Source organism: Sinohyriopsis cumingii, chromosome 5 (assembly GCF_028554795.1).
Source record: "Sinohyriopsis cumingii isolate HCF-2022 chromosome 5, ASM2855479v2, whole genome shotgun sequence".
In the NCBI taxonomy this organism is placed as follows: domain Eukaryota; kingdom Metazoa; phylum Mollusca; class Bivalvia; order Unionida; family Unionidae; genus Sinohyriopsis; species Sinohyriopsis cumingii.
Window position 1 is genome coordinate 61,670,918 of NC_142965.1, and position 72,089 is coordinate 61,743,006.

General features: G+C 34.8%; 2 protein-coding genes across 6 annotated transcripts in view; one reads left to right on the top strand and one right to left on the bottom strand.

Moving 5' to 3' along the window:
* Positions 1-1,657: 1,657 nt before the first annotated feature.
* On the bottom strand, positions 1,658-28,360 carry LOC149799290 (kyphoscoliosis peptidase-like). Its single transcript, XM_089958590.1, has 6 exons — positions 28,144-28,360; positions 23,247-23,909; positions 21,955-22,155; positions 19,441-19,556; positions 10,844-10,954; positions 1,658-7,617 (listed from the first exon to the last, which is right to left on the bottom strand). Exons 2-6 carry the CDS (start codon positions 23,886-23,888, stop codon positions 6,273-6,275), a joined length of 2,415 nt encoding a protein of 804 aa, XP_089814716.1. The 5' UTR covers positions 23,889-23,909; positions 28,144-28,360; the 3' UTR covers positions 1,658-6,272.
* Positions 28,361-36,408: 8,048 nt separating this feature from the next.
* The window catches only part of LOC149799291 (basic immunoglobulin-like variable motif-containing protein), a 55,839-nt gene continuing 20,158 nt past the window's right edge, over positions 36,409-72,089 (top strand). The window contains exons 1-7 of one of the 5 annotated variants that reach the window (XM_089958591.1): positions 36,821-37,002; positions 39,820-39,981; positions 42,740-43,037; positions 49,854-50,460; positions 51,338-51,433; positions 56,624-56,728; positions 71,318-71,545. In XM_089958591.1, the coding sequence (XP_089814717.1) occupies positions 42,746-43,037; positions 49,854-50,460; positions 51,338-51,433; positions 56,624-56,728; positions 71,318-71,545 (1,328 nt within the window). In that variant the 5' untranslated portion in view covers positions 36,821-37,002; positions 39,820-39,981; positions 42,740-42,745. Of the gene's footprint in view, positions 36,471-36,539; positions 36,645-36,820; positions 37,003-39,819; positions 39,982-42,739; positions 43,038-44,503; positions 44,661-49,853; positions 50,461-51,337; positions 51,434-56,623; positions 56,729-71,317; positions 71,546-72,089 lie in introns of those variants that run through there. The other 4 variants (XM_089958594.1, XM_089958595.1, XM_089958592.1 and 1 more) reach the window with 4 other exon arrangements.

Sequence of the window (72,089 nt, forward strand, 5' to 3'; positions counted from 1 at the left end):
AAATAAGTTGTTTAAAAAATAAAAAAACGAGCTGATAGAAGTGATAGGTGTTGGAAAATAAAACAAACACCTAAATTTATGACGCTGCCTCTTGGCCTCTTGATCACTTTTAATTGAATGTTTTTATCTTTGAATAAGGAGCTGCATGACAGGACTTTGAAGACGCTTACTCATAATATTGCCATTTTAGAAGCACTTCTACGATTTAGCCCTTTTTGAAGATCGGCCTACACGAATCCAGAAGTGAAATATAGACAAATGTAACAGCAAGAAGCTGAGTTCATACAAGTTCACAAGTATGTCTACTCACAAGAGCTTTTTACTTTTAAAACCTGAATGGCAGCCTGAATTATGAACTACTGGATAGTCAAAACTTTAAAAAGCTTGTATTGGGGGCGCTGTATAGATATTATTTCTGAGAATGACATGTGCAAGGTGAAGATGTTTCCATTTACAACGGAGAGAATGTGTGTGTGTGTGTGTGTGTGTGTGTGCGCGCGCGCGCGCGCGCGTGCGTGTTTGTGTTTGTAACGTAGCTTAAAAAATTTCTTGTTATAGCGCTACGCAGATGTTTGCCTTTGCAGTGGAGAGAGAGAGAGCGAGCGAGCGAGCGAGCGAGAGAGAGAGAGAGAGAGAAACTGTGTGTGTGTGTGTTTAACGTAGATTTAACAATTTCCAGTCATAACGATACGATGTCTGCATTGTGGCAGTCTATAGTGGTCTAGCACTGGGGCATAATGTCAGAATCATTGTCCAACCTAGTCATATTATCCTGACACCAGGTCGACCAGTCCTAACACTAACCTCTGAATGCTGAGCGCCTAGCGAGTCAGATGTAAGTACCATTTTTATAAGTCTTTGATATGACTCGGCTGGGGTTCGAACCCGCTACTTTCCGCATCCGTCTCGGACGCTCGAAGTACTTAGGCTACTGAAGCGGTAGGAGAAAATGTCATACCTGTAAGCTACTTTCATGAACTGTGGCTGAAATTTTTTTACGTACTGTACTTAGGAAAATTATACAAGATATATGCAAACATCTGGCCAACTATAGTATTTATTAAAATATGGAACACTAATTTCGCCAGAGTAGGCAATTCCAGCTTCTGGCAGTGGAATGAATGAATTTCAAAATTTGTAAAAGGTACAGAAGTTCTTTTAGCAATACCTAGAATATACAAGTTCTTTTTAAACTGGTATGGATAACCAGTGAGGAAACTATGAAATTTATTTTTGTTTAAAATCTAAACTTACACAAAATACGAAACTGGAGCACTACCATTTATTTACAGTTCATTTTCTAAAAATTATGGGAGTGAGGATGGGGTGGACTTGATGTTTGTGCATTTCATCATGCATCGATATGAGCAATATATTTGACACTATGACACTAATGTCGACCTTCACCTTCGACGTTAACCTTATTGACCACGGTCCTCTTTTTTGCTAACCATTGCGAATCATTATAGTTCCCCAACTAAGTTCACTACAAGAGATAAACTGAGGCAGCTCTCGCGTAAGTATATAGAAGATATCTGCCTTTTCGTTTGATAAAAGGAATTATTTTACGAGTGAAGTGTTTATGCGGTTTTCTTTACGGCGACAAAGTCAACCATACATTTTTTGAATGGCTGTCAAATAAACAGACTCTGTTAAATTATTATATATAATTGTTTTATTCAAATATAGTGCATATGTTCTGCTATGAATGCTTCTACGAAATTTTAACCGTTTGAAGCATTTAATCCTTTTCCATTTGCATAGCCTATTTACAATTTGTAATATTAGTAATTCAGGAAAATCACTGACGGTTAGTAAAACCCCGGCCATGCATTATCAGTTAAAATGCAGATTAGTCCATTAAAAACTGATAAAATATTGAGAATATGAAAGTTGTTTAAGACTTAGAATTATAATTTTGTTTTGTTTAATGAGTGTGTGTGTGTGCGCGCGCGTGTGTGTGTGATTTAGATTTTTAACGTAGCTTTAACAATTTTTCAGTCATATCGCTACGATGTCTGCAGTGTGGCAGCTTAAAGTGATGTCTTGCACTGGGGCATCGTGACGCAGACATGTTACATGGTGTCCCACCCAGTCACATTATTCTAGCACCAAGTCGACTAGTCCTAGCACTAACCTCTTAATACTGAGTGCCGAACGAGGCAGCTGTTTGTACCATTTTTGTAAGTCTTTGATATGACTCCGCCGGCATTCTGCATCCGAGGCAGACGCTCTAATCACTAGGCCACCGGATTTTTTGTTTAATAATGTGAACATTAACAGTGTTATTTATATGAAAATGTCCATAACTAACAACTTCACTTCGACGAGATAAACATTTCTAATGCATTTCCAGACATAGTAGCCTAAATAATGAAAAATATACCAAATGATTCAGAGAAAAGGACAACTTTAGAAGCCAGAATTTTATGCAAATTTCTGTATATAATATGGAGAAGTAACCTTTTCTTTGCAAACTAAACTATCCACTTTCCCATTTCTACATTTGCAGAATATGCATGAATTCATGAATGATTTGAGATGAGAAAGTAAATGTTCATAATGCGTACAGTATTAATGAATTATTTTAACCATGATTACGGCCACGATTGACAATATAAACTGGTTCCACTTGACCAGCGATAGTCGTTCCAAACTTTTACAATATACAACAGTATCTTGTAACAAATGTGTATCCTACACCCAACGCTTTCAGTTTACTTGTTTGTGGGCATTGTTGCTAATTTTTGTTGTTGCAAATTTAAGATCTTTTTATGTGAGTAAATTTTAACACATTTCTTGTGCGGAATAATAAAGTGAACATTAAGGCGAGGATGATTCTCCAATAAGCCGTCGCATCCAAAAGCCTTCAGGGCGTAAATTAAAAATGGTGCTAGTAACAGTCTGCGTATTTATTGTGTTATTTATGCGTTCAAACGTGAAATATATAACAATGTTGACAATCTTCCAGTCTAGTTCAGTAACAGACGCTGCACCCAAACTTAATAGTCACTTAGTTTCGGTTTGCAATGAACACACACCCATCCCAGATATTTCCATATTTTTCAAACATAGTGTGATATAAATTTAAATCACTAATTGATCGATTTTTAAAACTATATTTATTCTCGAGTTTTGAGCCGATCATTTTACGATTTGTCATAGGATGTATGAGGTGTCTGCATTTAATATCAAATAGAAACAGGTCCTTCGAAAGAAGCTCACGCTCCCCCTACTCCCAACCCCCCACAGCAAAACTTATTCTTGTTTGGAATTTATTTGGATGCATATTTATAGCACCTAACCCGTTGCTTACATAAGTATAAATTGTTGCCACATTTTATTTATGATGCGTTTATCCTGATGCAAATGAAACTTGGGATGATGTGGGGGCGTGGTAAGTTCCAGAGGAGTTATTGCCTAAGTGGCAGTGCTGCTTTTGTCGCCACTGGGACGATATAATTGTTATCGTACTGTTATATTTCAGTATTTTATTATGCAGTACATACTACAATGTATTATCGCAACTATCCATTTGTTTCGCGTGGCTTAATTTCATATTCGCTGTAGTCCAGCACATGACATAACTAACTTTCCGTAACTAACCCTGTAACATTTGGCGGCGGGGATGGTCATTGCTACATTTCCAATTGTGGACTCAACGCATATTGTCTATTGTCACACTCTAAGTAGCCAGAATATATCAAGTGCGAACGAATGTTGATCTAGAGAGCTTTAACACACACACACACACACACAGAGTAAACAAGTAATTTTAAAAAATAACAGGAAGAAAGGGTTTATAAAAAAATATTATTTTAGTTATATGAGATTTTTATTTTGCTTCATTACATCGTTTCGTGTGTATGTATGTATGTATGTATGTATGTATGTATGCATAACATTTTGTTCACTTAATGTATTTTGCTTGAAATGTAATGTGAAAGTTCGATTGTGTTCTTAATGTCCTCTCTCTCTCTCTCTCTCTGTGAAGATAATGAATACTTCTGAATTTAAGAAACTTCATCTCATTTGCAATATAAAGTACCAGATAATAACGCATATTCATTAAGCTTTTGCTTTCTGTCCTTATTTACTATCAGTTAGTGTAGATGTTCGCACATTTCTGACAGACCCAAAAATGCATATAGCGAAGATGGTCTAACTTCTTTCATCTTTCTGTACCTTATATTCTTCAAACCTTAGCATTTACAAGGTCCCAGCTACCTATTTGTAGTTAACATCAAAATAGATAGATAATTAAACTAGACTTGCATTTCCTTTGACATTTTATTCTTTATATTATATTAATAAAATTACAACGACCATTGGATATTGTCATACTATACAGAACAGAAAGTTAGGTTAGCCAGCTGTTAAAGGATATTGAATATAGGCTTTAAACGTTTCACGGATAGATTTAGGAGCGTATGAGAACGAGATTTCTGATGATTGATTATTAACAGAATCAGTTTATGCAACGTTATTACGCACACAATAAAGAAAGATGATGAAGAAAATGAAAGAAGGAAAGGAGAGAAATGCGACGATGAATACTATGATAAAGAAGATACTTATGTTGCAGAAAATGGAGATGACAACGATGACAGTGTCAACGAGAGAAGCGATTATTTGAATATCAGAACAATATTCATCGAAAAGCTAAAAAGTGTTCTTTGATCAAGAATGCAACGCTATTCCGTTTTTGAAATGTATGATGCATATGACCTAAACGTAACAGCACATAATACTGCAACGGGAAAACTGACAAGGGAACCATTCTGCACCCCCACATCTGAAGCAGGCATGCAAGCATTTTGACTGAAGAAGAAACCCCAGAATGCAACACGGGTGATTGTCTACAACGCAAGAATCCGTTACTGTCAATAATTTCAGTTTAATAGGCGTACCTGACAAGGATAGTGAATAAATCATGAATCCCTTCAACAAAATTGCATTGTACATGCATTTTGTTTAGCTGTGATTCGCATACTCGATGAATGGGTATGGTGAGCTTTTGCTGCAAGTATTGGCATCACTCGCCGCATATTGTTCATATAATGGCTGGCCGCATGTACTTCATAGGAAGCCGGGCAATACATAAATCATACACATGCGTAGGGTTAGCTAACCAACATACGACGTGTATGGTTTATTTGTTGCATTCACTGCCTGCTATTAAATGCATTGTCCTCTCCAGATTCCTTCTTTGTTTATAAACAACCCCTTTTTAGGTAGACAAGGCCTTTAAATACGTCTTCTTCCTTTACGCAAAGTAAGTATAGGTCTCCAAATTACAATGACAAGCAATGATTTATTGTTTTGCACAACTTCAGAGAAAAATACCCTTATATATATATATATATATATATATATATATATATATATATATATATATATATATATACACACACACACACACATATACATACACAAACAAACGCACGTCTGGCTATTGATGAAGTGAATATACGCCTGTACAACTTCCGGGTTATTTCTTATATTTGCATTCAATATAACCACTTTGTATACGTAGATACAGAAACATACGTACGCCTGGCTAGTTATGATTTGAATATACGCCTATAAAACTTCCGGCTTATTTCTTATACTTGCATGAAATATAACCACTTTGTACATTTCAATCCTTTATAATATAAGATTATGTTTTATCAAAATATTGAAGTCGGACTAAAATAATGAAACTTGTGTGGCTGATCAGTTATCAACAATTTTCCCGAAATATTTCTCCTAATTCAACAAGTCCTCATAAAAAAAGAAAATAAAATAAGAAAGAAAAAAAAAAAAAAGAAATTAGCATGGTGCCTTAGGATACATATTGGTTAACGTTCTTAAATTGTTGGTTTTCTGTTTCAGATTTGGAAGCTTACATTTATTCAATAATCCCTTCTATAGCATCTAAGACTATTTATTTTATGGCAATGATTTATATAAAATTTCACATAGTGTTATATCAAACTTGTCTTAGAAAAAGAACATCAATTAAGAATTGTGTAGTTAAACAGTCTACAAAAATAATGCCTTACAAGTCTAGTAGTATTAGAATGATTCCAATCCTGCTGCCAATGAGACTATAGGCAGAAGTCTGAAAGACCTTTTGGTGCATAGTAGGTTTGCCTTCTACGAAAGATGTTGCCCCTTCAAATGCAATGTTTAATAGATGTATGATTTTATGCAAACTGGATAATTTGTAATTTGAAACATTACAAGGCTTTCAGAAATAACAACAACAACAACAATAATAATAATAATTAAATAGTGATGAATTCAAATATTCTGGTCATAAAAACATTTGGGGGTGCTGCAGATCCTGTAAGAAAAAGTGATGTCCCTTTCTTTGGAGTCTCAAAGCGACCATGATATGTGTACACACTATTTTCTTCCTTTAATTTTAATTCCCCGATTGGCTTTAGTCTTTCTTCATCATTCAACTCAAAGGGCACTGCCAAAATGAGCTTTTTAAATTTGCTTGTAGATGTCACACAGAAGTCCACTTCTGTATTTTCTGGAAGTTCCCGCTCTAGAGGCTCCATTAAAGTTGCCTGGAATTTGGATACTGCTTCTGGGTTGTATTTCGGAAACAGTCTCTCGTTAACATCGTTTGATTGGCATTCAAGCAGAAAAGCAGCCACAAATTCTAATGTATCCTCTTTCACTTTTCCTTCAGCATAAATATCCAATTTATAGTAACCTCTTCCAGGAAATCGAACGAAGACATTCCTCTTTTTCCTACCAGCTCCCAGGAGAATATTCCCACTGAGGTCTTTTTCTGCATTTGTGTGCCCTTTCATTTCTGCGTTTACTATAATCTCTCGTTTTACGTCCAAAGGTACAACCATCTCCAAAAAGTCTGTTGAAAACACCGAATGTTTCAGAATAGATTTGTCAAAACCTAGATCATCGAAATTTGGCTCTGGACCCCAAACCTTGAAATGTCTGGGAAATGTGATCGGATCAGTATACGGTGTAGTACAACGGAGTATATACTCCATCAGGCGGCGAAATTTGGCATGTTTGTACTCTTTACTTTGTCCGTAAAGACTGAGTCGATATTCCCCGCTATGGGGAGGAACGACTCTGATCTGGAATCGGGAAGCATCTAGTCTTTCCATACACCGGTGTTCATTAATGTCTTTATTATTCGAGTCTCTCAAATCAGCAGTGATATTTGACAAGGGCAGTGTCTCTGTGGCAATTTCAATGTGTATTTCTTTGTCAAAATATATGATTGGCTCTCTGTGCGATAACAGAAGCAAACCGAGTTCTTTCGATCGCTTGGTTAAACACGGCTTTTTGTTGAACTCGTTTATGTCTATAGGGTTATTAAGAAGTTGCCAAAGTGGATGATCAGGAAAATGGTCGTAAATGAAAATTTCAGGATCTGTAAAGAACCAAAAGTCGTCATATTGCTGATGAAATTTTCCAGTTTCATCTAAATATCCCGAGCCCCACGTGCAATCGACAAACCGCCACTCATCATTCACGTACACTGCATTCCATGAATGATTTCTCTCTCCTGGAAGAAAGTCTCTGTCAGGGTCGGTGCGTAAGCCCTTAGAACAACCAATAATCGTCACGACCGGAATTCCAACGGTACTAAAAAGAAAGCATACACAACAAGTACATTTATTACATACAACTAGTACATTTGGTTTCTTCCGTTAGATAAAACTTTCCAGTAGTATCTTCCACTATATACTAGTACATTTAGTATCTTAAACTTTATACACCTAGTACATTTAGTATCTTAAACTTTATACACCTAGTACATTTAGTATCTTAAACTTTATACACCTAGTACATTTAGTATCTTAAACTTTATACACTTAGTACATTTAGTATCTTAAACTTTATACACCTAGTACATTTAGTATCTTAAACTTTATACACCTAGTACATTTAGTATCTTAAACTTTATACACTTAGTACATTTAGTATCTTAAACTTTATACACCTAGTACATTTAGTATCTTAAACTTTATACACCTAGTACATTTAGTATCTACAACAAATACATTTAATATTTTCAACTTTATAGGACTAATATATTTAGTTTCTACACCTATATTCAGCTAATACATTTAATACATTTAACTATATACTACTAGTACACTTATTATCTCGAAGTATAAAGTAGTACATTTAATATCTTCAACTTTATAGGACTAGTATATTTAGTATCTAGAACTCGTGCATTTAGTATCTACAACTAAATATAATTAGTACATTTAGTATCTTCAACTATATACAGCTAATACAATTAATATCATCAACTATATATACATACATACTACTAGTACGTTTTATATTTCCAAGCATATACAGCTAGTACAATTTGTATCTTCAGCTAAATACATATAGCAGATTGAGTGTCAACAAACAGTACATTTAATAGTTTCTACTATATACAACTAGTACATTTAGTGTCCTCTTTAGTACGGAATTATACCACGTGTCAGTATCTTCACTTTTGTCTCTTCTAAATATTCCAACAGTCCGGACTAAAGTTACCATCTTAATTTGGTGCGTTGCAGGCTATTATACTCACTAAACGTCTTACTTAAAAACATACCATACTTATATAATTTATTTTCCTAGCTCATAGTGAAAAAACCCAGCTGTATGCAGTACAAATGTATCAATGGCAATTTGGTATTTCTTTGTTCCATGGAAGGCAGTAGCGTTGAATATTGCCATGATGACGAAGCACATTTGACAATGAATTTAACTTTTCAATTACATGCACAAAAAATAGAGAAAGCTAACATTAAGCTTTCGTCCTTACGCTAAGGACTTCATCAACAAACTGGTGGGATTGTCCCATTTATGCGGCAGGTTGTAACGGCCCCCGTCCCTGTTCAGCGTCGGTTTGTGCGCACGGATGTAAATTGATTCCTTAACCCCCCACTCGAATCAGGTTTGTTCTCGATCTATGAATTTCCAAGTTATAGTATGGCCAGGGCAGACATTTTGGATGTGCCGTGATGCTTCAGACGACCGTTATATCGAGCGATGTTGATAGTCAGTAGAGATCACATCAGTCTGCTGATGAAGTCCATAGCGTTAGGAGGAAAGCTTCAGGTTAACTTTCTCTATATTTTGTGTATGTAATTGAAAAGTTAAATAAATTGTGAAATATGAATATTACTACACAGTTAAGCTGTCACGAAAGTATGACGAAGCATGTTTATAGACTCCGCTGTTTCAGAACTGTGTACGCTATTTTATGTTCACCAATTAACTGGCTTGAAAATTGTATTGTCATCCTTTCAACGTAGTAACCATATAGGCACTAGACATGACTAGTAATGATACAGGCACTAGAATGTGTGTGATTTGGATTTTTAACTTAGCTTTAACAAATTATCAGTCATATAGCTACGACGTCTGCAGTTTGTCAGTTTATAGTAATGTCTAGTACTGGGGCAGCATGCCATAGACACGTAGCGTGATGTCCCACCCAGTCACATTATCCTGACACCAGGCCGACCCGTCCTAACACTAACCTCGTAATGCTGAGCGCCAAGCGAGGTAGCTGTTAGTACCATTTCAGTAAGTCTTTGGTATGACTCGGACGGGGATCAAACCCACGACCTAACGCATCCAAGTCGTACGCTCTGACCACTAGGCCACCGGAGCGGTACATTGGAATGTCGCTAGATATGACTAGTAATGATATAGGCACCATGTCACTAGACACGACTATTAATGATATAGGCACTAGAATGTCACTAGACATGACTAGTAATGATATAGGCGCTATAATGTCACTAGACACGACTAGTAACGATATAGGCACAATAAGGTCACTAAACATAACTAGTAATGATATAGGCACTAGAATGGCACTAGACATGACTAATAATGATATAGGCACTATAATGTCACTAGACACGACTAGTAATGATATAGGCACTATAATGTCACTAGACACGACTAGTAATGATATAGGCACTGTAAGGTCACTAAACATGACTAGTAATGATATAGGCACTATAATGTCACTAGACACGACTAGTAATGATATAGGCACTATAATGTCACTAGACACGACTAGTAATGATATAGGCACTATAAGGTCACTAAACATGACTAGTAATGATATAGGCACTAGAATGGCACTAGACATGACTAGCAATGATATAGCCACTAGAATGGCACTAGACACGACTGATAATGATATAGGCACTAGACATGGCAAGCTATAAAGCTATATCAGACAGCCTTCTTATTTAAGTAAACTTAAAACGTTAATCTCTCTCTCTCTCTCTCTCAGCATCATTAATGTTTGGACATTTCAAAGGTCTCATCTTTTTTGCCACTCCGTTTAAATGGGGACTAACACGTATTTCACACTATCAGAGTACCTAGATCTTGCTTTAGCATGAGTAGTCTAACTAAAATGTCTGAAAATGTGCAGAAATAATATCAACATTTGTCCAAGTTCGACCAGTATATGCTTACCACCGTGTGTGTGTGTGTGTGTGGTTTCGATTTCGATGTTTAACGTAGCCACATCTTTACGATGTATACAGTGACAGTTTATAGTTATGTCCAGCACTGTGGCACTATACAGTGCATTATGCCGCAGTCATGTAGCGTCATATCCCACCCATTCACATTATCCTGACACCAGGCCGACCAGACCTATCACTAACTCTTAAAGATGAGCGCCAAGCAAGGCAGCTGCTAGTATCATTTTAATAAATCTTTGGTATGACTCTGCCGGGGTTCGAACTCGGGCCGTCCCGCATCCGAGGCGGACGCTCTACATATGCTTACCGGTAAATATTGATGCTTACCTGCACAAATATATGCTTACCTGCATAATGCCTTCATTACACTGACACAGCTACCTTGACCCTGTCGCAGAGTAGATGCTGCGTCGTGTTTCAGACGCTCTGGTATGTCACTACCTTTGTCGAATGAATACCTGTCAGTAATGGTTTGAAATTAACATGCATAGACGAAGAAATGTATGTATGTATGTATGTATGTATGTATGTATGTGTGTGTGTGTGTGTGTGGTGTGTGTGTGTGTGTGTGGTGTGTGTGTGTGTGTGTGTGTGTGTGCGCGCGCGCGCGTGCGTGCGCTTGCCTGCGTGCGTGCGTGCGTTTGTATGTATGTATGTATGTATGTCTTTGCCTGCGTGTATGTCTGTAAGGATGGACAAATACCAGTGACATTACAAATTTTGTTGCTGTGAAGAATGGCCAGTTTCTTAAATAAAGGTAGAAAAGCTTTTAAAAATAACGCCAGATACAATTTCTGTCTTGTCTAAATATACATATATTTAAACACATTGATATATTGCAGTAAATTCTGCGTCTCAATATTTTTAAACAAAACCGTCACAACTATATTTACAGTTAAAGTAAAAAATGGCATATTAAGAATGTTAGTTCCATGATCATGCATTTGCATTTTTAAGAAACACTTTGCTACCATTTAGCAATATTTAAAATAGTATTCAACCATACTATGAACCATCTATAAACATCCATACAAGGTATACATCTAGACACGCATGCTCCAAAAATGTGTTACAACACGTGCGAACAATCCAGTTATTTTCTTCCAAAGTACGTCTTGTGAAAATCTGCTGTTTTCACTAGACGACACATGTAAATTAGACCTTTATATAATCCAGTTTGAAGAGGAAAACGGAGCGAGGACTGGAATTTTGTACACTGAAGTTTTCATGTGGATAATACTGTATTCCACGACCTGGATCATTGTACAAAATTTAAAGACAAACATACTGTATCCAGGACCTTGATCAATATACAATATTTAAAGACAAACATACTGTATTCCAGGGCCTGGATCAATGTAAACTATTTAAAGACAAACATACCATATATAGCAGGGCCTGGATCAATGTAAAATATTTAAAGACAAACATACTATATATAGCAGAGACTGGATCAATGTACAATATTTAAAGACAAACATACTGTATTCTAGGGCCTGGATTGGATCAGTGTACAATATTTAAAGACAAACATACTGTATTCTAGGGCCTGGATCAATGTACACTATTTAAAGACAAACATACTGTATTCTAGGGCCTGGATCAATGTACACTATTTAAAGACAAACATACTGTATTCTAGGGCCTGGATCAATGTACAATGTTTAAAGACAAATATACTGTATTCTAGGGCCTGGATCAATGTACAATGTTTAAAGACAAACATACTGTATTATAGTGCCAGGATCAATATACAATATTTAAAGACAAACATACTGTATTCCAGGGCCTGGATCAATGTAAACTATTTAAAGACAAACATACTGTATTCCAGGGCCTGGATCAATGTAAACTATTTAAAGACAAACATACTGTATTTTAGGGCCTCGATCAATGTATACTATTTAAAAACAAACATACTGTATTCTAGGGCCTGGATCAATGTACAATGTTTAAAGGCAAACATACTGTATTCTAGGGCCTGGATCAGTGTACAATGTTTAAAGACAAACATACTGTATTATAGTGCCTGGATCAATATACAATATTTAAAGACATACATACTGTATTCCAGGGCCTGGATCAATGTAAACTATTTAAAGACAAACATACTGTATTCCAGGGCCTGGATCAATGTAAACTATTTAAAGACAAACATACTGTATTTTAGGGCCTCGATCAATGTATACTATTTAAAAACAAACATACTGTATTCTAGGGCCTGGATCAGTGTACACTATTTAAAGACAAACATACTGTATTCTACGGCCTGGATCAATGTACAATGTTTAAAGGCAAACATACTGTATTCTAGGGCCTGGATCAGTGTACAATGTTTAAAGACAAACATACTGTATTATAGTGCCTGGATCAATATACAATATTTAAAGACAAACATACTGTATTCCAGGGCCTGGATCAATGTAAACTATTTAAAGACAAACATACTGTATTCCAGGGCCTGGATCAATGTACACTATTTTAAAGACATACATACTGTATTCCAGGGCCTGGATCAATGTACACTATTTAAAGACAAACATACTGTATGCTAGGGCCTGGATCAATGTACACTATTTAAAGACAAACATACTGTATTCTAGGGCATGGATCAATGTACAATATTTAAAGACAAACATGCTGTATTCTAGGGCCTGGATCAATATATACTATTTAAAGACAAACATACTGTATTCTAGGGCCTGGATCAATGTACACTATTTAAAGACAAACATACTGTATGCTAGGGCCTGGATCAATGTACAATGTTTAAAGACAAACATACTATATATAGCAGGACCTGGATTAATTTACAACATTTAAAGACAATCATATACCCAGGGTCTGGATCAATGTACTGCCTATATCTAGCTGGCGTGTCTTGCACTATTCATTTATTTATTTCAAACAAGAAGTTCGGTCTTAAACACTGTTTCAGTACGTTTCTGTAATATAGCTGCCATTTTCAAGTGCAAGTCCAGCGCAGAATTAGACGTGCAACTGAAAAGGCAGATGCGCTACAAAACAGTATTTCTTAATGAATTCTATTTATATCTTGTTATAATTCTTGCATCAAAGTTTCTATTTATATCTTGGTATAATTCTTACTTCAAAGTTTCTATTTATATCTTGGTATAATTCTTACTTCAAAGTTTCTATTTATATCTTGGTATAATTCTTACTTCAAAGTTTCTATTTATATCTTGGTATAATTCTTACTTCAAAGTTTCTATTTATATCTTGGTATAATTCTTACTTCAAAGTTTCTCCAAATTAAGATTTATAGGATTATAAATGGATGTAAAATAGGGGACGTTTACCTTTACTGATAACTATAAAGTACTATATTATTGCACATTAATAATTTTAATAAAAAAAGTGCCAGGCTCTCAGTTAAACTTGAATTTGTATAGTTCTATTAATATTTATGACGCCCCCAGAAAATGTTCAATCTGGTAGCTCCAATAAAATGATAAATTTCAAATAAATAGTAAGAATAAGTTGGTTTTTTTTAAATACTAGAAACGACAGTATAAAACAGAAGCGACAAGGAACCTTTTAATATTTTATGTAATTGAAGTCTTAGATTTGCAAATTATTATATCCAGTGCTATCCAAGAATCCAACTAATGTTAACACTTATAACATTAACACCTATCATCGGCACAAATTACTTTATGTAAATTTCCCGTATTCTAAAAAAAAATATATTATTTCATTATATAAACAAATGTTTCTGCGTGTATAAAGCAAAATTTGTACAAAACATAAACCTGATTTATACGAAAATAAAGGGTATTTTTGTAGTTCCGCTTTTTATTACGTAATCCAATAACAATAACCCTAAATGAGCGGGCACGTGTTCTATATAATAATAATAATAATAATAATAATGAGGACTTTGTATAGCGCCTAATCTTTAGAAGCTCTAAGCGCTTTACAACATTAGACAACACCTATAAGATAAAAAAACATAAAACATATACAGTCAGCCATGCATTTGACTAGATTCGTCTCACCATACGTCATCTTTTGGACATACAGATGTTTCCCAAGTACGGTGTCTGATATTCTATTTAAAGTATAGTATCGGTAGAATAAGGAACATAAATTGCTTTATAAAACTTCCATAAATCATTGCGGGTTTATTATTATTTTTATTTTGTTTTTATTGTCCTCACTGATTTGCGTATCACCACAGAAGCACACATCAAGTACATGCATTATATCTAACAAAATATGTATGTATTAAGAGTTTAGTAATTTGGTAAACAGTGTACCTTTTATAACCCCCTGCATCCCCTACTACCACCCTAACATTACGGATGCTGACCCAAACCGTAATATACATTATTCATTTGTACACATGCGCCAAATAATTGGATTAAAATACAGATTTGAATATGCTGGTGAAAACGTACTGTTTAGTATTATTCATATTTGATAATGTTTAAACTTGTAAGTCATATACACGACAAATATAGAAAGGTAACTAAAAGATTTCGCCCTCAAAATGAGGACTTCATTGATCTATTATCAACTGACTGATAAAATCCCCAGAGGGATGTTCAACAGCTTGTACCAGATATACGTTAGGTTGTAACCGCCCCAGTCCTTGTTTAGCGTCGTCTTCTGCGCACGGATGTATGTAGATTCTTTAACCTCGAGCTCAAACCACGCCGGTTGTCGAGCTAAAACTTTTTCTTAGTCTCAAGAAACTGTCAGGCTGATGTTAACAGTCAGCTTAGATTAAATCAGTCTGTTCATGGAGTCCTTGTACGAGGACGAAAGCTTCAGGTTAGCTTTCTATATTATCAAATATGACATATTTTAAATTCAACAAAATGCAGCTAACCTGGAAGAAAGTTAATAAAAACCGAAAAAAGAAAATCAACCAAGAAATGAACTGAAAACACAGAATTTAACCCATGCCAGTAAAGTGTGGAAAATATGGGTCACAGTGATCTACGTTTGTAATAAATGAGAAAAATATATTGTTATTTACACACTTATTTTATTCTTACAAAATTCTGTTTGCATATTGCACAGTAAACTATGTACATTGATATTACACTGTGCATTGGTATCCTACTTTATCTATATCTCTTACGAACTAGGGCCTGGGTAAAATTAGGTAGTGGAAACATATAAGGAAGACATAAATGACCCACATACGTCTGTCCAGATAGCTAGTAGTCTGAGACCTTCAACCTAGGCTTGGCGACAAATTTAAATGGGGTTTTCGCCAGTCTTTCAAGGATTGTATTAGCAGCCATGATCTCATCCTTTTTTATGTGCACATGTGATAACCCGCCATTATGATGTTAGTCGTGTAAAAAGTGCCACTGTCTACAAACGTTGCTGAAACATTGTTCTTACACTGCAGTCTACTAATATGCTTCTACCAAGGATGAAATGAGCAAACATACCAAATTTTGTTGGGACCGCCTGGTGTGCTGAAGCAAAAAGATTTTTATTAACAGTGACCTTGACGTTCCTGCTGCTGATCTAAAAATCAATAAACATAATTTAGAGGTTTATAAGAAATAAATATATTAAATGACATCGAAATATGTTCAGCAACACTCTGATACATGAACTGATATTAAATACCAATAATATATTTTTGGTAGCATCAACCTTGACCGATACACGTTCCGCACATCAAGCGTTTTCAATAATTTGTATTAGAAGTACCCTTATACAATTTCAAATAAATATGTTCTCTTGAATGACAGTTACTGTACGAAAACAAAATATGTCGGGGATCAGCTTGCGCACCCACCAGCCAGTTGGACAACAGTTAGTCATTATGCCGTACAGCTTTCGTGTCAGAGTATAAAAATATGAACAACTGATAATAAGTGAAGTTAGTTTACAAGCTAGATACAAATCAACAATGAAACATAATAAGAAAGCGAAATTATCATGGAAAAGTAAGAAAATAACAAACGAATAAAACCTTGCCAGCAGACGAGACATTATGAAACCGGCCACATCAAATCAAGCTGCGTCACTCCATCAGTGTCTGAGTCATCCCATGTATCCTGTCTGTGCCAAGCATCTGACAACTTTTGACCTATTCTCTAAGCTAATTACAATTCTACAATCCTTGTTTAGTACAATGAAATTCCTATTCCTGTCATATAGCATGGTTTGAAGCATCATCGTATGGAGCGGTACCAAATATAAAGCAGACATATGTCTTGGCATTTGTACCTTTCGAAGATCCCGCAACCCCGCAACAAGCAGAAGACATGAAGCACGTGAACGTTTATGTGCTTCAGAGAAATCTATCTATAAGTGGTTTTATTTAGTTACATGGTGTGTTTAACAAAGCATATTTACAGGCAGCACAACACTTCTAGCGATTGTCATCGTCTCCAATTATCTTTACGAGGGAAAATTACAATTATATTTCGTATTTCTCAGACGGGATAACAAATAGAGTTTAAGGTACCTGAACCATTCTGGATATTTTGTTTAACCTTTTGTTACTTTTCTATCTTAAAAGTTCTGAATATTTTGTTTAGCTTTCTTTCTTTAAACCTGGCAATAAATTTAATGTCAATCAATAGAGAAACAAATGTTCCATAAATTGATCGGCAGCTGTACGTGCAGCACGCCCGACATCTGCATATATATGCATGGAACGTAACTTGGGTAAATGAGAGTGATTTAAAAATATCGAGGAAAACAAATATGCAACTGTGTAAAGAGCATACAGTAAAATCTTGGTGCTTTTATGATACTCTCCGATTAAAATCAGGCCGACTTGAATAAGGTTTACGGATGAATTCTCTGGCATGTCCTTCAATTGTCTGTTGGTGTCATCGTCTTAGCAACGGTTGGAAATTCCTTTTACAAGGGGACTGTTGAAAATGATTGGTTAGCTGGACGTCGCTGCTGTTCAAGAGGAAATTTGTTAAGATGCTCTGTTGACAGTAGAAAATATTTCTGTTATCACTAGCATTAATTCGTCAGCGGTTTTTAATATAGTGAAGAATCATTCTCAGCTCAAAAAGTGCAAGATTGGTTCCGCATTCGCTGATGCTTATCAAAACCAGACTCGCACTGAAATAACAAAAATAGCTAAATAACAAGAAAAGAAAAGAACTAGGTTCATTGCCTGTCCTATTACGGGAATTTTAAAAAAAAGGTATTTTCTTTTTTTTACAAATTGGGATAAGAGAGATTTAAAGACAGTTTGAACATAAAATTGCAAAAAGTATTTAAAAAACCTGGAATTCCGCCGCAAGTTTTTTTCGAACCCGAGACCTCTTGTTTTACAGCCGGGACACACAGACAAATGTGAAAATTTATATATAAGATGACCAGAGACATTTGAATGAGAGTATCACAGATGATGAAGCATTGACTTGTATATTGGAATACGACTCAAGAGAAGCGTGTGAGATTTGGATTTTTAACATAGCCTTAAAACAATTTCAGTCATATCACTATGATGTCTGCAGTGTGGCAATTTATAGTGATGTCTAGCACTGGGGCATCATACCGCAGACATGTGGCATCATGTCCCAACTAGTCATATTATCCTGACACCTGGCCGACCAGTCCTACCACTAACCTCTTAATGTTGAGCGCCAAGCGAGGCAGCTGTTAGGATCATTTTTATAAGTCTTTGGCATGACTCTGCCGGGAATTCGATCCCGCGACTTCCCACATACGAGACAGACGGTCGAAGCACCTATGCCACCAGAGAGGTCTCGACTCAAAAGAAAATAATAACGTTTGAATCACAAATCGCTCGACGTCGTCCGACTGTCAAGACAGATTTGGAAGCCTTCATGTGACTGAATCGGTTATAGTCACCGGGTATTTGAAAACCTACAGTGTACCCAAACATTATTGGATACTACCCGAAACCACTGGCACATACAACCGGCGTTGAGATAAACTCTTGAAGTAGCTCCAAACCTTGACCCATCCACTATACAGTCCAAATTTAGCTCCAAGTATTGTTTGGCTAAACCACGTTATCAAAGATTTGCTGAGTGGGTTACGATTTGAAAGCCTCTTTGTAAATGAATGACAAACAACCAAAGTGGCATTCAGAAGGGGCACGGTGACAAGCTCCAAGTATCTGTGTGCTGTAACCTCTAATGAAGGTTCAAAACCTGAAGCTCTTTCTAGGATAGCGCAGAAAACAACTTCAGTGGCTAGGCTGTAGCCTGTCTGGAAGGGCAGAAACATTACGCTTTGGTCCATGTTCAAGCTTATGCACTTCCTCGTCATGTCTCTCTTCCTCCATAAATATGAGACATGGACCCTGACAGCAGAACTAGAGAGAAGAATCCATGTTCTATAGAGATAAGATGTTATCGAAGGACCCTTAAAATCTCTTACTCAGACCACGTCTCGATGAAGGAGGTGCGCATTAGAATCGAAGGAACAATTGGACCATGTGAGGATCTATTTACTACCGTAAAGTAACGCAAACCAAGACGGTATGGTCACATGTCACGCTCATCTGGCCTGTCAAGGACAATACTGCAAGGCATAGTGAGAGGAAAGAGAAAACAAGGCAGACTCAAGAAGAGATGGAAAGATCACATCAATGAGTGGACAGGCAAAGACTTTGCAAAGACACAAAGAGAAGTGGAGAGCAGGGCAAACTGGAGACAGATTCTCGCCAAGTCATTGGTGCAGCTCATACGACCAGCCAGAATACGGTAGAAATATTAAAAAGAAAAGTGAGGTTGAAGTGGAGTTTTCCAGTGTATGAACAACACACCAGACATTGAATACAAAATGGTATTTAATAACTGAATACTCAGATTTAACAAGTTTGTGGATGTGTTTGGGGAGTACTCTAAGATAATGACGTCCTGTTCCCTAAAAGAACTTTTGTTGTACAGCACACTAATATTCAGATAATTCTGATCCTTTTAAATCACCTATCTTGGGGAAAAATACTACTTACCTAATATTATGGCAAATCCAATAATAAAACGCTCTGATTTTTTCCATGTCGTTTCGTGCGACAGTAGATAGGTGTTCTGCTAGTTTGTCCACTGAATACCGCACAGACTCTGGTACCTGAAAGGAAGGAATTTGTTGTCGTAATTGTAACATATTATCTAAGGTCAACATCCAACATTTTATTCGCCTCATCCGTGACATAATCTTGATTACAAGAAGAAATTTGGCGCTCAAATAGATATACGTGAGTTGAAGATATTCATAAACAACGTATTTATCATTTTCAATACCTGACGAAGCTTCCCAATTAGTTCAGTTTTCATTTTAAAAGATGACTTACAAAGCAAACAGTAAAAATGACACTTACATATATATTTCAGTGTACATACTGTAATAAATTTTGTGTATGCGAAGTTTGTTATAGCGCCCCGTTTTAAAGAATTCTTAGAGTGTTAGTGAGTTTCCATGATGCCATGGTTTACTTCTAGTGAATTCCAGTCAAAACCGCATGAGTGTCACTGTTGTACCATAGTCCCTATTAACGTCTAGTGGTGTACATTGGTGATGTGACTGCAATGGCAGTGTTTACGGTAGGAGACCTGTAAATTTCCCATAGGAATAAACAAGAAGGGACTCGGCAGATACCGTTTATGTTGCCATGGTGGCATGTGTGATGCAATTTTACTGCCGAAATGTACATTGAAACCATCAATTGGCGGACCTAAGGTGGCGTGGTAAAAGTATTTCCCCGCGTTAGGGGATAAATTGTATAGTTTCTACGGCGTGAACTGCTGACGGTACATAAAGCTGATGAGACACCATACAGATGTGCGGTTGATAGACAATTGGAAAGTTGTGACATCTGTGGTTCTAAATTGATTAGAGTAAAATTTATGTATAGAATGGACACGTCGGGCTTTCTAATTTACAACTGAAGTTGTATGGAAGTCTTTGAAAACTTGCGGTAAACGTACGACTTCTAGCGGAATCGCGCCAGGGTTTGACACTGCTCGATCTAGCAAATGCACTGGCTTGTAACAATACAAGTACCCAGTTGTTGTACATTGTTGACGTACGTGGATTAGGAAGTCTCATCGAGATCACACGCAGCATCAAGCTGCATGGTTGCTTTTGGTTGCCAAATAAAATCCAGTAAATGGTATAGTTTTCAGACAAGAGGCCCTGGCTTGGTATTGATAAATATTTCACTCGTATCTTCACATTATTATTATTATTATTATTTATTTGATTTTTTAAAATAAAAACCCAACACGGAAAAATGCCGCTCATCTCCCCCCCCCCCCCACTCGGGCCTGGCCAAAAATAATTACAAATTAGTATTGGAGCAAATAAATAAAACGCATCATTTTGGACAATATATCTCTTCAACCATAATTAATATGTTGAAAGCAGAATGTGTATAACTGACCATACCCAGTTACCTATAAGAGTGAACGTCAAATCTTTCTTTCAGAACGTCATGCAAAACATAATGCATTTCCTGTGCTATTAAGCTTGCCGCATGGATGAAAAGTTTCGATTCAAGTCAGTATAAAGGTTTAAAAGTACGAGACCATGTTTTTATAAGTGTGCATGACGTAAGGTATTCCACCGTATATATACTTGACAAAATAATACACCGGGTGCACACCTATTAATTTTATCTTTACTGGAATTAAATTTACCTAAGCTGTGTCCTTAACACATATCTTCGTAAGATTTCTCTATTGCTGTTTAACATGCACTGTATTTCAATTTCAACATATATTTCCCATAGTATAAACTTGAGAAATTTATCGCCTTCTCTTATATAGAGGATATTTGCTTGAAACGAGTGAATAACGGATATATTTCATCGAGTGGATGAAAAACTCTGTTGTATTTTCACGAGTGGCGAAGTCACGAGTGAAAATGCTAGACTGTTTCACCCACGAGATGAAATGTATCCGTTATTCACTCGTTTCAAGCAAATAATCTTTTTATGTTAAGCTCACATACGTTGGCTACCTAAAGTTTGTGACACACTCAATTAGCAGATTTCTTACGGTAATGTCAGCTGTTTACCGTACATGTTCTGTTGTGGTATGTGTACCTGCGCACAAAATTAGTTCCACATCAGATTGATAAAAATTAAATGATATTTCCAGAATAACAAACTACAAGTTTCAAGGATACCAGACAGTAATTATTAAGTATTAATTATTAATTTGCTCAGGTGCAAAATCAAAGCGAGGTAAGTATGTTCTGACCAAAAAAGTAGTTCCTGTAGTGAAAAAATAGTTATTTTTTCACTACAGTGAAATATCAATATTATTTTAATTCGAAAATCAAGTAATTCACTGCTTAGCATAAAAATATATATATTCCGTATTTCAATATATTAGTCACATATATGTTAATGTACATAAATGTCTCTTTCTAAAACGTCTCATACAATAATCTTTATCTCCACCTCGATCCATTTTTACCTGTAATACACTTTGAAAGCTTCACAACTGCATGGTAGAAAACTCACGGTTTGGGAATATTCGTCCACGTGTTTGAACATATCTGGGTCACTCATCAGAGTCTTCTTGGTTATCTTTGGCGGAGCAACTTTCGGCAATTTTACCACTGGTCCCTCTTCATTATCAAGGACCTTGAAATCATCTTGCTTGAACTTTCCCGAGAGAAACAAACCCAGTCGGGGAACCGATTTTTCTGCTTCCACGTCCACCTGAAAGAAATTAAAGAATCCAGATTTGCAGTGCTTTGGTTGAATTTTTGTACTTCGTAAGACTTCTCTTTCAGACCAAAACAACAATTGCACATCCGTTACAAATATATTTTCAAATGCCCCGAAGGAATATCATTAAACATGTGTGTACAACTTACATCATGTCCCAATTTGACAAGAAATTTATAAAACGAGAGAATCTGACTTGATTTTCATTGCTAGGCGTAACGAGAATTGTAACCAATTATATACGCAGTGCATTTTAGTGGGTAATTGTATTGGTCACACAACAATAGATTCACGCAAAATAAAATAACAAGCAAAGAAACAAGGGGAACAATGTTCAAGTTGCATTTAACGTGGAAATCGGTTCCCAACGAATTCATGGTGCTCTGCAGTTAGGTCTCTTGCACTATACGCATTGTTGGTCCGTAGTGACCATAACGAAAGATAACTTCGAATTCTTTGGGCTGTGTTGTTTGCTCTTCTGTATTTAGAGAAGCTATTGGTCTTTAAATATTATTCAACCAGACTCTGCGGGAGTTTAGGCGAGAGTTTGTTAAATGCGATACAATGCGGACCATATTGATAATTGCTGCAGCACTCTTCGTTGCGTTAGAATGGCAAATCTACGCTGAGCAAAGAGTACGTTTAAATAAAGAGTAGTTTTATTTCTGGTACACGAGGATGCACACATATTGAGGTTGCATGTTTTATTAAGATCTCTGTGGCAGTAGTGTTATACCGGTCAAACCCGCACTCTGTGTCAATTCGACTGCCGCCGATTAATAATGATGATGATGATGATGATGATGATATTAACAATAATAATAATAATAATAATAAAAATTAATAACATGACTAACAGCTGAAGAAAAAGGAAAAAGAAATCAATATTTTCAACCATACCTCGCACAGCTCTGACTTACAAATTTCAAAATGCAACGATTTCATCAACCTGATGTTAAAATAGCTATACAGATTGTATCGCTGTAACTGGCATCTACTCGAAATATATGCATACCGTGGATACAACGTTATGGCCCACTTAAATTGTACTTAAAAGGAGGCTAACAGTAACTAGAACTTACTTTGTCCAGCAAAGCATCAACCCTTGTGAAAGTCGTATCCGTGATGAGATCTTTCTTCTTTGTTTTAGGGGGTGCTGGTCCTGGGATATTAGCTGGGAGTTCATGTACGTGCATCTCTTTGACTTCATGTGCTAAATCACGCTTTAATTCCTTCTTTTCATCATTTATACTTCGTGTCTTTGAAGACGTGAACTTCTTTGGGCCATCCCTTGAAATGATTCCAATGTCTTTCGAAACAGGGTCTTCTTCAAACGTGATCTCGTTTATTACTATTTCTTCTACAACGTGTTTTTCCAGAGTTACATTCTCATTCATTGCTTCAGTCTCATGTGTATCACGTTTGGTGCTTTCAACATTGAAAGCTTTCGAAGAATCAGTTTTCCCCATATTCAAAGATTTTACTTCTGTGTTTTCCTGATTGGTTTGGCCTGACGACGACTTTGTCCCATCTTCAGACGTATAACCACTTTGATCCGAAGAGCTGGTCTCTTTCAGTGGTGCTGGAGTTTGTATGTCCTTCTTGACGTTTACTCTGGAATCTTGCACAGTCTCAGTAATTATATTACTGGGTGTCTTGATGTATTTGTTGTTAAGATCACCTTCTTGAGACACTTCCAGTGTCTTTGACTTAATACACCCCATGTTGCTTCTGCAACAGACAAACTGAAATAAATAAAAGTGACATTTTAATCAAAATCTTTTAGACGGAAAATCCTCCGACATGAGGGTTGTTTTTCTCTCTTTTTGATATTTAGCTTTTAGGCAAAAATCAAAAACGGCTTTAAAGTGGGATCAATTCCATGTTAGGTACATTTGTCATTGCCTGATATGGCATCATCGATAGTTTTTGAAGCGCTGTTTCTTGTGAGTTCATTTTATTCAAAAGGCAAGCATTCCTTCAAATTATTATCTGAGATCTATATGTATATTGATACGGCAAAAAAAAACACCCTTGGTGCATCTTTTCTAACAAATAACAGTCTTGATAAACAGAGACAACTAACTAAACGTGGCCGCAGTATTTGACCCCTATGCAAGCTTGACCCCTACCGTTATTACCATACCCCTACATTCCCATCAAATTATCAAATGACATATAAGCATACCAAAGAGACTTAAACATATACGCATCCAATTCCGTGAATCTCGGTTGCCTGGTTACGGACATGTAAACTGTGTAAAAAAAATAACTGAGCAGCGAGCTGGACGTGCGGATATGCTAATTGCAGTAGTGGATCTACATACCGCGTCTAAAATTGATTTTAAAAGCAAAAGTGTAACATTTCGCGTGCATAGATAAATTTGACTGTTCTGCAGCTTTCAAACACTGGCAATGCCTGCACGACGATCCATACATGCGAAATTTCAATATGTTGTCAGGCTGACTAATACAAATCGATTGATAAGAAAATGATAGATGGAAACTCAATTACAGCTGTGGCTTTTGGGGTACGATTAATAAAAGCAAGATGCTGAAACTATGCTCAACATGCAGGGGCAGTGATATGTAGCCGTCGTTGTTAGCAAAATGTCAAACTATTTTATGATCCCTGTGTTATCGCACTAGAAATACTTCGAGTTTTATGTCCTGTTTTAGTGTTGTCCTCGCTGAATAACATCGTATATCACGTGGTTGTTACAAAAAAGTATACCTCATCAGTTCGCCCGTATTTTCTTTTAATGTCATATCACTGCACGTGCTGAGTGAAGTCTATAGCGTAATTAGCGTAGTAGTTACTAGTAACGCCACATATATGTAAAAAGATTTTCTTCATTAAAAAAAATAAGACGTTGTTTTAGTGAAGGAAATTTAAGTGCTTCTGGCACCTTCCATTAGGACTTGTATTGAAAACAAATACTTAAATCAACCCCACAAATCTGTGTTGATACTGATTTCCGGAACAACACTGCGTACACTTTATACACATACCGGTAATTGTTAACAGCCATATCTAGCGCGAAATTCAAAATGGCTATTCCAAGTGGATTTACAAGTCATCAAACATATGATTTGCTCAAAGTATAAACTACATGTCAGATTTTGTTCACCATAAATTACACCTAAAAAAGGAGACACCAGTCTATTCATAATACCTTTGTCATTTCTACCAGTGGGTTGAATGTAGGATTAAAAAGAAGTTACGAATGAAACAGTACTTCATTGCATTCGAAACTTCTCAGTTAAGCCTTGCTTTGTACATAGCCGAGGCGATCCTAATGACGTATCTGTAAGATTGGCCTCGAAGTTGCGAATAAAACTGTACAGCGACCCTAGTAAAGTCACTCACAGGTAAATGGGCGATCCGGCCTTCTACATAAAAAAATAATGCGTATGATAACACGAAGACTGCGTCAAGCGACTTCGACTCACAGCTCCGTTGTTTTTATTTTTTAGATCCAGAATTTATAAGTTTCTCTCGAGTCGGGTTCAAAAAGGTAAGCCCAAGTTTCATCAATTGCGACAATCTTATTACGTTTCTTATCATACTTTTTAAATATGTCGAGTAGCCGTTAGACGATTTCAACCTGCTTCTATTACGATCGGCCGTCTAAAAATACCGGACCCATCTAGCACAAACCTTTCTGAGTGGTGAATGATTCTCCAGTATATTAAAAACAGCTGATTAATTAATGCATGCGATAATATAAATATATTTCACTGTGCATCGATAATTTTCACCAAATGCCCCTTTGACGGCATCAAAATTGTTTTTCTTCTCATACACTTTTGCATCACAGTCATTTACCCATGTTTTGTCCCACGCATATACATGTAACTGCAAGTGTCTTGCGGATCATTTCAAGGAACGTTACAGGCACTGGATTTACTGGCTTGTTGAAAGAAACAAAATATTCAGAACTTTTCACATACCCCTCGTACCAAACACATGAATAAAAATGGCACAATCAGACTAAGAAAATATGTCAAGGCGCATGGGCTGTATTTCGAGGTGGTGCACTGATGTACTGTTTAATAATGCCGTGAGGGGCCCACGTGACCAAGTGGTCTAAAGCGCTCACCGTAATGGATCACTGCCGTCTCACCTCTGTCTGCGTGGGTTCGTGTCTCGGGATCGGTCAATATGGGTACGTGAGAAAGCTTGCCAGTAGCTTCTCATGGGTCGCTGGTTCTTTCCGTGGTTTTCGTGGGTTCTTCCTCCATATTTTTATACTGACCTCCATGTATAGCCTATCTTATGCTGGAAATGATGTTAAACACTACAACTACAACAACAACTACTAATACCGTGCTTTGTTGAGAAGCACACTAATGTCCAGAAATGTTATATACCCCTCGTATCTAACGTTTAAAACTTAGAATAATGAACCAAGCTTTCTTCATAAGCAAATGAGATTAGCAAGACTGGAACCACTATTATATCGACATGTGCACATTTGACACATATTTATATTATCCAAACGTTTCAGCTGAATAAGCGGCTAAAGTCATGTGACTTTTATAATATTTATCGCAAACCTTTACGATTGTGCACCGTGTTGTCATATAGGCAAACATTAAACTCCGAGTATATCAAGCATAAACTTCTACTTACAGTGATATTATCAAGGAATTTCACTCGAATGCAGCAGCTATTACGGAAGATATTTAACGTTTTGAAACATTTAACATTGTCGATGCCGAGGTCGACGGAAAAGTGACTACTATATCTCACAATGCTCACGCAGTCAAGACAAATATATATGCTAATATTCAAGATTTTTTATGTGGATACACATGCACATAATTACCTTTTCAGAGACAACATCTACTATTATAAATATTTGAACATTCAATTTGCATGTATATACTTAGTGATCATGCACTATGACCACAAGGTCACAGTATAAATACGTATGGGCGCCTAACTGAAATACACGAGAAAACTTGGCATTCTGTTATTAACATCTGACGAATCAATAGTGTTGTTCGATTAAGCTATTTCTTGTGAACACTTTAATATGATGGACTGGTCAGTGACATGGATTTCAGACAAACGATTCGTATCTTATTAAAAAAAAAACAGTATATAATCTAGTATGCAGATCACGTCGTAAGTAAAAATAAATGTCCAAAATATCAATCAAAACGGATCGAAGTCATTGTCCACTATAACATATAGTAATGACAAAGGTCTGAGGCAAAGTCAGGTGAGTAGAAGACACACCTATGTATGTATGTATATATATATATATATATATATATATATATATATATATATATATATATATATATATATATATCGTCACGCATAGATGTAAGGTCCAAAGTAAGTATAGGTAAAGGATGCGCGCATACTTGAAATAAATAGGAGAACATTACCTTCTATTACAGACTAATTGCCCGTCCTAGGACGAGAATACAAACAAAATTTGGGATGAGCGACTTCAAAATAATGTTTGAGCAAAATAATACCAACAGAAAAAATTAAAAAAGATGTAGATGTCGCTGCGAGTTCTGAACTTGGGACCTGTTGTTTGGAAAGCTAGACACAGAAAGAAAGACAAATGTGGGTATTTATGTATTTCACTTTTGAACAAGGAATTGCATCGGGACCGTCACGCACAATGATTTCGAAACCAGTCTGTAAAGTATGTGTCTGCTTGAAACACCTGGCCTTCTATTACGAGCATTTCACCAAACAACATAGCACTATGACCGTCACGCATTGTAACGCCATTCCCATATACACATATGTATGGATGTCCTAATGAAATAGTCTAACGTCTCAGTCCTTCACTCTATTAATTTGCAAACTGGTCTACACAATGACATAATTGCAGTTCGAATGCTCTCTCTCTCTCTCTCTCTCTCTCTCGTACGCTTTTCACAGTTCCTTACTATATCTTCAGCATGATCACCTCTCTCTCTCTCTCTCTCTCTCAATCTTAATCTTACCCTGTTCACGGTTCCTTATCTATATCTTCGGCATCCTTTTTAAGCTAAGATATTTTCCAAAATAACGAATCGCTACATCGACATGTTGTAACAGATATATCGTCAAGAACCCTGGAGATAGTATCGCCTATTTAAAAATAGCGCACGACGAAAACCGGTTAACCTAGGTAATTTCTAAGTATTGTCTGTCTAGTTCTATTAATAAACCAATGCAACGACTTGATTCAGGTGTCGTGTTTGCAAGCTTACAATGACTAACAACTATTTTGCGTCGTTACCTTAACTCTTCCGATACGATATTTTATTTATGAATTACTGCACGTACCTGTAAGACCATGCCGAAGAAGTTATGTCAGCTATGATGTATGAAAATTGTCAGAATTAATAAAATACCGCATGCACCCACCTTTTGTACTACGTAAATAGTAGATTTAGTTTCTTCGTTGGTTTTGGGAGTTTGAAAGAATAATTAGGAAAACAAGTAGGTACTATCAATTTTGTTCTACACAGACAAGATCTTGAGATTTTTCTGTATTTTAGTACCTTGGGGCTAAATCAACATTCTGAGGAAAGGGCTTTACGCATAATTTGGGGAAATGTATGACTGAGCTTTAGTTTCTTTGTTTCTTTCTTTCTTTCTTTCTTGCAAGTGATAACAATTATTTTAAATCAATGATTTAAGCCGAAATGTGGAACTATTAGGTGATTAGTACAGCAGAACGTTGCGGTGTGGTGCAATCATAGAAAAGGAGGGGCGGACAAATATATATACATACAACAAAGAATCTTTAAAGCGTTTCAGATGGCTGTTGATAATGTGTGGAATATACCTGTCATAACGTTGACCACTTATATTCATTGTCATTTATCTATATTGGCCAATCAGTAACGATTGTTCGCGACTATTTTTATTTTGCTTCTTTTTGTCTTTTGCCTATTGTATTCATCGCGTCAAGGGAATGACCGCTGGGCCGGAGCATGTCAACTTTTTGGGTGGAGCCGGGGTCCAAAATTTCAAAAGGGCCCTGGCTTTCCTCAAAAGGGCACGAAAGCAAAATTCTGTCTGTCTACTCAAACTGCGCATAATACCCGATAAACGTGTGCAGGTATAAAACGATGGTCAAATGTCAAGTGACAAAGTTACACTGTGTGTGTGTGTGTGCTTTTTATTTTAGCCTGGGAGGGAGTTTCCGGATCCCTCCACCCTTGATCCGGCCCCGTGACTGATTAATGAAATGAAACAGAAGTGGCTATATATTATATATTCTCTCTCTCTCTCTCTCTCTCTCTCTCTCTCTCTCTCTCTCTATATATATATATATATATATATATAAATGAGAGAGAGACAGAGGCAGAGACAGAGCATGCTCGCCTGGTATTGCGTGAGACAGAGGATGCCACCGAAATAATGACTTCTTCATTGTCCCATACATGACCTCACATGATTTTTATGCAGGATTATTTAATGTCTTATGGCTGTGATTTTATGTTGTGCATACCAGTGAGATGAAAGCAATTTATATGGGAATCCAAGTACAATGTTGGCATCTTACTTCCATAGCAACAACTTGAGACTTCCATAACAATAACCTGAGTGAAGGTTTCGGTCAAAAACTGTTTTTTTAAAAAACAAATATTTAAAGAATATAGCATAAGAGAGGAAAGCTGTTTTTAAAATTTAAATCATGATTTGCTTGTGGAAATGTATTATAACTCAAAGATATCAAGAAAGCATACCTTTTCCAAAACAACTATGTATGACAAGTTGGTTCCTATTTTTTAACTTTACATTTGTCAACAATGGTAACACAATACACTCCGTTTAGATATCTTGTAAGATATTATAATCTGGTGCAACAATGCTGGGGAAAAAATACAAACGTTTCAGCATTGCCACAATGTTTCTACGGGTACAGAAAACGCACATTTGTATTAAACAGGTGCAGCTTCTGTTTTGTCTTTAAGGCTTCCCTGGAGACATATGTTAAACCTTTGCATCTTTCCATTTCGTCTGGAAGAAAGTGTTGAGCTATATTTACCATCAATTTGGTAGAACGTGCTCAGATATATTTGCCATCCGTTTGGCGACACGTACTGCGCTTTTTTCTCATGCACAACAGCGCCAAATGATACACATAATTATATTCTTAAACCCTTAAATTCTTATCCAAGGCAATATCATTTAGCATCATTCCCCAAACAACTATTTTCAACAAGAGCAAGACATTGAAGTTTTGTTACCAACAACCATACAAACATAAAACGTTACCACGCAACAACCGTACTACAGAACAACTATACAAATTAACAACGTCACCACATAATAGACTTTCCACATGAAATTATTAGAACATTTGTTACTAGGACTTTTGCAAAATAATTCGTGGATTACTCTTAGATTATTTTTGGATTTGATTCTTGAAACCGTAAGTTCTTCTCCTTTTTTATTTTTACATAATTTTTCCAGGAAAATAAATTATTTGTTAAATTTTAAAAAGCCTGTTGTTTTCAGTCTTTTTGTGTTACTGTTTATTCGAGCCTAAACACGTAACAGCATATACAGAAGAAGATTACAGAAGATTCACTTCAGCACACACAATTAAGACAGGTAAGCTAATATTTTGAGCAATATAAAAGTAATTGCGTCTTACTCGGTCTCATGGTTATTATAAAAAGGTTACAACTTTTATATTGGATCTTTGATGGGGCACCCAAATATGACGTTTCTTAATTAGCAGAGGAAGGTCTACAATATGATTTAACTTGTTTTGTTATACGTTCGGTAAGGGTATTGTCACGATTTAACTTTAATAGGGTATGTGAGAAAGCTCGCCAGTAGCTTCTCGTGGGTCGGTGGTTCTTCCCGGGGATTTTCCAGGTTCTTCTTCCACCATTAATACTGGCCGCCATGCATAGCCTATCGTATGCTGAAATTTGGCGTTAACCCCCACAACAACAACAACAGAAGGACATTTAACTCTGTGTCTGTGTGTGATATAAATGGTCCACTCCTAAGCTCATGCATTACACTGTCTACGGCAACCTGTTTATATATTTCCTTCCCTGAAGTTAAAACGCTAAAAGAAGTGCTGACGGATACATGATATAGCATACCAAAGTTGACTTTCATAATTGCTCGGTCCAAATCCATCTTGTCATCTCCATCCTCGTGGATGTAGGGATGATGGAGCTTTCAGACTGCAAGTAGACCACTTTGAATGATAGTCTGGTTCTCTGTTTAGTATGTGCCTTGCGTTTCACGCCGATATACGGGCTCATGTCACAATTATTATTTCCGGTTGAGTACCTTCGAATGTAATACCAGTCTATTTTTAGAGCATTCATTTCTTTCTCATTATGGTGGTGGTACAAGAGTTAGATTTAGGCATTCTTGGCATTAATTTAGTAATAATTGTTTATTCTTATGAATGAATACTAGGGTGGGGTTTTCTTTGGGTATTTCGTCAATAGTGCACTGTGAATAATGAGTTATTGATGGTGATCTGGAAGTAAAATCTGTGACCCATTGCACGTTTTTTTGTGTATAGTCAAGCCTCTCATGAAAGTGCCGAATAACCTATGAGAAGAATTTCACCGTGAGTTCGTCTTTGATAGTATTTTAGATGAACATATGATTTGTTAGTATTTCAATACAGTCGACGTTTCAGAACTGAGAAACAAATGTAGAGACTAGAGGAAAAATAATTGTGATTAGAGTCCATACGAAGCGGTGTACAATACATGGAACATACGAAGTCGACAACCAGACTATTTGAAACAAGACTGCTTAGGGACCATATCCTCCAGAATGTATCGCTGCTTGATAAGCTTAGATACACAGAACCACATATTACTCTTAATTAAAAGTAAGTACTATCCATGGGCAGTCTACATGACTGGATCACATGTATCCTATCCTTTGGTAAGTGATGTCCTGTGGAAATTTCTCTGTAAGATCATTATTTTCAAAGCTCAGTTCCAATTCCACAGTCTGAATTTCATTTAAGCATCATCACTTTTGATTCCGATAGAGAGACAACCAGTTGCGATATCTAGATTGTCGACTTTCTCTTACGACAAAGAATCCGAATTATTCCCGCAGTATAGAGGCAGTATAGAATCTATGACATGAGAACAGTCACAAAGACATGGCATCAAGACGGAACTGCAACATCTGCTTTTTTCCCCTGGTATAATCAGTGGTGCAAGTAGATTTTAACTCTAACCGGTATGGTACTGCACCCCTCCTCGTCTTTTTGGTAAGGCCTTACTGGTTATAAATGTCTTAACAATACGGCTTACCTGACCGTATCGGCTTACTTATATTACTGTGTACAATGGGTTAGAACGGTAAAATTATGAAAAATTTATACCCATGCTTCACGGATCTGCACATATTTAGGGTATGCAAATATAAGAAGCAAATGAATAAGTAACACACACACACACACACACACACACACATATATATATATATATATATATATATATATATATATATATGGAGTCTGTCGAGGCTATTTGCCACGATCTGTCCCATATCATACCATTTTAGGACGCGTCAAACCTACCATCAGGGACAAGAACAAACATGTACCAATATTTGCTGTAAATAGATCCGTCCAGCTAAAAATATGTTTTGTCATATAACGTGTTCCTAACACTGAAATAGCGAGGAAGACATGTAGCTAATTCCCATTCATACCGTGTAGGCCTGACCCTAGGATGTGCGGGGTCCAAGGCAGCAAAAGATATGAGCGGGGCCCCAAGCCAAAACTTGCATTGCGTAGTTGATTGCCTGAAAGCGCAGAGCCCAAGGAGGTTGCCTCGTTCGCCTTGATCTAGGGTCGGGCCTGATATCGTGGTCTTATAAGGCATTGTGGGACAAAACAGGCGTTCTTGTTTCAGCCATAACACAAACACTTTGCGACCGTACATGATAGAAATTACAGACCCACTCTATATCTCTAATCTTTGATACACATAATCACATATTACACCCAGGTATATACAACACATGGGATCTATATCTCCACGGCTACTACTTCCACCCATTCCCCAAGAAATAAAAACATTAAGAAACATATATACAGAAAAAAAGAGAAACACAACTAATTTTGTAAATCGCTGTAACATGTTTTCGGATGCGGGTACTGTTGGAAGACGCTCGCGCAGAGAATTATATATATATATATATATATATATATATATATATATATATATATATATATATATATATATATATATCTGTGTGTGTGTGTGTACAACTATTCGTATTAAAATCTGTATCGTTTTCGAGTGCATGGATGTATCAGTTCATTTTGCAACTTTTATGACAAATCATTGCGTGTGAGATAGTCATGCATGACAAATTTCAATATGTGATTTATTTAACTAACACGATTGATTACTTAGAAAGTGCGATATGGACACATAATTACAGCTGCTGCGTTGGTGGTGAGATTGATTTAAACAGAAAGCTGAATGTATCATGCATAAATAGAGACATAAATATGCAGTTCCTTACGAATAAGGCAAGCTGTTAAATTAGTCGACGTTGTCCCTCTCTTTTCCTCTCCCTCTCCCCAAGTCCCATCTTTATGTGAGTAATTTATGTACGACCGACATGTGAATGAAAACAGGAATTAATCGATGACTGGATGCACTATGTATGTATGTATGTATGTATGTATGTTGTTATAGGGTTTAACGTCATTTTCAGCACAAGATAGGCTACACGTGGCGTCCAATATTAATAGTGGAGGAAGAACCCTTGAAAACCCGGAAAGAACCAACGACCCACGAGAAGCTTTCTCACATACCCACATTGGCCAAGCCCGAGACTTGAACCAACGTAGATAGTGGTGAGATGGCAGTAAGCGCTTTAGACCATTCGGTGCCCTGTATGTATGTATGTATGTATGTATGTATGTGTGTGTTTGTGTGTGTGTATATATGTGTTTGTGTATGTATGTATGTATGTATGTGCTGCTGATTTTCATCCTTCGTGTTGGAAGATGACAAAGACATCTATACCTGGTTTAGTTCTGTGAGTATGAGAGTGACTGATCTTGCCAATTTGTGCTCTGAACTGAGAATGGCACATTTGACAGAAAATGCTGTATGATTTTGCTTGATCAGTACAGTGCAGGACGGGCCCCGAGTGGCCGAGTGGTCTAAAGCGCTCTCCGTTACGGATCACTGCCATCTCACCTCTGTCTGCGTGGGTTCGAATCTAGGATTCGGCCAGTGTGGGTATGTGAGAGAGCTTGCCAGTGGCTTCTCGTGGGTCGGTGGTTCTTCCCGGGCTCTTCCTCCACCATTAATACTGCCGCCATGCATAGCCTATCGTGTGCTGAAAAATGGCGTTAAACCCCACAACAACAACAACAACGTGCAGGACAAGCTACAGTTTTGAAGTTCGGAGATTTATGCTGCTCGCGCATCTGCACTTCTTTGGGCCATCAAAGTCGCTCTGGGTATCATTTACGCCACTGGCCCAGGGCGCTATTTTCCCTTTGCACACTACTGTTTCTCTACTTCCGCTCACGGTAGATCTTTCTGATAGTCCCTCTTTTGAGATCCTGGTGACGTGACGTAACTGCGTATTTACGAAATGGTTTGATGGAGTGATGGGTGGGAATTCAGTGGTGCAAGTAGGTCATGGTAAAGCACGCCGTACAGTTAAGGCATTCATCGTAAGTACGGCCGAACTGGAAAGCGAGGTCGGGGGAGGCCGTACCATACCGGTCATCTAGGACCCCGGTCGTCAGATAAAATAATAGTTTTAACTTACGACACAGGATACCCGGATGCCGTACCATAGGAGTTAAATTCCAATTGCAACACTAGTTTAATTCCATAAAATGATACATCCATTGTACTGGTGAATCAGTTATTTTCAAGAGTATGACTTTTTGTTCTAAATTATGTTATCTACGGTAGTTTGTATTGACCTGTCCACCTTTACTAGATAAACAAATTGTCACGTATGATATTCGATTTATATAATTTGGAAATGCTCAGTTCTCTTGACAGATCATATATATTCCGGACTTATTTCATATGAAACATGATACGAACAGTCCTATTTGACGTTTATAGACGAATATTTTCTTTGCAATTATAGCAATATGGCGATTTTTTTTTTCATTTCCAGTGGTTCGTCAATAACGAACGAATGAAAAATATGGTAAACAAGTTCTCTAAGTCTAGGCAACTTTACTCAGACCGAATTAGTAAAATATTAACAAATTGCGCTTTTGGTCAATAAAAAAATCTAATTAGTTGAAACCAAGTTGTGATCACAAAAATTAATATAAGAAGCAATGCGTGCTGTGGCTCTATTATTTGTTCGCTCCATCATAAAAATCCCCATTCTTAAATCTCAAAAGGAAATATATGCCATTGATTTGCTCTCTTCGCTCCTTTTTTCAACACCACGCAACCCTCCTTTATGTCCAAAACCTTCATTTATCTTCTAATCGTGATGAAACAAGCAAAATGTAATAATCCTCTCACAATCGATGCAGATGAGGTTCGCTTTACAAAGGGAAACTACATATGGGCATATGGAAACAGTGTTTCACATATATAAGAATATTTTAATTTACATTTGCCAAAAACATTGGCAAAACAAAAAGAAAAAAGAAAGAAAAGGAAAAATCTTTATTTCACGTATCTAAAATTATGTATATTACCCTAGGAAGGGTACATATAAAGTTTTGGTTTCCCTTTGCGAGTGAGTGGTTGTATTCGTGTGACAGCTTTGATTAAAGATTTTTGCAGTTAGTATCTAGTGCAGTAACCACTTACCAAATGTAATTCAAATTTCATTGTAATATCATCACATAAGGCCCTTCAAACCAGTAAGACTCTTGCCCATGAATTCTGTCCCTCGATGGGACCGTGGGTGTGAATAATTATGACATGAATACACTTATTATTATTAATGATTATTTTTCGTCCCTTGCATTTCCATAACCAATTCGATTACTTCAAAGTTTATAACATCACACACTAACGTGATTAATGTTATTAATCTGCCCTTTGATCGAATCAGTGGGTGTTTCCAAAGTGTCAGTATCCAAGGACACCATTTCGTGAAAATATTCAGTGATTAAAAAAAAATCAGATTTACTACAAATCTTGAATATTATATGATAACAACTTTTACTTCATCCGTATGTTTTTCCTATGGTTGTATTCATGGATGGGATAAATCTCTTCCCAGTGTTTTAAGCTTGCCTCCGGAAGTAGGATTTTGAATTTGTAAACAAACTGTTGTTATGGGCTGCTATTGAGGAATACATGCGTCGATCATTGCAGTGAGTTGAAAAATTTTACATTCACGAGGGGTACATAACTGCATCAGGTCTGCAAACACTGACGGAATGTCCATCTTTGCTATGAAAAGGAACTAAATTGTCAACAGTCGTTGCCTATTTTCGAGGCACTCGTCGTATGCCAATGGGGTGTGCTTTGAACCATGGGTACACAACGTAAGCTTCATATTAAAATAAGTAAAAAAAATATTGAAAATAATATGAAATAGGTAATATCTAGCAGTGAGATGAGCTAGCTGGACATTACGTTTGTCTGCTGACTTGCAGGGCGTTACGTCATGTGACGTGTAATCGTGTCTCGTGCGCGTTCTGTGCCAGTTTAAAATATTCCGGATGTGCAAGAACCGTTTATTAATGCATCTTCGCTAGCCAAGGTTCTGATATATACTATATATATGGTTCACATATCAGAACCTTGTGTAGCGAAACTTTTATTGATGGCAGTGCCTGTCCAAGTTTGAACTCGCAAGTTGTTTGATGACAACATTTTATGTGCTCACACATTGTCACACAGGTCAAGTAGGGCTCGAAGTTATTTCAGCAAGGGTGTAATTTTCGAGAATTTAATTATACATACCTTTCAATGTTAATTACGTTTAATTTGTTTGTCATCAATGAATATTATTTGTAAAATTGTAATATAAAGATACAAAAAGTGAATGTTTATAGTCAGCATCCACTTCATTTGATCCAGGTAAGTACCTGGTCTCAATTGTAAAAGTCTATAGAAATCGATAATTTTTGTAATGACAGCTAAGGTGTAGAGCATTTAACAATCAGGAACAGGTAGACTTAAGTTAAACTATACCAGACCAATCTAAAAAGTTAGTGTCTTTCTGTATACCTGATGAACTTTGCTGATGCCACATTTTAAAAAAAATATTGAAAAAAAGAAAAAACCTTAATGAGAAAAGAAATTAACAAAGGGATGCTGAGACATTGAAAGTTACATTCAGGATGCAAATGACATTGTGTAGTTTATGGCTGATTTAAATCAATCCAGACCAACACAAAAAAGTTTGTAGCAACCCTATTTTTTTAAAGGTAATCAGAGGCACACACATTTTTTTAATTTGGCCATAATATTACATTTTAGAACAATATTTTATTTAAGATATGTCACTGTACCTACCACCATATTGGCCAAGTCTGCATGTTGGGTAATTCTGCGCAACAATACATCATTTCCGTAAACATTGGATCACATGCTATTTTGGGTCAAAAATTCATTTTGTATCAAGAAAGAATGATCATACTTTAATTAGGAAAAGTGATATTCATAAAGTGTACAAAAATATCCCACATTTTGACTTGAAAGGCATATGAAAATATGATTTCTAAATGTCAACGTGAAGACCCACTCCATGACCTACTTGAACCTGTAACCCAGAAAATCCTATTTACTATGGATCTTTTAGAATCATACAAATAAATACATCATATAAAGATGAAAACGTATACCTTAAAAAATTCTGCATCTTAATCCAAGTTTCCAATTTTTCAAGAAGTTGTCTCACACATACAATATCTTCTACTACCCAATGTGTCAACTTGCCACTAGAATGGCATTCTCAAGAAATTCACTGGTGTTTAGTCTGTTTCTAAACTCTTTAGTAATTCTTCTCCATAAACAAGACATTGTAAACACATTACATCCTATTCATTGTTGTTTCTCTTCCACATAATATCTTTTTTTTATATAAAATGTTGAACTTGACTCATATTTTTGCAAGATTGGTTTAGTTTGCTTAATATCTCTTACCATTTATTGGCATTATTGTGGTGAATTTTGTAAGACTAGCAATAAACCTGACCTAATTACTTGACTGAAATGCTGATAGAAACAGGCAAAAGTAAAACATGAGAGTGGTATCCTGCGTGTCCAAAATTATTATTATTTTGAACAGAATATTCTGGTGACATTTGCCATTTTTCAATTCAGTAAGTGTTTTTCTTCAATTTTGGATACAGAAACAGGTGCACAGATGTGCCAGACAGTATTGTATATCAATATATTAACACACATTTTAACAGTTCATGAGCTTTGACTTGTTTGTTTTCTCAAATGGATGGAGACAAAGCAGATAACAAAAATAAGTACTGTGCAAATTCTCACAAGGATCATGACAGGACACTTGTTGAATGGCAAAAAAATATGGGACATGTAATGTTTCCAGCCATTTCTTGACAATAATAAAAAAAAAACCTAAGATTATTTTACTGTAAAAGTTTGCATGATCACAAGACTTAATACATCAGCAATTTGGAATCTTCTTTTCTTTAGCAAATCAAATAACTGGATGATGGCGTGAATGGTAAACCTTAGGGATCAACCATTTAAGTTGGTGGGGGGGAGCAGGTGGTGGGCCTTGAGTTAAAAAATAAATAAATAGTACTTGGCTCTTAAATAGCTCAAAAAATATTCTTGCACTGATTTATAGGAAAATAACCTATTATATCAATTATATTTGCTGATAAAATTGATTAGCTTGAGGTAGATGCAAAACAAAATGTCCTGGCTCAAAAGTGAATCTCATTACCCCCATGAAAATTAAATAATCAGCAATAATAATCAAAGAAAACCTTTGATACTGGTAATCACTCCATTCGTTTGCATCAGCTAAAACAGTATGCCATTAAAGACTGTGAATCTCGATCAAATGGAAGACATTTGCTGTAAACAATTTTAACCCCTTTCAACTTAAAGATCAGGTGTTCCCTAGGGATCCCTCCTGGACATGTTTTGGTTATTATTTATGTAACTGATCAGTTTATTTTTCACAGAGAACCTGTAGCAAAAATATAACAGATAATACTGTTGTTATTGTGCTGAAAAAATTGCTGACAAAATAAAATTAATTCATCATTTTGAGTTCACTGATTTCTATACTGGGTTGAAGAGCATCAAACTTAGTCTTCTAATTAGCAAGACTAACTCAGTTCTTCTGTCTTCTGACATTAACTTATCTCATAAGCTCAACAATGAGAGAGTTTTATGAACTAAAAACTGACTACTGAGGCTTTACTTTAGAAAATAACTTTCAAGCCAATGTCATAAAAATCAGTTGGCAATTAAATATATTTATAGAGGTTCTGAAATATGTTTCCTTATTTTCATTCCAATCCATACATGGAAATCTTGTATCATACACTTCAATTCTACCACATCAGTTATTATTCTAATATTAGGTGTAGTTTATCAAAGACAAATTGATAGACTTCAGGAAATACAAAGAACAGTCACATAATTGTAAAATGTTATTGCTACGCTCACACTGTTGATATAATTGCTATATACAGTGAGCTCAATTTTCTAAGTATTTCTTAACAGATTATCTACAACAGATGCTGCTTAATATGGAAGGTCATGCATGGCTTGGTCCCCAAATGCTCCACAAATCCAGCCATGTTAAATTCTTTTGAAGGTCCAGTACATGAAATGATCTTCAACTAAATGTAGAGTCCACTATCAGCTTCAGACATTCAAGAAAAAGTGTGTCTAGTTTATTAGATTTATTTTAATGTTTATGTTTTTTTATGAATGATGCTATCGTTTTATCTGTTTTGGATCCCTTTTAATTGCATTAGGTATATTGTTTTCTTGCGGTGTTTTTAATATGTATTAATGTCTTAATATCTTCACATCATACAGTTTGTATCTTTTTATTGCATGTATGTTTTGTGTATGAGGCATCTTAGTGTTAGATGTTGCTTTTGTTTTGGTATTGTCTTATTCAGCTTTGCCCACAATGCTGTAGTTATTATTTGCTTACTAATGTCCATTATCATCTTTTTCTTTTGTGCTGTTGCCGTATGTATGTTTACTTTAATATCTGCTTGTATCATTGGAACCTTGGGAAAAAAAATATGTTGTGCAAATGATAAGGAGGCCAAAACGATTCTCAATTCTTGATTGTCTTTTCCTGATTTTAAAAATATTCATCATCATCAGTCATATCCTTTTATTTTATGCTTGGCCATAAATTACTGGATTTTCCAAGTAGAATAATTGTGATAATTCACTGTAGGGGTTTTACTAGAAATAATTTAACTGCCATGTTGATAAAAAGATAAACATGAAATTCAGAGTTATTCTTAGATTCTTATTTGGCCAAGTAGTTATGATGGCCAATTCCCATTACAGACAAATCAAGTTGAAATCCAGCATGGATCAACTTATTAATGTTTTTCTTAATGTGCTATTTTACTTTGCATTGTGAAGGAGGTCTATATAATTGTTTATATTTTCTGTGTTAATAATCACAAAACACAGCTGAACATAGATGGGCAAACTTGTACATTGCACTTATCATTTGAGAAATTCAACCACTCGATGAAATATCTGTTATTCACTTGTTTCAAGTAAATATCCTCCATTTCTAAAATAAATTGACTACGTGATTTGATTGTGTCATGAAAAATATTTGATGGTGATAATATTATTTAAGAAACTGTATATCTGTTATTAAAAAGATTCATAATGTCACTGTATAAACATAAAATATCTCTTGTTTTCAGGTTTCTGCCTTTTAAAAATAATTTTTGCATTTTTGAATTATATACATATGTATATGTATGTATGTATGTATGTATGTATGTATGTATGTATGTATGTATGTATGTATGTATGTATGCATGCATGCATGCATGCATGCATGTATGTATGTATGTATGCATGTATGTATTTTGGAATTATTGTAAAAGATTGCAAAGACAGGTTTTTCAGAATGGCTCAGCAGTTGTGTTCAAGCTTAGTAGGAATGTTTCTAAGTACATGCTCTTTCAAAGTTGTGTCTGTGATCACTTCCCTAGTAATGCTATGGGTTCAACATGTTTGTATATTTATTTTGTTTTATGACTGACCTTAGTTTGTAGTTGAGGGTAGGAGTTTAGGCCTACCCAGCTGATGTCTTTTATTTTGTAAACAACATATTATGAAGCTAATTTTTGTCTATGAATTTGGATTATATTTTAAAACCAAAATTACTTGGAGATAAACATGTTTAGTTGGATCTGAGTTCAGGATATTGGTATTTCCTTGTGAAAACCTGGCATACCTGATGTTTGCCACAGTCTTTATTAAAGTTTCAGTAATAGGCCTAATCTTTTTAACAACTTAGAATGCTTTAGAAATGGACATTTGACCTTCATCCTTTTGCTGTTATTGTGTCTTGATTTTTTTTATAAAGATTGTTTGTATTAGAATTATTCGTTCCTCAGTGAACATCTAAAGTGGAATCAGTATTTCAGTTGTGTTCAGTTACTATTTGAGAGGATTTATTTATTTAAATTATTCATTGAAATTATAAATCATATTTTGGGATTTTTGTGAATTCATTAAAGGATATTCTGGATTGTATCATTGTGATTCAGCAATACTGTTAGCAGATCAACACTATTTCAGGCTATTGGTTCATCTGCACTTTCAAGACTGGAATTCATTTTGAACACCAATGGAATGCTATATACTTTTGGACTTGTGATATAACTTTTTAGACTGTTTAGGATTTCATTCACAGTACTGAAAGTGCTTTTTAAATTTGTGCTTTTTAAATTTTCACTTTATAATTGTCTAATTATAAACAAAAGAACTGTTAGAAGAGCAAAGCCAAGTTCTGTTAATACAAGTTCTTAAAATGCATTTTGCTTTTTTTGTATAGACATTTATACTTATTTTTCTATTAAATTGCGGGAAGGTCTATATTCTGAATATGCTTACTTTCATGTATGCTTAATATTCAGTAGTTACAGTGATGAAATCAGATTGTAATTGTCAACCAATACCAAATCAAGTAAAATAAAAACACACAGAAGTTATCCAATAGAATTAAATTAAGCCAATTTAATAAAAGACATGCTCAAACATTTTATGATGGTCAGAGTTTATAGTGAAGGACCACTTGTGGGAACCATAGAGCATACCACATTGTAGTGAAATACCTTAATAAGAAGTTGATTATACATACAATTTTGCTGTCACTTAATAAAAAGGAATATGTTAGCATTCTCACTGTATAAAAAAGAGACAGTATTGTAATATGGGCTTTATAGTGAGAGAGAGAAACATGTCCACAGAGTATGCTAAAAAGCACAAACTGTACCCTTTATGAGCATGTGTACTTGATATAGTGATGAAATATTTGAATAAAATTTAGACACTAATTTTGTCCATGTTGTCCTTTTTGAGCATGTGTCCCTAATATAAAGATTTCCACTATAACAGGTTTAATGTTTTCTTATTGTCTTTACAGGCTTAGATGGGGAACATTTGGATTAAAACAGCTGCACCAGCAAAGAAGTACAAAATTCTTGAGAAGAGTTATGAGCCTTTAGATGATGGATTAAGAGATAATGTTGAGGATGACTTATTCTATGATGCTGTTGAATTGGATTCACCCCTGTCATTGTACTCAAAACAAACAACATCCTGCATAGAAGACATCTCACCAAAACTAGTCTTACTTGTGGAGGAGCTAGTGAATTGCTTAGACAAACAGGATTATGAGACAGCTTTTAACAGAGCAAGAGATTTACAGAACTTACAGAAGGGTATGAGATGCAAACTAGCTGACTAGGCAGATTCATAGATTTATAGAGAGATATATAGATAGATGTCAACCTGTTGAATAGTCTTAATGTAAGTTTATTGCAACTTCAGATTTTTATCTGGTCAGTTATTAAAGCAATGAGTTTTGGATTTTTTTTGATGCAGTATTATTTGTCATGTCTTGAAGATAAGTAAGTTTCACACACCATTCAATTATCAATTCTAATTTATGTTTCTATTCATGAGAAGCTTTAGAGTGATATCAATAATTTACACTGTAGAAATCAGTGGAAGATGTAAAGAATCAATTCTGTAATTGTATGCAAGTTATGAGGAAATCAGACTGGCTGAAGAAAAAAGCTGTGTTTATTCATGTGTAACATTCATCCAGCTTTAAGCATCATATGTTTAGGCCTAGATCTGTTGTTCCATTTGAACTGGAAAATCAGTGTCAACTTAATCATTCTGCTTCAGATTTAAAAAAAACCCCAAACAGTATAGAAGCTGATTGGCCAGCCTACTATGCAACAGCTGATTCAGATGAACACTGATTTTAATGGGGTGCACATCATATGTGTAAATATGGTACTATAATTCTTTGTAATGAGATTGGTATGAAGTAAAAAGTTATGGATGGATGATCCAAGGCTGAAAATGTCCATTGATTAATGGTATATCTTTTCAATATTGATAAATCACATTGCACCATCATTGACCCATTGAGGGCATATTTGTGTTTGTTGGCTAAACTTGTGCAATGAATGTAAAACAAATAAATAAAGATGTAAATAAAGTTAATTATTAAGTTATAACCAGAACACTTTGGAATTGCAGAAAATAGTCACTTTAGGAAAGTGTTGAGGTTACACATTACAATTTATTATTAATTTTACTATACTTGAAGAGAAAATAATTGCTGGATTGAAGAGACCATTTATGCCTTACTATCAGTGTTGTGGGTGGATTTAGTATTATCCATGAGCATCCATCCTTTCATATGTCTTTCCAGTTAAGTTTGGCATTTAGGCCAGATTTATGGCACTATTGGCAGTGCATTTATGTTACAGGAACATGTTGTTATTTTGTTTTTCACTTTGGATACTGGTTACCAGAGGTTCTAAATAATATCCTTTTCATTGTCGAGTGCATTTGACACCTTTCTGTTGTTAGAGATGGAAAATATTAATGGAATATATACCATCCAGACTTGAATAACATTTATACAACAAAATATAATGTTGTAATACACTTTCATTGTAATAAATATTTTCCATGCTATGTTCAAGTTCAACATGTATACAGGTAGCTAAGGTAATGTGTGCCATCACCTGTTGCTAGACAAGAATGCTACAGCCAATCAATACTGCTCTGTGTCAGCCAAATGCTATTCAGGCAGCTGCTGCTAGCTTACCTTTTTATGACTTTTACTTTTGCTTTACCATTGGCATGTAGATTTATTAAAATATATAGGGAAAGTAATGAAATTGCATATATTTTTTAATGATAGTTTTCAACGAAGGTTAGTGGTGCACCAATCTAACTTATGATAGTGAAAAAGGGTCAAGTTCATTGGAAGGACTTGGTATTTTTCTATCTTTTCAATATGTGGAAATATATTTGGCCAAGTAAGTATGTCTTATACTGTAGTCTTATTTATCACATGACCTTGTTTGTGCTGAAGGCCAGTAAATGTGTCCCCATTCATGGACCTTGTTTCTCAAAAGTTTATTCTTCACTTTATAATTTTTAGATTCTATCATTTCTACCTAACTGATGATGGAAAGGTAATACAAAACACTAATGCATTATTAGAGAAATTTGATTTTTTTGACATTTTTTTTATTGACATTAGAAATTGCCTTATTCTAGAATCTTTGGGGGATTATTCAGAATTGAAGATATTGGATATACATGTATTTAAATTTGAAAAACCTCAGATGGAAAGACAATGATGGATCACATTTCTAGCTCAGTCTCATAGTGTAAGAGCATTCATTGCTCCAGTTACTTCTGTTAACTCATATATTTCGTAGAGCTCTCTGAAGAAATTTTAAAATAAAGTTCTAGGGCCAGATTTCCTCCCAAAGTGAGACCTGCTATTAGAAAAGCATAGATTAATATTTGAAAAATTTAAAATTGCGACTCAAAAACGGTAAATTAGAGGTCCTGTAGTGTGTGTATGTGTGTGTGTGATTAGGATTTTTAACATAGCTGTTAACAATTTTTCAGTCATATCGCAAACATGTTTGTAGTGTGGCTGTTTATAGTGATATCTAACGCTGGGGCATCACGGTGCAGACACGTAGCATGATGTCCCACCCAGTCATATTATCCTGACACCAGGCCGACCAGTCCTAACACTAACCTCTAAATGCTGAGTGCCAAGCAAGGTAGCTGTTAGTACCATTTTTGTAGTTCTTTGGTATGACTTGGCCAGGGTTTGAACCACTGACCTCCCGCTTCTGAAGCGGAAGCTCTGACCACTAGGCCACTGGAGTGGTCCTGGAAGCAAGGATTCTCAATACAGAGAGCTAGGCATAAGGATCTATCAAAGGGCTACTTGGCAGATGGTTGAGGAAGTAGCCCAAAGGACCACAGGACAAAATACTTAGCCCATAAGGCTACATAACAGACGGTTGGAAAAAGAGCCCAAAGGACCACTGGATAAGATACTTAGCCCAAAAGGCTACAGGACAGATGGTTGAGAAAGTAGCCCAAATGACCACAGAACAAGATATTTAGCCCAAAAGGCTACATGACAGATGGTTGAGAAAGTAGCCCAAAGGACTACATGACAAGATAGTTCAGATGGTATCCCTAACCGATACATGTTCATGTAGTTAACTTAGTAGTTCAGTGGTCAACAGGGTGACAGTTCTTGATAGATCGTGGCCTTCAGGGCAATACAGTTCATATGGTAGCCAAATCCAAAGGCAACATGACAATACAGTTCAGATGGTAGCTGTGAGGGACATAGGACAAGAGACTTTAGCTTAAATTCAGAATCCTGGAAAAGTTTTATTTTATTTTATTTTTTGATTGTTTTTATTGTTCACAATATCATTCCCAAAAAATTGGGAGCTAAGTGCCTTTTCCTTTTTTATGAGTCATGAATGATCCTTTTTATAACAACATATGTGTATGCTTATATTTGAAAAATATATCAAGCAGGCTACATGAATTCAACAAAATGGTAGCAGAGATCTGGCATTCTGGTAGAACCTGCACCCGGGCACAAAATTATCAGACTCTGAATTTAGTAAAACTGTCAACAGAATAGACCCTGATGTGCTATTAAATGGTAATTCTACTTGTAATTTTAACCAGGTCTAATGTGCCATTGCATAATAATTGTATTTATAATGTCAAGGAGATAGAGTAGACCCTGATGTGCCATTGTACAATATCTCTACTTATAATGTCAAGGAGACAGAGTAAACCCTGATGTGCTATTAAATGGTAATTCTACTTGTAATCTTAACCAGGTCTAATGTGCCATTGCATAATAATTGTATTTATAATGTCAAGGAGACAGAGTAGACCCTGATGTGCCATAGCATGATAATTCTACTTATAATGTCAAGGAGACAGATTAGACTCTGATGTGCTATTAAATGGTAATTCTACTTGTAATGTTAATCAGATCTAATGTGCCATTGCATAATAATTGTATTTATAATGTCAAGGAGACAGAGTAGACCCTGATGTGCCATTGTACAATATCTCTACTTATAATGTCAAGGAGACAGAGTAAACCCTGATGTGCCATTAAATGGTAATTCTACTTGTAATCTTAACCAGGTCTAATGTGCCGTTGCATAATAATTGTATTTATAATGTCAAGGAGACAGAGTAGACCCTGATGTGCCATAGCATGATAATTCTACTTATAATGTCAAGGAGACAGATTAGACTCTGATGTGCTATTAAATGGTAATTCTACTTGTAATGTTAATCAGATCTAATGTGCCATTGCATAATAATTGTATTTATAATGTCAAGGAGACAGAGTAGACCCTGATGTGCCATTGTACAATATCTCTACTTATAATGTCAAGGAGACAGAGTAAACCCTGATGTGCCATTAAATGGTAATTCTACTTGTAATCTTAACCAGGTCTAATGTGCCGTTGCATAATAATTGTATTTATAATGTCAAGGAGACAGAGTAGACCCTGATGTGCCATTGTACAATATCTCTATTTATAATGTCAAGCAGACAGAGTAAACCCTGATGTGCCATTGCATGATAATTATACTTATAATGTTAAGGAGGCAGATTAGACCCTGTTGTTCTGTTGCATAATAGTTCTACTTGTAATTTCAAGGAAACAAAGTGGACCCTGATGTGCCATTGCATGATAATTCTACTTATAATGTCAAGGAGACAGAGTAGACCCTGATGTGCCATAGCATGATAATTCTACTTATAATTTCAAGGAGACAGAGTTGACCCTGATGTGCCATTGCATGATAATTCTACTTATAATGTCAAGGAGACAGAGTTGACCCTGATGTGCCATTGCTTGATAATACTTATAATGTCAATGAGACAGTGTAGACCCTGATGTTCTATTGCATAATAATTCTACTTGTAATATCAGGGAGACAGAGTAGACCCTTATGTGCCATTGCATAATAATTTTACTTATTATGTCAAGTTGGCAGAGTAGACCCTGATGTTTTTTTGCATAATAATTCTACTTGCAATATCAAGAAGTCAGTGTGGACCATGATGTGCCATTGCACAATAATTCTTCTTGTAATGTCAAGAAGACAGAGTGGACCATGATGTGCCTTTGCATAATAATTCTACTTGGAATGTCAAGAAGACAGAGTGGACCATGATTTGCCATTGCATAATAATTCTATGTGTAATGTCAAGGAGACAGAGTAGGCGTTGTTCTGTTGATATAATTTGAGATGTCACCATGGGTCTGTTGACATTTGGGTATGTCTTGTACTAGGGCAGGTACTATTTTGATACGTTATAGATATATGGTGGCGCTCTACAGTTTCATATTTTGCATAGGGTTAGAATTTTAAAGAAAAAGAATTTCCCCGGCTTTCCTCACTGGTTATACTGGCTATTTAAAAAAGACCTTGTATGTCTTAGGTATAATGCAAAGAACCTTTAATTCCATTTATTTTGGTGTATGATTGATGGGTGTACTATGGGTTATAGAGTATACAGCTTGGCCTTACTTCAGATGTGCACCTATCAAAAAAGTGCTAGCTCTACTTGGTCATTTTCACTTCCTGAACTTCAGAGGTAAATGGTATAAAAAAGAGCCAATAACTTTTTTTACATTTTATATATTTGGTAATTCATTCATTGCACTTTCAGAAGCTGGTATTGTCTAGTCTGGCAAAATTCATTTTCCCTGTTTTAATAGCTGCTATGTATAGTGTACTTTAGACTAATTCAGGTTGATTTTTTAACACAAGGGAGCAGTCATTTTAGTTATCAGTGTGCTTAAATCATGTAAAATTTCCAAAAGTACAATATCCAAAAGAAATATCATCCACATTACATTAATGTAGCATAGAGGTATGCCAAAATTCTCTCCATTGTGCATATTTTAAATGCGAACTACTTCACCTTACATACGTCACTCTCTCAAAAGTGCATCTTATCTGGCGAGTGCCCCCATGCCAATGCTGTCCTCTGTGATTTGAGTGAGGGAGCCTTTTCTGGAAGGAAGTCCCAAGAAAGCTGTATTATATTAATGCATCAGATGATGAGTTATAGTGGTATAATTGAAATTCTTATTATATTTTGTTCTTATTGGCCAAGGTTCAGTCATGTTGCAATGATCAGATGATATAAAAAAATTCAACAAGTTAATGGGGTCAGTAATCTTACCTGCATTATAAAGGACTATCATGGATTAACTTATAGTGAGGGATCATAGTGCATGTAAATACCCACTATGTAAATGCCCATAATATCTCTTTTGACAAGGAGAAAATATTTCATTGTCACATATCTTTCCCTTGACTGAGTTTGAGAGACCGTGTTGAAACTTTGGCTACAGTGAATGTGAGAGCTTCATTTAGAGTTCAAAAACCTGATTCTTTTAAGACTTATAACATTACAGCTGCATAGACATTACTTTATAAATAATGTTCTGTTGATTTTTCCCAGTAATGCTGACTGCCTTTGTGTTCTTTACAACGAGAGTCTTTTGATAATAATTACATCATGCAGAGTATATTAGATCTATAGAACACATACACAGACACACACACACACACACACACAAGGGGCCCTGAGTGGCCGAGTGATCTAAAGCACTCTCCATTACGGATCACTGCCATCTCACCTCTGTCTGCGCTGGTTCAAGTCTCGGATTCAGCCAATGTGGATATGTGAGAAAGCTTTCCAGTAGCTTCTCGTGGGTCGGTGGTTCTTTTCGGGTCTTCCCGGGTTCTTCCTCCACCAATAATACTGGCTGCCATGTATAGCCTATTGTGTGCTGAAAAATGGCGTTAAACCCCACAACAACAACAACAGCATGCACACACACGCACACGCACACACACACACACAGACATGGTATTGATCAGATCCAAAATAATCATGTTGTGATGGAATTTGGTTTATAATTAACATTTCATTTATCTTAATATGTAAACTTTGTAGTAGGATCCCATATGTTTTCAAAGATGTCTATATAATACAATCACAGTTTAATGGGGAAATGATCAAAAACTAAAAACATTTCTTTTAAACATTATTTACTAAATTTGATTCAGTGACATATAATCAGACGTTTAAATGTCTGTGGGCCTTAAATATCTGATATTAACTTCAGGTTACTGGCGAGGAGGGACTGGGTCAAGTCTTGCAGTTGAGCAGCCACAGACCCATGAAAATCCAGAGGCAGAGAAGGAGTTAGAGAGTCAAGATCAAGGTCAGGGTCAAGTGAATCAATCCCAGGAATCAGTTACACCTAGCCATAATGCCCCAGTCAGTAGCCAAGACAATAAAGCCACAGAGGATGTGGATATCTCAGAAAACCAGATTACTGGGCAATTGGAGAAATCAGAAATTACAAGCTTTGAAAATGATTCTAAAGGCATCAAGAAACAAGTGAGATGGAAAACTACGCTTGAAGACCAGATAAATGGAGAACAGTTGGAGGAGAAGAAACCTCATTTGAAGCCTTTGGATCTTGATACTGCTGATACTGTTGATAGCAAACTATCGGAAAGTTCATCCGAAACAGAGGGAGGGAGAGAGCCCACAGTTTGGGAAGTAAACATCTCAGATGTTAGTAGATCTGCAAAACTTATCCGGAAAATCCCTAAACTATCAAATGCAGAGAACAACAGTGTCAATAAAGAGAAATATGTTCCCCCAAGGGTATTGGTAGGAGCAGCACAGATTGCACAGAGGAAAGTGCTAGACTTGAAAAGATGGTCAGTATAGGTATTTTATATGCAGAACAAAGCTTATCTTTATGTCAACAAATGCGATTTTAGCTATGAAAGTAATTTACTTTTTTAGGTAAAAAAGAAATGTTTGCAGTTAAACATGTAATGAAAGAAAAGAAAAATTGCATGTTTAAACTGAACAACAGAATGTGTTTGTAATCCTTACTCATGAACAAATAACTTGATGAAATAAAATTTCCAAAAACAAATTGTCTTGGGCACCCTGATTCTCATTTTACATGATTTAGTGAATACAGAAAAACAGTAAGATATGAAACAAAACTGAATAATTTATTAATTATTTTATTTGTAATCAAACTACCTAACAACCTAAGCCTAGTAACTTAAGTACATGTTACTAATTTGATAACTAATAAATAACTGACTAAGCAACTAGTTTTTATATTTTTGATGTACTACACATAATGGAAATTATATAGGCTAGATGGACGATTTTAGTATGATGTTTTTGGCACATTTGCATGTATGATCAATGCTTCACACACACCTGACTCAGTGGGTAGAGACTCAGACACATAATCCAAAGGTCATGGGTTTGAGACACACTAAGGTCAGCCTGGGTCATTTGTCTTGGAGTGTCTTTGGATGAAGCACATTGCATCCATTTGCTTGGCATGATATGGGAATTAATGAGTTTAAAGTGCCATTACCCCCCCAATACAAATCACACACCTGAATGCTAAAGGTAGAGATTTCCAATTCATGATTCATTTTATCTCACACAGTATTTTCCTCAGCTGATAATAAAGAAATATATAAGGTATGTTTCATTTATTTAATGGACAAAAAAACAGGATTTTTATTTTTGATTGTTCTTCATAAATAATTTTGATTGTTTCAGGTATTGTTTGAGCCGTCCCCAGTACAAGACTTCTTGTGGTGTTTCATCTCTTGTCTCCTGCTGGAACTATCTCTTCAGTACCCTGGGACACGGGAAGTGAGTACACTTTCTGTGTTCCCACCATATCAATGAAGGAGAATTATAGCATTACCAGTGCCTGTCTGATGTGTGACATCATGTCCATTACACATTTCATTTGGATACAATTTTCTAGTTTCATCAATAAAACGCAAGAGAGGTATACATGTTATCAGCTCAGAAGTGAATGCCAGAAATCAACTAAAAATAATGGAGATTGTGCAAATAGTTATAGAAAATTGTTTTGTTATCTAAGATCACCAACAATCATCATCTATAGCTGTTATCTTTAAAAATGTATACCTATTCATTAATGTAATCCCCAAAAGTAATTTATTAACTTCCAGTAGTACCGGTAAATGTGGGTATCTCTGATATTAAGTCCAACATTTTTTTTATTCCTGAGGGTTTGTCGGTTCAATGAGATGTGAAATCTCTGTACAATAACATCTTTTGCAATATTTTCTCTTATAGAGAGCATCATGGTAAATTCTTTCTGTTATTTAACTAGTTTATTTACCTTCTTAAAAAAAGTTATTATTATTATTATTATTATTATTATTATGCAGGACTGATAGTTGCTTATGATAAATAGGTAAAAGATGGAGGAGACCTTAATAAATACTGGAGACCTTGCCTCCATGCAGGCATACTGGATGTTGGTTTTAAAAAGGTTAAAAAAGGGAGCAGACTCTAAACAGATGCTGGAGATATTTTGTCCAATGAGGAGACCACCAACACATATTTAACATTTGTTCACTCATTTCTTAATTAAATAACTGAACATCTATTTGTAACAAGTGCACTGAATAATGTCATGGCATTTTTTAATCAGTAAAATATCTTGTTTTCAGCTTAAAACATCAGTTACATATGATGATTAATGACTGAGTGACATCACATTAGCAATTCCAGAAAGTATTAATCCAAATAAAAGAAAACAGTATTCACTCCCATGATGTGCAGTTCCCCTAAAAGTATTTCCTGCTTTTCAGATTTTTTAAAACGCTGGATCATTATTTTTTTTTATAGCACAGTCTATTTTATTTGTTAGCTGTGTAATTTTCAAGGGCTCAGTGTCCTATGTTTCTAGCCACACCAGTCCTTTATTGAATGCTAATATGGCTTTGGAAACAGCATTCTGTGTTTCCGGCCTGTCCTTCTTGTCAGTGACAATAGTAAATCCTTCTTCCTGTTGATCAGGATCTGAATTTTCTTTTTTGGCACCTAGTAGAAAGAACTGGATGATTTCAGCATCAATCGTACATTCAACAGTTGGGCAATCCTCACAGATTTTAATGCAGTGCTGTGCATTATCAAAAGAGATAAAATGTCCCAATAGAACATCTTTAGACTTTTCATCCTCCTACATAAATTCCTTAAAATCACAAACCTAATTACCAAATAAGCTTTCCTTGTCCTTGACATCCCCCTTACAAGATTAAATGTCTTGATATACTCACAAATACTGAGAAGACTAAACTCACGTTTAGATTTGATTTCACTGGAATGTAACACATAATTGTTTGAATCTCTTCTGGGCTACACTGCAACAGATTACAGAAAGCAGTGGTGAGTTCAAAAGACAAGTTGCTACTAATTCCTAACTTTAATATCTGTTTCCATGTGTCAGTAAACAATGGTTAACAATAAGATGGTCTTCTTTATAATCAGTGAGCTGTGTTTACAGAGATAAAGTCACTGATCTGCTGGAGTGGCTTTTGCGCTTAAGGTAAATTTGACAATCCTGAGTACTTTAGCCAAATGCAATAGTTGATATGGACCAATGCCAGCTGTGGCTTATTAGAGACCTAGGTAATTTCAGGTATTCAATAGCCTGTTAGCAATACAATATCTTATTTTATCTTAATGCAGCAGTTGCTAATTAGAATTAAATCATGATTGTAAACCATGTTCTGGTAATGTCCAATTTAAGGAGTGGTTTTTGACGTAAAGGTTTCAGGTGGTAGATGTTGACAACTTTTTATATTTTTTAAAATTAAATTTCTTAAACTTTGATTTTGTAGTCGATAGCACTACCATGTTATATCTGGAATCATGTTACAGCAAAACATGTTATAATGGTGGAAAGTTTAGTTCAGAAATGGGAGAGACTCAAACAAATGGTGTATGATTGGAACAGATGTCTGATAAAGGTTTTGAATAATTGGAGATGATCACAGTAAACCCAAACTCAGTGCAAGTAAGCCTAAACCCAGAATGGATAATGAAAGGACTTTAATTATCAGTTTCCATTTCATTAAGGGAATCAGAACAATGGGGCTGACAATTACAAATGTAAAGATACTATGATGGCATTTGGATAAATAATATCATAGATATAGTATTGAACATGAACTTAACACCTTACAAAACAGTAGTAGTTCATATATAGACGGAAATGATGCAAACGATGAGCCTGGATGAAATCAATGATGATTACTGCTATGAACTCTTTTTTTGAATCAACATGCTTTTATAAAAAGAGAATTATATACACTCATAAAACTACATGGCTTGCCACAGAAATCAGTGAAGTCAGGCAGAGTAGAGGCTGTTTTCATAAAATCAAGGATTGGAACAGCTATAGATCCTAGTATAACAGATGTATGCATTGATTTTACTAAAAGAAATTTTTATAAAGGTCTGTTGAAAAGGCACAAAATTCAAATGAAATGTGGAATATTCTGAATTGATTTGACTCCAATAGAAATGGTTAGATCTCAAATCAGCTTATAATTATTGGGATGGTAAGTGATGATATGTATGATATTGTTATTGGATTTAATGAGCACTTAATTATTGTGAATTCCAATATCTCAAATACTATTGTAAATAAATAAAAAGCTACAAGATTTTATTAAGTCTAAAATTCCTGAAAATGTACAGTTCACTATTCCATTTATGTCATGGCTGATGTAGTAAGTGAACTGATAAAATTAAGTTCTAAGAAATTGTCATCTTGAAAAATGTGCTGATATTATTACTCCATTGCTTACCTATATAATTAATCAAAGCATTACAAGGGGAATCTTTCCATCTTGATTGAAAGCAGCCAAGATAATGCCAGTTTATAAAATGTGTTCAGAATCAAATTCAGATAATTATAAAGTTTATCTAATATCTATTCCACAACCATATCTAAACCATTTTGAAAAACGTTTTCAAACACCACAGTTGTTTCCTGCTAAAATACCATTTAGTTTATCCATCACATTGAGATTAAACAATCCTTTCAGTCTGTTAACAAAGCTCACTGATGAATGGTTGCTTGCAATGGGTAATGGAAAAATGGTTGGAAAAGTATGCCATGACTTTAAGAAGTAGTTTGACTTAGTTGACCATAATGTACTTGCATGGAAATTTGAGAAATACAAATGGTCTTACTTTTTACTCTCATATTTCAAATAATTCCTGTCTGAAAGCCAAGAAGTTGTTATTGGTAACATTAAATCAAGGCTGATCTCCTCAAACAAAGGAGTTCCACAGGGATCTATTTTAGGGCCTGCATTATTCAGATTGTTTATAAACATGGTAAATGACTTGCAACTGTAAATGCAACATTCAGTGATTGATATATATGTTCTATGCTGATGAATCTATCTTGCATAAGTCTGATTCTATTGGAGTAAAAGGATGAGTTTAAAATCAAGTTGAAGATTGGTGCTCACTGAATGTCTTGTTTATCCACCCCCTAAAAGTCAAAGCTGTGTTTATGGAACAAAGCAAAGATTATTGATACAAATTTTGAGCTCTATCTTCAGTAATGAAATTGACTATGTTGACACAGAATAACATTTGTGAGTTAACATTGATAAGAATCTAGACAGTTGTAAGCATGTGAAACATTTGTTCTGTAGTAAACTGGACAAGTTATCTTTTACAGGGAATATAATATCTACCACTCAGTTGCGAGAAATTATTTTACAGTACATTAATTCTTCCTCATTTCGACTACTGCTGCACAATTTGTGGAAATACAACTGATAATCTTGAACCAATACACTAACTTTAAAAAATGGGGCAAGAATTATAATAAATTTACCACTGTTATACCATCCAGAATTCTATTCTTGATAATGAAATGGCTGAAATTTGAAAACAGAATAGCCACCCAGAAGTCCATACTACTGAACATAGTAAAATGTGAACTTTGCCCACAATATTTGCATGGTATATTTCATTTTATGTCCAAAAAAAACCAGTATCAAGGACATGAATTGAGATTGATTACAAATCATTATGATTGCAAATCTCTATTTCCAAAAAGATTTACTTTAAAAACAGTCATTTGCTTATTCTGGTATCCTTCATTGGAATGAACTCCTCAAAATAATTAGATCAGAAATATATCTGAGTTTGTTCAAAACAAAATCATTAGATTACTATTTCTAAAGGAAATTTTCACTGTTTATATTGAAATGCATGCATTTTTATTTATCCAGTTAATGCATTTCATATATACTTTGTAATATTTTGCTTAATGTGTCTAAGAATGCTGTACTAATTTTCATTTTGACAATTGTAATTACAATAGTTTGTTCATCCTGAGGGCCTCAGGAGAGAATAGTATACCTGTATTATAACTGAGTTATCCTCTTTAAATAAAGTATTGATTATTATTATTATTATTATTATTATTATTGAATGAAGCCATCCAAATGTAAACATTAGTACACTCCACCACCATTAGACCCTTCATTTATAAGGCAGGTATATTCTGTCAAGCATGACATTTTATTAAGCAGTAGTAAAGTTATATGTATTGTGTATTTAATTATAAGGCAGTCTTAGTATAAGACTGTGTAATCTATTAATTTCATAAACACCATATTCAAGTTCTATTCTAGAACTGAACATCTGAGGGCAATAAATACTTTTCTATTACAAATTACATGGGTCTATACAATCCTTTTTCTTTCTTAATTTCTTCCTTAAATATGCAACACTTTTCTTTCATTCTTCCTGTTTTTCTTCTTTCTCATTTGATCAAACACTCATAATATCAGAAGTAGAGAGATGTTATCCAAAACATAGCTCAGTCATTCAGCAAAGTTACTTTGTAACAGGTGTCTTCGTGGGTTACTGACTTATTTTGGGAAGTTGTGGGCATTCTTAACAATTCAGAACAATGGAAAACTAAATGATTCTTGGCCCAGAGTCAGTAAAAAAGAGCATTTAATATTGAAATTTTTCATTTTGTTATAGCTTAAATCCAATCACACAAGAAGAAGCCTTATCCATTCTTGGCTTCCATCCACCATTTAGTGAGATTAGATTTGGACCCTTTACTGGCAATATAACATTAATGAGGTAAGTAACCTAATATCCTGTTTTGTTAGCAAAAATAGACACTTATTAAATCAAGAATATTCACACATATTTGCTTTATAGTTAATTAAAATTAATAAACCTGGAGCAAGTAATTTTAAACAAGTTTCAGAAAAGTTTCAGATGAAAATATTCAGATCCAGATGCCTTCTGGGAAATTAAGGAATTTTCTAATGAAGATGAGGAGAAGGGTTTTCCATCCTTCCCTGGAATGGAAAGTAATATAATAGTAGCGGGCATGAATTATGTAATTAAAATTAGCTTTACCCCCCACCTCATACAGTTTTATGAAACAATTTGAAGACATGCAGAAATCAACTTGACTTGAAGATGATTTTGTATGATATGTTATACCGCAGAAGATCAATAGGTTTTTAGTACAAGCATGATCATTTACTCTCCTTTACTGGCAGTGAAATTCAGTTTTCATCAAATGTCTTGAAACATGTTAGCACTCATATTTTTCAGGTTATTCTGGGCCTAGCATCTGTATAATTTTTCAATATATGTTACATTTTTTTTGTATATAATTCATTAGTTAACAAATTGGCTTTGGAAGAATACCAGATAAAATCAGTAGATTTAACAGTACAAAGACAAGGTGTGATTGGTTGCCACGAAGGTTAATCTATGTTAGCTTGCATGGTACTGTAGTGCTGGCCATCACCGCCACACACAAAGCATTTGGTTACTATTATTAGACAGAAATCCCAGTTAATGGCTATTCCCATCATGTAGACATCCAGCTGTATTAGATACATATAATAAAAGATTTGCACTTGTGGGAAAAATAAAGAAGTCAAATTGGACAGATGGATAGACAGACAGGTAGGACAAATAAAGACAAAACCAATCTAAAATAAATATTGTTATGAGTCTATGCTCTTAGAATAAGTAACAGAAAAGAGTGAACATAACAAGCTTAGTGAAATTTAACAAATAATTTATTTCCCTAGAATACAAAGTGAAAAATGAGAAAAGTGAACTTACAGTATTGTGAATTATATCCAAAAATAATCCAACAATTAAAAACACAAGTCCTAGTAACAAAAAGTCCTGAATAAAACACAGTTCAAGTCCCAAAGAGATCCAAAATTGAAGGTGATGACATGTCTGTTATAGCCTACAAAGTACTGATGTGTCAACAGTCTCTTCTATTCCAGGTTTAAATTCAGTATAAATTCCAGTGAATGTTTTTATCCAAGAATTTTATCAGGGCACTTTTGTATTTCCAGAGTAAATAGTCACTTGAATTCAATAATTTGAAGAAAATGAAATTCAGTTCAAACTGGTCACAACATAATACAACTTAAAGTGCTAGATGTTAAAGCACGACTGGTAAATTCCTCAGTCACAAGATAATATAGTTCTCTGCTTGACCTCAGGTCACAATTAGCATTTTCTAAAAACAAACATTAACTATTGGAAAATAACCTTCTTGAATGATCTAATGAGCCTTGTTTATTTAAAACACAATAGCCTATAAATTTCACTTAGGAATCTCCAGCACTCTCACTCTGATTGACATATTTACTCCTTTGTTTACCTGAATAATAATCCTGATAATAAGCTCATACACATAGATTATAATGAAGCTATTTTTAGTTGTTTACATAAATTAAATATAAAAAAAGGTCAATCAGTTTAAGCAGAAATTAACTCATTTTTGGACATGCTCAAGTCCAGCATACAATGTTACATTACAATAACATGTAATATAATTAAAAAAATGAAAACTAACAAACAATTAAGCTAAATATTCATAACAATATGTTTGTATTATTGAATCGAATATGTACAAATAAATTGATAACTTCAGTTTGTCCATCTTCATGTAATGAAATCCATAATACTTATTTTTTGTAATCCATTTATATAATAAATCCATGCATTGATTATTATGTCATACATGGGTAAAAACTTTAATCATCATTAGCCTTGGCTGTGGAAAGAGCCTTCATTCTAATGGTGTACTGGTGACTGCATGCCCATTTTGACGCTGTTCTAGAACCCACTTATTTACACTAAATTCAGATTGCTTAAGGGGTTTACATTATTTGAATTTTCTTCAGAAGTCTGGCACTATCAACTAGTCTTTGAAGGTCTTTGACAGTTTGGGAAAAATGAGGTAGCATTTTCAAGGCCTTGAAAGTTTGGGAAAATCGAGCAGATTACCCTGAGGGTTTTAAAAGTCTTTGAAAATTGAAATAAACCCAAACATTTTAATTTCTTTCCATAATCAAAAATAAAATTGTCCAAGGGTGTTAGATTTGGATGTAGTTGAGTTTTCCTGGTTTTTTTCTTTTGATTAATTATAGTTTGAATTTTATCACTAAACAATGTTGTAGTAATTTGCATTCATTGTTTTCCCATATAACATAACTTGTATACAAAATGTTAGCGAAAATAGGTCTTGGAAATCTATGTTTGTGGTCTTTGAATACTTGGGAAAAGTCTTTGAATTTATCACTCAGAATTCTGTATGAACCCTGTAATAGTGAAAGTTTAGCAATCCATGATGTATGATATCTGAATGACAAGGTATACTGTAACTGTCAAAAACATTGACTGTTCATAAGCTTGGACCATTATTTATGTAGAGGTTGAGCTTGGGGTCTATAAAAGGCACTTTGATCACAGTCTTTGAAATCTCATCAAAGATTTGCTGCAGTTGAAAAGGTGTCATTGCACAGTATGATGAAAGTGACTCAGCATGGCATTGAAAATCTGTCAATGTGCTATTGAAGCCATTGTCCATACAGCAGATGTTATTCGAACTCGCCAATAAAGATAATAGTGGGGTATATCTTAGAATAGAACAATCACTTAAAAGATAGCATATGTATATACATGAATCGATTTAACAAAGTCCGTGACTTTCAAATTTATGATAAAACATTTCTAGTCAATAAGAAAACATCAGAGGGCTTCCAAACTAGTTTTGAAATGCACATGGTATTTTGTTATGGTGATGGACTTAATAAGGAGAACTAATTAATAATAATACTTAAAGGTATATTCTGTGAAGTCCATTGTCCGTTTGTTAATAAACACCAGTAGATATTGTAATCACAAAAAGAGAGCTTATGCACATATGCACCCGCAAGATTTTTTGAGGGGGAGGGTCAGGATTTTTTGCTGGGGAGGTCAGTCAGTCATGGTTAGGAGACTTAGTATAGTAAGCAGTCTGAAACTAAAGCTAATATTTACTAAGCATTTTGAGCTGAATCTTGTGATATATTTTCAGCTTCATTTGCATGATTAAAGTTGTCAGAATTCATATATATATATCTATATTTATTTGCAGTATGACTTGAGGGGGAGTCAAATGCCCCCCCCCCCCCGACCTATGCTGCGGGCACCTATGCTTATGCATCAATCATTGTATTTTCTCACCAACAATTAATTATTAAGTTTTGCAAAAACAAAATGGCAATATAGTATTTTCAATCTTTTTTGCCAACGTAAATCTCTTTAGTAGAAATTTTATGTCCAATAATTTAATAGAGTTTTTCAAAAAATATAAAGTGATATGTATGAAAAATTTTGATACATTTAAATAATTATTATTTTGATAACTGGATTGTGTACGAAAAAAATAAAGGGTACGAAAAAAGGCACATAACCAGCATTTATTCACATAATTACCACATGACCATGAAAAAAATAATCAAAATAAAGACTAAAATTCTGAATATAGATTAACTAAGATCATCATCGATCTAATTTTAGTTTTTTGTTTTGGCTGAACAAAATAATTTCCCATACATTAGCAGACTGGTTATTTTTGCATCTCCTTTGATGATTTTGAAATTGGTGATTTTTATTTTTTTCCAGTTGCAATCCTTTTTTACATTCTGAAACTGGTTTGAGTAAGGGGGAATTTTGTCTTGTGGCAAAGTACTTTGATATTTAATTCCCTTGTATTCCATAATATTAGCATTATTACCATACCTGTGTAAACAGGTATCATAATGGTTGCTATCATCAGGCAGTCTAAAACTGAGATTTGACAGTATTACAGTTATTTCAAAGCATTATTTCTGAAATTTCTTTATTGCATTTTGGAGATATTTAAGTTTAGTGCAATGGTTTCTATGATTCAGATCCAATGGGTGTTCTTCATTCAGTACAAGATAAAACCTTCAATGTACATGTGGTGATGCCATGGGTATAAATATGCTCACTAAATACGAGTATTAAACCAGACACTGTTGGTTTTTGTTGTCACATTTTAACTAGTTACTAAGAAAACAGAAAAATTAAATAAATATATTTCACACACATTGTATTAACTTATAACATTTCCATGTAATAAATCATGATATTTCCATGTAATAAATCATGATGATCATCCTTTAACAACCACAAAGTCATTTTTTGTGTCATTACAGTCGATATAATACATTAATCAATCAAAGTAGAAAACAATGTTGAAGGCATCCCAAGTCTTATAATATATGAAATAATTGCTGTAATTTAATGTCACAACATTTATAGGTAGTAAAATTTATGTTTGAAAATAATTAAGTGTCCCAAGACTTATAGCATCCCAAGATATATAGTCATTACAACAAGGTCAGATTTTCAATTTTTTTTAATACCTTGCTTATAAGATGACCCCTATTCTGATTTAATAAATTTTTTAGTTAAAAAGGCTGACTTATAAGTGAGTGTATACTGTATTTCAATGGCTAAGTTATGATGTGATTTTGTTTATGCAAATTCATGATAACTGAGGGAATCTTATTGCAGGCAGACACACATTTAAGGAGCACAGCAGATTTTTACCCATGGCTTGCAATGATTTTTATGTTAAGATTTTGATTTTTGAAAGCTGCCATTCCTATTTCATATCAGATGGGGTTGTCTTCTCTGGTTATTCTCCTTTTAGAGCACTAATTTTACATGAAAATATATACAGACATCTCCCACATACTTTTTCAAAGGAACTCACGGCCTTATACCTTTTATATTTTGGTATATCTGGCTACATTTATACTTGTAAATGTACTTTTATCTTGTGTCATGTCATTACCTGTTATGAATGATTGCATTACCAACAGGTAATATCCCAGATATTTTCAGAATCTTTATGTAAATGACATCATGTGACACATATTTGGCTATTAGCATATAGATTGCGATTGTGGATCCTTGCATACAGGACTGCAACAGCAGGAGACAGAACAGTAGTGATGAATTTCTTTAATATATATATATATATATATATATATATATATATATATATATATATATATACATGCAGGGATATTCTGGGAGGGGCTGTTGTGAATTTGTAAGAAGAGTGGAACAGATACAGTGAAAATGAATTTATTTTGGAGTGGGTCTCCTATATTTAAATAAAGATATTATTGTTCTTATAGCCAAGTGAAATACTGCATTTGTTTTTGTGCCAACATACTTGGCCCATCAGATTTTCTTGGTGATCTCTTAAATTTTCAGATGGATCATTGCTTTGTTATGTATTAAAAAAAGAAAAAAGACCATATATAAAAAATATTCATGATTGGTAAGATGTATCTATTTCAGCAGATAAATACTCGTTTTCAAGGTTATACATTTTCACGATCCTAAGATAATTTAATTTCAACACAAAAAATGAACTGATTAAGGCAAAAGTTGTTACAACAGTTTATTTATCTTGATTGTACCGATTTGATCCAGTACTATGTACATTTAGCCTTGATCATCTCAGTTAGCTATGTGATGATGTTTAAGTCATATTACAACTTTGACATGTATTGATGGCTTGTTTTATTAAACACTCTATAATTTATTTACTGTGATACCTAGGGGGTACAATTCAGTCATTTACCTTGGTAGTAAATATAATTTTCCATATGCACAGATCAATACATCAATGAAAAGCAACTGTGCACTATTACAGGTTAATAACATATGAGAATACATTTTTCACTTGCATAATTGGGATTGACAAAGTATCCTGCTCAATTTGACAGAAAGGATGCATTTGGCATTTGCAGAAAATAACCTGTCATCAGAGTCATTCCTGATGAAAATCCATTTACAGCTGTATTCTGTATAAACTAAATCTTTTTTTTAGGCAGAGGACACTCATAATTATATCTTAGCAGGCCATTAAATCAAGTGTATATCTGCAAACCTCTCAGACTGTTCTGGGTGGGGGTGGTTGGGGTGAGACTCAAAAGTGTATTTTGTGGTCACAAAGAAGGTCACTGTGTATTTCCCAGACAAGAATAAGTGATCTACTTAATACAAAAGCCTATAGAAAATTACAGGAAATTCAAACTTTGAATAAAATAAAATATGTTTTCTTTGGAGCATTTAATACAGTTCAAAACAAAACGTAATTGGTACACACAGTTTTCCTGGGTTTTGATTATTTCACAGATCATAGCTTATTCTTATGAGACATACTGCTGCTTTTTGACGCCTTAAAAATGTATAATATATTCACGATCCTAGTTTTACCTTTCCAACTAATGGACAAATCATGTCTTTCTTTAATGAGTGAAATAAAATCTGACTTCAAAGACGTGATACTGATCATGAACTAGTTAAACAAAATCCATACATGCGATTCTTATGGCGTCTGGACAGAAACACCACTTTAAAGGCCATCTATCAATTTTGTCAATAAAATCAACTACTTTTGAAAACTAAAATAATTGAAAAAAGGAAGAAGAAAAAAATAGGTATCTTTATGCATTCTATCCACACATATCAGAAACTAGCAAGATCCTGTCTTCTGGTCACCAGAACTGTTCCACCAGTGCAATGACTGTTGCATTGATGCATTCTGAGCAGTAGGATTAAGAATTGTTAAACAAAGGCTAACACGTATACACAATAAGCTGTAGTTGTTGTTGTTGTTGTAGGGTTTAACACCATTTTTCAGAACACGATAGGCTATACATGGCGGCCAGTATTAAAGGTGGAGGAAGAACCCAGGAAAATCCCAGAAAGAACCACTGACCCACGAGAAGCTACTGGCAAGCTTTCTCACATACCCACATTTTAGCTGAATCAGAGACTCGAGCTCACGCAGACAGAGGTGAGATGGCAGTGATCCGTAATGAAGAGTGCTTTAGACCACTCGGCCACTCGGGGCCCCCAATAAGCTGTAAATTGATTATACAGTTGTTGTAATTTGGAAAGTTTAAAGCCAAAGGCAGGATATTTATGAGGTGTTATAAGTAATAAAAGGTCCAAGGTGGTCCATGATGGTTTTTCAATCTTTGAAAATTGGCCAGTCTTTAGTAAGATTAGATGTAAAGGATAGATGAACTAAAACAGTATATTTTACTTTTTAAGAGAAATATTTAAAGGCAGCTTTTGTATTTTTTTCCATCAATTCATGTCAAAATGCCAAAAATGATTTTATTTCCCAATACTAAAAGTCCACTTGCTAAGAAATATTGGAACAAGTTCAGCAGTGCTTGGAAATCAGGGTTTAAGTGTATTCAGGTGAGTAGCAAAGTTCCTGAGTTTGCATTGTGTGTTTCATATAAAGTGGATTTTAAGATGGTATGTGGACAAAGAATTATCACCAGGCAAATGCAGACATCATTGTAAGAGCAGCAATACTTTTACAACAAACATGCCCATTTTGAAGGCTTTGTTTTGGACTCAACCAAATGTAGATAAAGTAGAACTTGCGGAGATATGGTCTGCATATTGTGTGGCTGACTACAGTTCCTCATTGCAAATCATTTTACTAAACAGGGTTAAAGTTATGTTTCCAGACACAGAAATTGCACAAGCCAGCATATAAAGAAAACACACTGTCAGTCAGGTCCTAGTTAAATGTTGAGACAGAAAAATGTGATGATCAGTGGGATGACTGAGAATACATATTGTGGCAAAATATGCACTTGTTTTGTTTCAGTCCCCATAAAAATAAGTCAAATTTATGTCAGTAAAAGAATCTACTGGTTTAGACGTTGATTTGTTAAAAAAAAATTTGAAATCTACTGATTTGATGTCTGATTCTCTCACATGTATGAATGATCTTTGGTAAAGATGGTTTCAAGTATAATAAAACCTTTGTTTCTTCAAAATGCATCCCAAATTTACCAAACTTCAAATGAATTGGGTTATTCCACTTTATGTACTGTTCCTATCTAGATTTGCCAATTGGTCTTTTCGACAGCATTTTCAAAGAAAAAGCAAACAGAGTCAACTTAGCTATTGCCAGTCAATTAAGTAAACTGTGGAGTGGTGGCTATTTATCAGTTGACTGCCATTACCATACAGTCACCTCAGTAACAATTAGCTATATACACTGACTAATGGTGACAGTATTCCCTGTGCATTAGGTATGAAGCTACATGTATGTGATTGTTGTTGTTGTTGTTGTTGTTGTGGGGTTTAACGCCATTTTTCAGCACGCGATAGGCTATACATGGCGGCCAGTATTAATGGTGGAGGAAGAACCCGGGAAAACGCCGGAAAGAACCACCGACCCACGAGAAGCTACTGGCAAGCTTTCTCACATACCCACATTGGCTGAATCCTAGACTCGAACCGCCGCAGACAGAGGTGAGATGGCAGTGATCCGTAATGAAGAGCGCTTTAGACCACTCGGCCACTCGGGGCCCCACATGTATGTGAATCATGACTTTTAGCTGAAAGGCATATATTGCAGTGTAAAGAAATGTTTATTTCTCTGTCTCTCTTTTGAATAGGATTTACTGGATGCTGTGTTTTTATAAATACTAATGTGTTGTGCAGTTCAAGAGTAGAAAATAATATATCTCTTTGCCTGAATAGCTGGGACTTTCACTAAAACACTTTTTATGATGTGTAGTTGGTCTGGAACAAAAATGTTGCCAATCTTACATCCAGTATGGTCACCATAATCATCATGAAAATCTTGGTATTGGTACTCCTCGAGAACAGAAAGTCATCAATATGGGGTTTTCACTGGAAGACTTCTTATAGTGTTTACTTGGTCTAAATACAATTTGTGATCATATTGACAGTCTAACTGCCAGTCTTCTAGATACTAAGTCATATCAACCTTTGGCTTTCACAAGAAGACTTCTGATTATATCTAGTTGGTACTAAATGAAAATGGTATTGATGTGACATCTAGTGTAATGGTACTGGTGTGACGTCTAGTGTAATGGTATTGATGTGACATCAGGTGTAATGGTATTTGTGTAACGTCTAGTGTAATGGTATTGATGTGACATCAGGTGTAATGGTATTTGTGTGACATCAGGTGTAATGATATTGATGTGACATCTAGTGTAATGGTATTGATGTAACATCTAGTCTGACCAGTCTGGCAGCCATCTTGAAAATATTGTTATTGCTACTGCTTCTAAAAAACTAATTAAAAGACCTTAACCACAATGGACAGAAAACACCCTGACATGAAGGACTTTCATTTTCCACAAATGATGCTTATTCCCATTCAGTATGGCCAAGGTCTCTAAAAGTAGAAAAACCTTAAAATGACTTCTTTCAAATCCAGTCAACATTAATTGACCAATTGTAAAGCATCCTTTCATAAAGCCAGTGAACATTAATTGACCAAATGTAAAGAACCCTTGCATAAAGCCAGTCAGCATTAATTAATCAAATGTAAATCATCCTTGCATAAAGCCTGTCAACATTCATTGATCAAATGCAAAGCATCCTTGCATAAAGCCTGTCATATTTGCACAAATGATGTTGATCTGCTGTCTGTTATGACTGTATTTATGGAAGAATATAGAAAAAACTTGAAATGTTCAAAAACATTATATGGCATTTCTTTGTTACATCTCCGATTATTATAACACAATTTTAGATATCATTATGACACAATTTCAGATATTATAACACATTGTCATGCCGCAGATCTATTTATAATTTTTAAAAAAATCTGTATAATCTTCATTTTTTATTAGTGTAAAGCTTAATTATAACCACTTCATCTAAGTTGGTCATCAGCATTTGTCTCTGTTAAGACATTACTACATTCAGATCATGATAATTATTTTTCAATAGCTAATGTTAGTGAAGATGATGTTTTTGATATGCTAATTAAGGTGAATATTAATAAATCCTCTGGATTGGATGGGATTGGTCCACAAATTCTTAAAATTGGTGCACCAGTAATAACAAAGTCACTAACACATATCATTAACTTAAGTAAAATGAGTGGTAATTTTCCAGAAAGAATTGAAATGTGCAAAGGTAACACTTATCTTTAAGAAAGGAGAAAAGGAGGATCCAGGAAATTACAGACCAATATCAATTCTACCTGTATTGTCAAAATTATTTGAAAAGGATGTAGCCATTCAGGTCTATAAATTTTGTGAAACATACTCCCTATCTCATAAAGCGCAATCAGGATTTAGAAAGTACCACTCGTGCCAAACAGAACTTACCAAAATAATTGATCTTTGACTGAAGAAAATGATAATGGACATATGACTGGGATTGTTTTCCTTGACTTAAAGAAATCCTTTGATCTTGTTATCATGAAATTCTGCTACAAAAGTTGAACTGTTACAGGTTCAACAATCCTTCTTTAAACTGGTTTAGATCATATCTAAACCAAAGGTCTCAATAAGTAAGCATTGGCAATATTAGCTCTCAAAACTTGCACAATTCATTCAGGGGTCCCTCAAGGTTCAGTTTTTGGCCCTCTCCTCTTACTTATTTATATCAATGATCTACCATTAAATAATGAATCCACAAATACAGTTGTTGGCAGATGATGCAACGTTGTATACATCTAGTTCTGATACTGAAGTTATCCAAATGAGATTAAGCTCAGACTTTATTAGAGTCCAAAACTGGGCACAACAAAATAGGTGGTAATTAATAAAGGTAAAACAAAATGTATGATTTTGGGGATGTCACAAAAGCTACACAAATCAGGGAACCCAGAACTATCTCTTGCAATAAATAATCATCCATTAGAAAATGTCAAACATGAAAAGCTTGTAGGTGTGACTGTAGATAATAATTTATTATGAAATGAACATATTGATAAGCTTTGTAAAACACTGTCATCCAGAATTTCCCTACTCAGCAGAATCAAGAAATATTTACCTATGGAAACTCAAAATCTATACTACAAGTCATATATTCTTCCAACAATGGATTATTGTTCAAATGTATGGGGAAACTGAGCTAAATCTGAACTCGACAGGATTTATAAACTTCAGAAATGAGCAGCAAGCATAATTGTAGATGCATCTATTGATCATTCCTCAAAAGCATTATTTACAGAACTCAAAAGGTTCACAATATATGACAGGATAGATTTTCACAAGACAGATCTTTTATATAAATGTCTACATGGAACTGCACCAGAGTATCTTCAGGACTTATTCAGGCCTTTTTCAACACAATACCAGTAGATCAATATCACATGGAAACCTACCACCAAAACCAAGAACATAATAATTTAAAAAGAGCATCCAATACTCTGGTACAGTTATGTGGAACAAGCTTCCACTACATATGAAATCTGCTGAAAGTATTTCAGAAGAGATATCATGAACATCTATGTGCTTCTAATAGATAATGGAATTTAGTATTTTAATACTAAACATGTTTTAATAAAAAGTAATTATTGCTATCTTTATATAATGTGCATTGTTATACTCTCCTTAGAGGGCCTCAAGGGAGAATAGTCCTTGACTAATGAGTCACCTTCTATAAATAAAGCATTGTTATTATTATCAACCATAGGATACATAAAGTTAACATCATCACAAGGTACCAGATTGATCAGTAAAGCTTTAAATCTATAATGTGCCTATCACATTGGTGTTATACTGAGGTTGTGGTAATTAATTCTGCCTTTGATGTGATAGACAGGGCTTTACAGATCCACTTGACCAATGCCCAGGACAAACTCAAATTGGGCTTGGGCAAACTCAAGTTTACAAAGTACTTTCATGTGGACAGGTTCAAAAATCTTGATAGAGGGATGAAAGAGAGGGTAGGTATGGATGTTATTATCTGTTCTGTTTCTAATTCTTCATTGTCTTCAAATTTTATACTCCGCAATCTTCCCATGTTACATTTGTTGTTACCTTTATTTAGAGAGTGTACCACAGTCTTCAATTATATAACTACCTCATGCTTCTTTCATCTGTAGATCCATTGTTTGACACTATATACTGTCATTTTTATCTTTTAGTTTGTGTATGGGTCAGTGGCTTTTTCTCCTCACACAGATATGATAAACAGATATTTACTGTTTCAAGCAAGTTTGGACAAATAGGTTATAATTAGATGACTTTCAGGGCCTTACCTAGCCATGGACAATTCCAAAATGAGTTGAACTTGCTGACTTGAAACAGTTGGGTGGGTTGTCAACAAAATGTTTTGATGCATGTCAGCTATTTGTAGGTGACTAGCTGTTAATTGTTAATAATTTTACTTGTGAGATTTCTTTGCGGTGTGTTTGAAAAAATAAAAGACACATGACTATAATGATTAGCCACCTGGATTTTATCAGAAGTGCACACAATGTACCAGAAATTGAGCACCTGCAAGCAATGTTTATCATCTGCTATAATTGTTTATGTGATAATCACAGGAGATCAACACATACTTGCTCTATGGCAAATAATTAAAAGGATAAAAGTAAGTGTTCTTAAATCATGCTCAAAAGTTACCTTGTCAAAGATTGTCTTGATACATGTCACTGTTGTTAAGGTAACATATGGAAGTGGAGGCAGGCATGAGTTGACACTACACTATTCCAAAAAAAGAAAAAGAAAATGCAAAATGTGAGTTCATTAACATTGGAATATTTCATTGAAGGACATGGATTTATCTTGTATCAATACTTAAATCTGAATAAGAACTTTAATTGGCACAGTAGATAATTAAAATGCTATTGTATATTATAACATGATTAAAATTTAGTTATTATAGTTCTGTTTAATATGTATTATATAGGCACATATATGCACAAGTTGAATTTCCAATATCCCACAGAGATTTCATACAACATGAGAATACAAAAGGTTCTTGCTAGTGTACTTTATGGTGTGATCATTTACACCACATTGAAAGTGGTAAAAATAGGTATCTTTATCAAATAAACCAAAAGCTAAATTGTCTTTATGTGAGCTTACATTGTTTGTTTACAAAGTAGTTCCTAATACATGATAGTATTTTTAGACACATGATTCATTATAGAATCATACAGTATGAAGCTGTGCAGTATGGAAAAATACTGCATGACTTTGACAATATAAAGTTAATGGAGAAAAAAATGAGGATATAACAAGGTCATTTTCATAAGGATATCTCTATTTCCATAATTGTAAATAGTTGATAAGCATGAACACTTGATTACTTTCAAGTAATAAAAAAGTAGATGTATTTTATGTACATAATTGATGTTATTGTTACAGTCCTTTTTATACTTCCTTTAATCACGTACAATTTCACACACCTCACATCACCTGTACATACAACTTTGTCACAGCTGACATGTTATAATGAGACTGAGCTGTCCATACACACATTTTTTTGCCAACTGTGGTAGTTGTCTCCTAGGTAATCGGTAGAGCTTTCCTGAGTCCATGCGGGCCTCTTGTTGCCCTATATTACTGAATAATATAAAAGGATATCCCCCCATGTTAACCTTTCAGAGAAATCTGTGTTGCACTTTCGTAAAAACATTTGTCAGAATTTCCTAGTTTTAAAGATTTAAATGTTTCCTCATGTTATTCCACCTTTATAATTTGATGGATTTTATTGAAAACAATATTATACATACACACATAAACAAATTCATAGAGATGCCATTTAAAGGACAGTTGTTAATACAGATCCTTTTTAAATGGCCACTGATTCTGCTAAATGAGGGTTGATCCAAAGGTTTTTAGATGCATTTTATAGAAACAAACTAAACCAAGCTACATGATTAACACTTGAGCATATTTAAGTATATATTTAACATTTACAAATACCTGTGTTAAAGTGTATGAAATTATTGCTTTAATTTTATTGGCTAGATCAAGTTTTTTCTATAAGAGCACTTGGCACAGTTGTCAATGTCATAAGTTGCTAAAACTAGCATTGTAGAATAAAACTATAATGTACCAGTCTTTATATAATTTTTGCAGTTCTGTTCATTTTGACTTTTGTGTGGTCATTGTTTTCTTGGCTATTTCATATCCAGGATCCAAATCAATCATGGTACAATTTTCACATTTTGCACATCAGTGTAGATGATTAAAACTATAGGCAAATTTGTATTCATGTAGGTCAGCTGGTTTTGGTTTACATAAACTGTCCACAAACTTTTGGTTTATCTCTCCATAGATAGGTTTCTTTGGGTACTATTATTTTTTATTTAAATGAGTGATTTTCCCAATACATGTATCATAGGTGATGTAAAAAGAACCCAACAAAACTTTTATCAATTTGAAAAAGTAAGTTTTAAAATTACGTAAAAACATTTAAGTTTATACTCAGCAAGATACAATAAACTCTCTCTATATCTTGTAGACAGTAAAAAAAGGTGTGAAATTACAGCATAATGTGAAGAGGTAATTTTGGTTGCAATCATATATTCTTTTCTTCTCATTGCAGATGGTTTCGACAACTCAATGATCACTTTCATGTTCATGGTCGGTGCTTTTTCTTGTACAAACCCCATGGCAAGAATAAAACAAATGGTGTTACTGCCATAGAAACACTTGGTAACATAAGAAAGGGATTACAGGACCCCTGTACCACCTATATCTACCATTGCCAGAACCATTACTTCTGCCCAATTGGATTTGAGGATGTCCCAATAAGACCGATGAATGCCTACAGGTTCATTAACTTATTAAAAGTCTTGATTGCATGCATTCATGTTTATCATTTCATTCTTATATAAATGTACATATGTACAGATGCTTTTATCAAATATGTATTTTATAGTCATTTATTCTGAACACCCCTCACCCCCACAAACACTTTATTACTGGAATATACACTGATCACATTGTATCATTGAATGGATATATTTATATTATATGTAGATTTGTATAAACTGTGCACATTTTTAAAGATTAATATCAGTAAATGTACTATGCATCTAGTTTTTAATTCCTCACCATGAAAATGTCAGGCATAGAGTTATCCCTGAATTCCACACACACACATATATATATATATATATATATATATATATATATATATATATATATATATATATATATATATATATATATATATATATATATATATATATATATATATATATATATTTAACATGAAACATTAATATGTGCAACTAATCTTTCTTGGGCTGTCCTAATGACATTAATGACAATAGGTGAACATGTGGATAATATTGTCATCATGTTCTGGACGT

Excerpts from the sequence above, each read along its gene's own strand:
- LOC149799290 (XM_089958590.1), bottom strand. The coding sequence starts at position 23,888 with ATGGGGTGTATTAAGTCAAAGACACTGGAAGTGTCTCAAGAAGGTGAT. Across the intron at positions 22,156-23,246 it reads TTGATGCTTTGCTGGACAAA|GTGGACGTGGAAGCAGAAAA; the intron begins GTAAGTTCTAGT and ends AATTTCTTTCAG. Across the intron at positions 19,557-21,954 it reads TGGACGAATATTCCCAAACC|GTACCAGAGTCTGTGCGGTA; the intron begins GTGAGTTTTCTA and ends CCTTCCTTTCAG.